At 40.2% G+C, this 60,948-nt stretch overlaps 6 protein-coding genes and 2 long non-coding RNA genes across 12 annotated transcripts; 4 read left to right on the plus strand and 4 right to left on the minus strand.

Annotated features, from left to right (window-relative positions):
• Window positions 1-1,419: 1,419 nt before the first annotated feature.
• LOC116604644 lies at window positions 1,420-3,422 on the minus strand. Its single transcript, XR_004291163.2, has 2 exons — window positions 3,238-3,422; window positions 1,420-2,030 (listed from the first exon to the last, which is right to left on the minus strand). It is a non-coding gene; the product is annotated as an uncharacterized LOC116604644 (long non-coding RNA).
• A 1,116-nt stretch (window positions 3,423-4,538) lies between these two features.
• LOC116604671 (kielin/chordin-like protein) lies at window positions 4,539-16,728 on the minus strand. Of its 3 annotated transcripts, none has more exons than XM_032367389.2 (11): window positions 16,524-16,727; window positions 12,511-12,620; window positions 11,017-11,109; window positions 9,931-9,978; window positions 8,748-8,978; window positions 8,089-8,304; window positions 7,378-7,614; window positions 6,784-7,044; window positions 5,770-6,012; window positions 5,525-5,563; window positions 4,539-5,307 (listed from the first exon to the last, which is right to left on the minus strand). In XM_032367389.2, exons 3-10 carry the CDS (start codon window positions 11,075-11,077, stop codon window positions 5,529-5,531), a joined length of 1,332 nt encoding a protein of 443 aa, XP_032223280.1. In that variant the 5' UTR covers window positions 11,078-11,109; window positions 12,511-12,620; window positions 16,524-16,727; the 3' UTR covers window positions 4,539-5,307; window positions 5,525-5,528. The 3 variants fall into 3 exon arrangements, with proteins under 3 accessions (XP_032223280.1, XP_032223281.1, XP_032223282.1); XM_032367390.2 differs by lacking the exon at window positions 16,524-16,727 and adding an exon at window positions 12,690-13,448; XM_032367391.2 differs by lacking the exon at window positions 12,511-12,620 and having other exon boundaries at window positions 16,524-16,728.
• Window positions 16,729-17,392: 664 nt separating this feature from the next.
• On the plus strand, window positions 17,393-21,897 carry LOC116604673. The gene is made up of 4 exons (XR_007313901.1): window positions 17,393-18,524; window positions 19,613-19,808; window positions 19,982-20,062; window positions 21,803-21,897. It is a non-coding gene; the product is annotated as an uncharacterized LOC116604673 (long non-coding RNA).
• LOC5521968 (TELO2-interacting protein 2) lies at window positions 20,480-29,138 on the minus strand. The gene is made up of 14 exons (XM_048733198.1): window positions 29,003-29,138; window positions 28,602-28,844; window positions 27,768-27,885; window positions 27,483-27,697; window positions 27,169-27,237; window positions 26,615-26,668; window positions 26,056-26,103; window positions 25,581-25,703; window positions 24,706-24,780; window positions 23,727-23,792; window positions 23,240-23,352; window positions 22,427-22,509; window positions 21,784-21,875; window positions 20,480-20,661 (listed from the first exon to the last, which is right to left on the minus strand). The coding sequence occupies exons 1-14, from the start codon at window positions 29,099-29,101 to the stop codon at window positions 20,557-20,559; spliced, it is 1,503 nt and encodes a 500-aa protein (XP_048589155.1). The 5' UTR covers window positions 29,102-29,138; the 3' UTR covers window positions 20,480-20,556.
• A 1,015-nt stretch (window positions 29,139-30,153) lies between these two features.
• On the minus strand, window positions 30,154-32,097 carry LOC5521967 (beta-galactosidase). The gene has a single exon (XM_001641680.3). The coding sequence runs from the start codon at window positions 32,095-32,097 to the stop codon at window positions 30,154-30,156; it is 1,944 nt and encodes a 647-aa protein (XP_001641730.2).
• A 352-nt stretch (window positions 32,098-32,449) lies between these two features.
• LOC5522083 (calnexin) lies at window positions 32,450-50,936 on the plus strand. Of its 3 annotated transcripts, XM_048733195.1 has the most exons (19): window positions 32,450-32,745; window positions 32,815-32,939; window positions 34,025-34,083; window positions 35,287-35,351; window positions 35,960-36,036; window positions 36,207-36,288; window positions 37,387-37,455; window positions 38,590-38,946; window positions 39,257-39,368; window positions 40,181-40,293; window positions 40,868-40,942; window positions 41,470-41,573; window positions 41,905-41,950; window positions 42,698-42,820; window positions 43,194-43,265; window positions 45,447-45,491; window positions 47,670-47,705; window positions 48,288-48,334; window positions 50,001-50,936. In XM_048733195.1, the coding sequence occupies exons 1-19, from the start codon at window positions 32,593-32,595 to the stop codon at window positions 50,038-50,040; spliced, it is 1,800 nt and encodes a 599-aa protein (XP_048589152.1). In that variant the 5' UTR covers window positions 32,450-32,592; the 3' UTR covers window positions 50,041-50,936. The 3 variants fall into 3 exon arrangements, with proteins under 3 accessions (XP_048589152.1, XP_048589153.1, XP_048589154.1); XM_048733196.1 differs by lacking the exons at window positions 32,450-32,745; window positions 32,815-32,939; window positions 34,025-34,083 and adding an exon at window positions 34,957-34,980; XM_048733197.1 differs by lacking the exons at window positions 32,450-32,745; window positions 32,815-32,939; window positions 34,025-34,083 and adding an exon at window positions 34,988-35,019.
• A 1,486-nt stretch (window positions 50,937-52,422) lies between these two features.
• LOC5522082 (neuropeptide FF receptor 2) lies at window positions 52,423-55,477 on the plus strand. Its single transcript, XM_032367394.2, has one exon. The coding sequence runs from the start codon at window positions 52,858-52,860 to the stop codon at window positions 53,971-53,973; it is 1,116 nt and encodes a 371-aa protein (XP_032223285.2). The 5' UTR covers window positions 52,423-52,857; the 3' UTR covers window positions 53,974-55,477.
• A 2,900-nt stretch (window positions 55,478-58,377) lies between these two features.
• Window positions 58,378-59,280, plus strand: LOC5522080 (somatostatin receptor type 4). Its single transcript, XM_001641795.3, has one exon. It carries the CDS (start codon window positions 58,378-58,380, stop codon window positions 59,278-59,280), a length of 903 nt encoding a protein of 300 aa, XP_001641845.3.
• Window positions 59,281-60,948: the final 1,668 nt, after the last annotated feature.

Here is a 60,948-nt window from a genome sequence, read left to right on the forward strand (position 1 = left end):
TAAAACGATCCCAGGACCCAAATCGATCCCCAGGAGTCCCCGAAATGAACCCCAAGGAATTGCAGTAATGGACAAACAAAAGGAATGTGGAAGGATTGGCTTTCAGTTTTAAAAACATATTAAACATTTTAACGTTATTTATGTTACTTTCAGGAAACTTACATTATACAGTGGTTGAGTCAGAAATTGGGGTCAAATGACAATTCCCGTGATAATAATTTGAAGAACCAGGCGTGAATAAATCATTTATAGATAACAAGACTTAAAAGAAAGTCTCCACATTGATCCACAGATAAAACATAAGGTTATTCTTAAGGTAACTTTTGTGCATGTTTGTTTGTATTCGGTGAATGAAAGACCTATCATGCAGGGTTGTACGGCCGACTACATAAAGGAAATTCAAAACTCACATAAATATTGCTCTATTGCTTTCAACCAAAGCTACATCTTGCAACGGTAATAAAAGGGTTGTCCGAGTGCATTACTCAGTGTGCTTTTGTCATTCCGCCATCTTCTCGGCCAAACCGGCTACCTAAAATGTGTCGGTAAATATTTGCTCATGTGAACATGGAATTCGTGGTGAAATACACGTTTTGTTGTCAAATGAATATGGATTTTTAGGGGTGATGTTTACCGTAAACAAGATTTATATTGTCATGTGTCGGAACTGCAAATAGGGGGGTGGGGGTGGGGGGGGTGGGGGTGAATAGATTCGCGGATCGGCGGATTCGGCCCCGAAATGTTCACGGATTATGGATTTAGATGATTATTTTAGCGGATTGGCGGATTTTGGAAATACGGCGGATCACGGATCTGTTGACAATTTGGGCACGGATTTCGGATTTTGACTGCTTTGACGGTCGAATTTCGGATTTTAAATGAATTTCAATCAATGCTATTGTTTATCTGTCAAACCATGCGGATCTAAAAATATCTGCGGATCCACGGATTTGCCCCGGAAATGTTGCTAATCGGCGGATTTACATACCCCTCACCCCTCCCCCCCAAATAGTGTGATGGAAAGGTCATCAGTTTGGTTGTTAAAACTGTTCTAATGTTGTATTCCTTTCAGTAGCAATTAAAAGTTGTGTATTTGTTTTGGACTCTGTTCATGGGTTTACCGCCGGGCAAAACCCTTAATTAGGCTTTAAGAGTTGCAAGTGATTTCTTCTGCTTTCCCTTTGTCCATTACCGCAATTCCTTGAGGTCGATTTCGGGGACTCCTCAGTATGGTTTCGGGTCCCGGGATCACTTGGGGTACTTTTGGGGATCATTTCGGGTCCTGGGATCGTTTCGGGTCCTTGGGTCCTGTACAGTTCTCTCATATAGTTTATCCTGAAAATGGTTTTCACCTAGAAAGATGTTACTTGTCACACATCAGTTTGAATCAAGTTTCAGAGATCAAATCACAAACACAGATGAACTCAATTATTTATTCCATTTTATCTTCGTTACAAGACTTGTGATTATTCTAATCAATAGCTGCCTTCCACTAAAAAATAGCTTAATATCAAATTGATATTGAACACCGTATAAAGTACTGCACAAACTAAAATCTATAAAACTACTCTACAAAGTTAGAAAGAACATTTGTCAATCATCTCGACGATATGACGTGTCTCAGGAGTTGCATGCCTAGTGTTTTAGTCCCCCTCTTCTACAATCCCTTATTGCAAGTTACTGGTACAAAGTATCGTAGCTTATTTCAAAAGCTGGCTCCTTTTCTTTTTTGTAATCTCTGGAATATTCTTGTAAATCGTTGCAGCTTTTGTCTGAATTGCGTTTGTAGTAAGGTTTGGTCTCGTCACGTTCGTCAGATCCCGTCTCGCACCGCTGCCTGTCGTTGGAGCACGCTTCACTGCAATGCACGTCTCCATTGCAGTTGCTGAAGCAGTTGTTATACTCTGTTTCACAGTTCATCATACACTCCTCATACGCCGTGTTGTCGAAGGCAGCTTGCGGAAGAAAGCGCCCACTGACAAAAACGGTCAGCAGACATGCCAGGACGAGTATGAGCAGAGTCTTCATATCTGCCAAAAAAGGGTGTATTCATCAAGATATTGATGTCAGCTTTTGTTAATAGTTTATATATAGTAGACGAGTTTATAGATGGCGTCCCTGGAAACGAAAAATGCAAATTTTCCAAATAAGGTAAGTTTGTCCATACAAGGACATTTGAAAAGCAACTGACACCAAGCCACACTGGTATGGGACATTTTGGCGATCCTCAAATCTATTGTGAATCAAGTCAATGCCATTTCAAAATCAACTTTTAAATTTACAAATTCATAGATTACTGTAATTTACATAAATATACAATCTGAATCTATAATCTGTATTAGAAATGATGCAAAATAAGTTGGTGATCATCAAAGTATACAAATAATAATAACATAAATTGTCTAGCATTTTTTATACATTGTTTAGAACTGTGATCGTTCTGACGCGCATGACATTTAAGTGTCAACCTCCATTAAAAATAATGAGACCATAGCAAGAAATAATCTGAACTCTTCTTATTAGCTGCCGAAGTGTAACTGTGACCATTAAAACTCTAGGGTTAGGGTTAGGGTTAGGGTTAGGGTTAGGGTTAGGGTTAGGGTTAAGCTTTTTGTTTTATAACAAGAATACGTTAAATGCCTACAGTGAAACATTTTCAAGATTCAAAACGAACAAAAAATAAAAAGCGAAAATAGCGAATAGAACTTTACACACATACTGTTTGACGCAGAAATAGTTATCAAAGATATACTGAATAGTAGAAACCTACAACAGGTATTTAAAAGATTTGATTTATCTTATTATTTTCTCTCGGTAATATCGTGTGAAAAAATACATACGGAAACTGTGACAAAAATGTAGAAAAGTCCCTTTAAAGAATTACAAAACGAAAATATCTTTTATATCTCTTATCGAACATAGCGAGTGACAAAAACATGAGCTGTTATTTATTTTTTAACGACAAAATGTGGAAGAACGCAATAAGCTTTAGAAGCAAAAAGCTGAAATGTGCTTTTGCTATTTCAATCTTTCTTTCTCAATAATATTTATCTCTCATCGAAAATGTGTAGTAACGAAAAATCATGGAATATGATTACAAAATATATTTTTGCTTGGTTAAACGTGATAGAAATCATTTTTAGCATTAAAAAACTTTTTAGCAAAAACTGTTTAGATACTTCAATCATTAATTCTTTAAAACTTACTCAAGTTGTCTGTCCTGTGTTTTCCACTTACCAAGTCCGATTCTTAGCTCGAGTTCGTCTGTTTCGCAAGCGAGTAGTCGTAGAAAGAGGTCGAAGTAAGGGCTGCGACTCTGCGATTACCCAGGGAAATGGCAAGAGAACACGCAACAATGCTAGGGTTTCTAGGAGACAAATGTGTGGCTACAAGAATGGAATAATAAGCGATGATTGGTCACTCGTCTCATGCCCCCGCTCAGCCGCACGTGAATACCTTATTATAATTTATAATAATGTAATTATGCGGCTACAAGCCTCAAATAATTAGCAATGATTATTCACCCGACCGATGCCCCCGACTTGTGACCCGACCGTGAAAGTAGACGAAATGCAGTAATATGTGAGATTCTTTTCTGAATTAAAAAAAAGAAATTCAAAATCTTTTGCATTTAGTTAGATCATTATCTGATAATCTTATCTTCATAAATTACGATTTAGTTAAATTTATATTGATGATTCAGTTTAATATATATGCTGCTAAAATATCATTATTATTTAAATTTCTTCCTTCTTCAAACACATCTGTTGTCAGGCTGTTCTTCACTTAACAATACTGCAAATTAGATACCAAACCTCCTAATAAATAAATATGTAGAGAGTTTTTTAAACATCTCCAGTCTTTATAACTGCGATTTCAAAGTTTTACTTTCGCCGACCATTTTTAACAGCTAAATCGCTTTCTGGCTTTCGGCTTCAAAATCATTGATGCCTTTTTATTGGCAAGCACTGAAATGTTTTCCAGTCGCGCCACTTCTCAGTAAAACGCTAACCAATGAAATAGCCCCCAATGTAATTCCTTGAATTAGAATGACAGAAGCTAGAAAGGGGTTTTAGCAGAGGCTCAGATGGTAGCCGGCGTAGCTAGAGTTTCTGTGATTTTTTACAGCAAAGAAATAAGAAGAGAACAAGTTTTTTTTTATGATTTGACCACGCGTAAAATTGGGCGAGCGCAATTAGAGTAGAAGTGGGGAGGGGGAGGAGAAAACGCTTGCTATCACTCATTGTTGTCTTTTGGGCTCACAGCGATTATTTTCTGATCGCAGAATTCGAGGCTTTCTCCTAGTACGCAATAATATTTTATGCAAAGAGCTTGAAAAGAGTTCTTGTTGATACCGAAAGGCTCGTCTTATTGCTTTTTTGTTTTCTTTTGTAATATGCAGATACAAATATGTAAATCCTAAGCCACGTAGCGTTTTTGCTAGATAGCGCTAATATAAATGTTTGGAAAAGTCTTCTGGTTGGTTTTTATCGCGGGGAGGTATGGATACTACTTTAATCTAATCAACGAAAGCCGTGTTTCTTAGCCAATATACTTTTATTATTGCTCCAATAAGAGTCCCAGACCTCTATAAATGTCACTTTCTAGAGCTCGGTATTGCGATTCTTTGGAATAGCTATAAGAATACACTCGAATAACTTAAAGATAAATATAGGGAAAGTGACAATACGACAAGCTAGCAACAAAATGCCAAATAATCGCTACATATCACTTGAGATTATCAGCGAGACAAGCTGGCAACAATATGCCAAATACTCGCTGCTTTTCACTTGAGATGATATATCTGCAATAACATTTCCATCAACGATATTATGAATGTGTAATTCGACTATATGATGATGTGGTCATGTGATCCAAAGGCATCATAAGCGTTAGCCAATCAGCAATGTTTTCACCAACCATCTACAACACGTGGTGATGTGACGCTAAAGATGTCAAAGATGAATAACATGATCACGTGGTCCAATGTTCCATCTCGATCAAGTGTTCCATTGATGAAGAATTTTATTGTTGACACGAAATGTCTTTTCTATTATAGCACTAAGGTGATCACTTATGATCCGATGTTCTTTCAATAACTTGCGATCATGTGTTCTATTGATCAAATGTTCTATTGAACTTATGACACTTGTCCCGCCGGGGAACGAGAGGTGTGGAATACGTCCTTTGAGGTCCTTATACAAGTAAGAACTATTTATATACAGACGAAACTGCGTCACTGCAGCCGTGTCGGTTTCTCCCGTTCCAGGAATGTTCCACGCTATGTATGCTGGGATACGCAAATATCTGCAATCAGCCAAAGTATATTATTAAAAGTCGCCTTCTAAACCATAGTACCCTTTAAGCCTGGTGCTAAAACACCAGTTTTTCGTTTTCACTTATTTTCAGTAATGGCACGAAGAGCGTATTGAAGGTATATAATAATAAAATAATCGTGCCACTAGCTTTTATCGTTTTGAAATCAATATTTTCATAAGAGTAACAAAGTCAATGGTGTTCTCACCTCATTACTGAGCATGCTCCTTGATTTCAATCTTGTCGACTACAAGACAAAAATGCGTTTGATAAGCACACTTGGCGCGTACACGCATGGTTCTGCAGATTATTACGATACTATCACTTTTTTATCAAAAATGATATCCCATATAATATAAAGTGTGAAAGAAAAAAGGGAGATCTGCGCTGACATATGGCTGAGTTCAAGAACTTTGTAGTTTGCAAAATACAGATTGCTGAAACAAAACTCACCGCTCACAGAGCTGCAAGTCACTCTTGCACACATGCAGCGGGGTGCATTGGCAACAGGTACTTGAGTTATCACGTGATCGTGAGGACACTGTGAGATTGCTGTATCACGTGACGGACACAGCGGTCTGCACCTCATTACGCCTTGCGCGCGGCATCTACAAGCCTGTGTGCAGTTTCTATCGACAAGGGTCTCGCCTTGGCCGAACGATCTGCCATCGAGTGAACATGTCACTTGAGGCTTAACTGAAAAAAAAAACGAATCCAGGTAAAGGTTTATCAAAACCCCTAAATTATAAATAAAAACAAAAAGGCCTCTGATATCCGTTTTGGTGTCAAGGTGTAATATGGTGTAGCTGATGACACATCATGGTGTCAAGGTGTAATATGGTGAGGCTGTTGACACACCATGGTGTCAAGGTGTTATATGATGTGGCTGCTGACACACCATGATGTCAAGGTGTAATATGATGTGGATGGTGACACACCATGGTGTCAAGGGGTAATATGGTGTGGATGGTGACACACCATGGTTTCAAGGTGTAACATGGTGAGGCTGTTGACACACCATGGTGTCAAGGTGTTATATGATGTGGCGGGTGACACATCATGGTATCAAGGTGTAATATGGTGTAGCTGATGACACACCATGGTGTCAAGGTGTAACATGGTGAGGCTGTTGACACACCATGGTGTCAAGGTGTAATATGGTGTGGAGGGTGACACACCATGGTTTCAAGGTGTAATATGGTGTAGCTGATGACACACCATGGTGTCAAGGGGTAATATGGTGTAGCTGGTGAGGTGTGGACGTGGTGTAGAGAGATGTAAAGAGGTTTGCTATAATATGGTAAGGTGTGATGTGCTATGATTGATTTGTCGTGACGTTTGATGTGGTGAGGGTTTATCTGGTGTAATGGGATATGGTGTGATGTGGTATGTGAGGTGAGGCAAAAGGTGTGGTGTGTTAAAGGTTTTCAGGGTAAAGCAAACTATGTTGCTTTGTATGGTACTGACCTTTTCGTTTTCTACAAACAGTCCTAAGACAAGAACAGTGACTCCCCCTGACGGTCTTTCTTATTTCAATTTTTTCTTCGCCTTTAGAGCACCATACAGGGAGGGTTGGGCAGAGTGGTAAGCATAGAAGGTGACCCGCCTTGGTACAGCGACACCTTTCCCTGCAGTCGGAAGAGATGTAAGGGCCGGATATGTTCTTGTGCTGACATGCTGTACGAGGATCAACAATGGGTTGACTGCGAGTGTTGACATTTGGCGACACTACAACAAAAACGTGTTGTAATGTGTTACATTACTGGTGGATGGGAAGAGGAAAAAATGAAGGAAGGATTGAAGTTAATAAAGAAATCATGAAAGAACAGGTGTAGTAATAATTAATGAATGTAATAACAAAGTAATTAAGATGAAGCAATGGAGTCATAAAGTAATGAAGCGACGAACTAGCGAGGTAAGGAAGGAAGATAGGAAGGATGGAAGAAAGAATAAACGGAAGGGGGAAGCATGGAAAGAAATAAATGATAAAAATACAGAAGAAACAAAGGCAGGATAAATCAAAGTGCTCAATGCCACTAAAATGAAGATACGCTTTCTCACCTGAAACGCAGGCTTTTTTGGTGCATGCGCAGCGACCTCTTGATAGCGGAACCGGAAGCTGTCTCTCCACTAGTCTCTCGTTATGCGAGCAGTGCGGAGTATTTTGTGGTGGGCATGTTGGCGTACAATGCGCCTTGCCACTTTTGCGACATCGACACGTTGACAGGCAGCTGCCAGTTACGAATGGACGGCCACTGTAATGGGTTTTTCCTTCGACGGTGCAGCTACGTTTTTGCTCTAAAATAGGAAAAAAAACTAAATTGTGATCCAAAAGGATACTTAACAACGTTTTTTTTCCGAAATTGCCAGGAAAAGAAGCAAACAAACAAAGAAAACCAAGCAGACGCGTTATCTTTTTGCTGGCGTTCTAGCGAGAAAAACTATTCCTTGTATGGCGCTTTTTTCCTAGTAAACAATATTCAGGAAGTTCTAGGCCATTACCTTTTTTCACGCCTCTAATATTGTTTTGTCAATTTTTACATCGCTTTTAAACAAAGGGCTCGCGGTAATCCCTCTCTACTGTAATCCGCAATGCTTCGTGGGCTAAACTCAAGTCTCTAAAAGCCAAGGTTTCCCAACAATACTAGTGACCCATGGGAAACTAATAAATTTATTCGAAAAATAGACAAGCTACTGATTATGAAGCAAGGCTACGTGCTAATAACTATGCTTTAATCTCTTGATATCAAGGATAACCGCTTGTCAACCTACTTTTGCATCGCTGGCGCGGACAAGAGCAGCCTGAGGCAGTAGGCCCTTTTCCCGCCATGGTCTTAACTCTGTACCCCTTGGGACATCTTAGCTCGGGACAGACAGGTGAGCAGCGAATGTGTCCCTCTTCGGTACAAACACAACGCTCCGTGCAGTTCGGCTTCTCGAACGACTCCCCGATTCTAAATCGTTCCCCATTTTGACCGTAGCAGAATTCTAGAAAATATAGGACAAAATATTATTCAATCTGTTGAGTGATTTCTCCTAGATATAAACATCAATTGCTTCGTGTCAGACATTTTGAATATCAACAACATTGATATCAATCAATGGCAGTCGTTTTTCTAAATGGTCTAAAACCCTGGGGCGAAAGCCCGGGAAAACTGTGAAGTTAAAAAAACTCTAGGGCCTGGACTAGTTTCTAAATGGCGGCCTGCAAAATCGTAGTAAACACGAATTCCAGCACCTTAACGTGAAAACGATTGAAGCGGACTTCCAAATATGGTATGTCATGTCCTAATAAGGAATTTACCGAGCTAGCTAGAAAAACGACAGTTTTCGAAACAAGATTAATATAAGTATCAATCTTAAAAATTGATATAACAAACCCCTTCAAGACCCTCTTATAACACGCAGTAGCTTCAAATCAGATTATTCACCTGGCACACAATCCGTGCAGAAGCAGCTGGTTGGCCCAGAGTCCGAGTACTGGCGTCTTCTCTTCATCGTCTTTCCCACCGGACACACCCCTCCCTGTAGAGGGGTACATAGACCCATGCAACTCACCCCTCCACCCCCCGCACAGTAGCACTGGAGCTGACAGTCCTTGCTGATAAAGCTGGAGTTGGCGAGGTAGTAGCGGCCGTCATAGAAGCACGATGATTTGTCAGCTGAGTCACAATTAGAAATCGGTCATCTTAGTGGCTTCATATACATTCAGCCTGGCTAGCTTTTCTGAACAACCCCAAAGCAAAATGAGAGCCGCCTAGCAGACTGCCACTTACTCGAGGTGATTTGGACCCCCTTTAGAGGTCAGTTAGCGAGGTTCTAATACATCACAACTATCCATAAGACCCGCCAGAGATCGAGTTAGCGGGGTTCTATGTATTACCACTATCCATAGACCTGTCAGAGTTCGAGTTAGCGGGGTTCTACTGTATCACCACTATCCATAAGACCTGTCAGAGTTCGAGTTAGCGGAGTTCTACTGTATCACCACTATCCATAAGACCCGTCAGAGTTCGAGTTAGCGGGGTTCTACTGTATTACCACTATCCATAAGACCCGTCAGAGTTCGAGTTAGCGGGATTCTACTGTATCACCACTATCCATAAGACCTGTCAGAGTTCGAGTTAGCGGGGTTCTACTGTATCACCACTATCCATTAGACCCGTCAGGGTTCGAGTTAGCGGGGTTTTATGTATTACCACTATTCATAGACCTGTCAGAGTTCGAGTTAGCGGGGTTCTATGTATTACCACTATCCATAGACCCGTCAGAGTTCGAGTTAGCGGGGTTCTACTGTATCACCACTATCCATAAGACCTGTCAGAGTTCGAGTTAGCGGGGTTCTTCTGTATCACCACTATCCATGAGACCCGTCAGAGTTCGAGTTTGCGGGGTTCTACTGTATTACCACTATCCATAAGACCCGTCAGAGTTCGAGTTAGCGGGGTTCTACTGTATCACCACTATCCATAAGACCCGTCAGGGTCCGAGTTAGCGGGGTTCTATGTATTACCACTATCCATAGACCTGTCAGAGTTCGAGTTAGCGGGGTTCGAAAGTTCGGACAAGTGGTGAAGAATGAACTTATGGTGGGGTCTTATGGTCAATACTTACAAGGAACTTCTTTGTTATAGAATCTGTTGACTATGCTGACAGGACTAGCTGAGGAAAGAAATATTTCACTTATTACTGCATTTCTCAAGCAATTCTATTTTGATGCGCATGTACACGTGGTTGAAAAAATAAAACCGGAATTGAAAGACTTAAAAAAAAAGCAGTGATTAGAGGTGCTCGGACACCGCCAGCCTATCAGAAAGCGTCCTTGTCATCCGTTTTATGCTCTGTTTTGTTACGTTCTGAACACTAGCTAACTATTGCGAGGCTATATACAAAGATCAAGAGTCCATAAACTTGACATGGACTGTATCTTATGTGCGATGATTATTGCATGCATTTATATTGATACATATATAAAATGTATAAGTGAGACGGCTTAGACTCTCGACCTTGGATATCCAGACGGATTAGTCGGCAAGTGAAAGATATATAAACCAGGAACCAAATGGGAACGATCGATAGCCGGGTACACTCTTTTTTTTTTATAAGAACCTTTTTATAAGACCGTTCAGACTGAGATTTCAGCAAATTTTAAGAACATGCTTAGAACACGCCAAGGCTCAGATAGCGGAAAATATTGCTTCTGAAGTCCTGATGCGTTTTGTGAAAATGCAGAATCAAATTGTGCTCATAGTAACACCGTTAAGAACATATTCAGCCTTAAAATGCTCCAAAAATAAGAACGGCCCAGCCTCAACTGAAAATTAGACGTTCTTATATATATAAAAAAAAGAGTGTAGTGCACTTATGCGTCTGTACGCATGCACATGCGCCAACTTTACAAGGAAATACCTTTGGTTTGAGCATATCCTATTACTTTCAATTATTCTTTCTCTTATTCTATAAGTAGAACGTTGTACGACACAACCTGACTCGGTTTTGATTTTCACTGGCTTTTTACAAGACATAGCGATTACATTTTGTTAAGTGCGCCCATACAATACAAATGAAAAGCTTTAAACAACATCTTCCATTAACTTAGCGACGCATCAAGGAGGTATTTGAGCACAGGGTTTCATGTCATTATGTAATACGCGAAGACTGTGGTATTCAAAGGACCCGGGATTAGAATCTTGCTTTTACCTCTTATTTCCTGTGAGATCAGTATCACTAACGCCAGCACCAAGTAAATCGTTGGACACATGACTCTCTTACTCACGTTTACTTCTCCTGGAACTAGACAACATACAAGGGAATTATCCTCTATTGGGGTGCCTGTGTGGCCTTAAATGGCCCGGTAGCTAAACGTCTGTCATAAAAAAATTTCCTCGAAGGAGAAGAGCGCGGCAAATACACATAGATATAGACCTTTTGGACTGGCGGGTAATTTAGAAGAAAAAAAAACTTATTTAGGTATTTTGTGTTTTGTTAGACATAGCTAAGATAACATGCATTTTTTTAAGTTGAGTTGTGATAAGTTTATTTTTCTAGAAGAAGGTATTTTGTTATTCTGTTGATGTTATACAAAGGTGAACATAGGTTAGTGTACACTAAGTTTTTTTTTGTTGTTAAAAATACCGTGACCCCTTTTCTCTAGGGAATTAATTAGATAGGGAAAAAGGAGATAAGTAAGATGCCAACTTTTTGTGTGAAAATCTGCGGTGGCGAGAGAGGGTAAGCGAATGTTCTTTTTTTTCTACGTCTTCGCTTACTTATATTATGTAATATTCGAGTGTCGTCGCTGAGAAAGGACTTTAGAAGTGAATAAGAATGATAGCCACTCAACGCAAGCTTATTGCACAAATACAAAAAAAAAACCCGATATTTATAAAACTGTTATAAAAATGATTTTCAATTACGCAAATAAATGCACGGAATATAGCGCGAGAAAGGCGAGATAGTAAAGCAATACATTGAGAATTACTGCGCACGAAAACATTCTCTAGAGGTACTGGAGGTTTCAATGTTTTGCGAACTCTTGCTAATGATTTCAACAGCTAGATCGCCTTCTGGCTTGGTCGTCATTCAAAATAAATGAAGCAGATTCATTCGTCCTTTTCATAAGAGTTAGGATTTCGAGTTATCCTTGTTATATCGGGGTTCCACTGCAAATTATTGCATTTGCATGACTATGCAAGTGTCTCGCTGGGCCGTAGTAGCTAAAACCTTGACCTCCCGATCTCTGTTATTCAACAGAGAGAAAAGCGGTATATGAATAAGTAGAGGTCTGAACGGTTGACAACTTCCAGATTACTACAGAAGAGAATACCCTGTGACTGTATAGAAATCGACGCTCCTAATTTAAGGGCTTCCTTTTTTTAATTTCGTGATACTGATGTGCGGTTATAAATCACACCCAAAGCACTATTGAGAAATATCTATAATCTTCAAAGTAGCTGAAAACAGAATCCTGTTTAGATTGCGTGTTTGGCATTTAGAAAAAAAAGTCCTTGATAAAAAGACGCAGGTTTCACGCACGATTTTTGAACTGAGAGTTGGAAAGTTTTTTTCATAAAACGATAGCCGTCTACATTGATACATAGATGTATATTTGAATAAAAAGCCTTACGTACATATGGCTTCGTTGGCATTTACAAAAAAATTCTAAAATTCAGGAAAGTATATTTAAACTCTTACGTGAGTGGTGGTTATACGCTGAGTGCTCTCTTTCGCTGGTCTCTTCGAAGATGTCTTCTGGTCTGGAAGGTTCCTTGTTTGAGGGGTGAACTTATAGCATTTTCTTATCTCTAGAAAAATAAACTGATATGATGCTCACTTCAAAGGAACAGCTAGAGGAATCACGACTTTAGATTTACCGAGAGCTAACACGTGAGTGAATTTGCGCATTCCTTTCACAACTTGCATTTCCTGATCTCTCTCATCACACCGAAGGAAGCATAATATAACTGCCGAAAAAGAAAAAAAAAGGCAAAAAGAGCACTTCCTTTCATGGGTTTCTTGTCAGACTCTTGACTTTCATGCAACTGATAATGGGAAGTTCACTCAATCTAAAACAGACACTCAAACCAAATTTGTTAAACCAGCAGTGTTTGGTCGCGGCCGCTTTTCGTTCCTTCCCCTTGGTAAAACCATTTAAAGTCCAATCGCAAAACTAATGACTTTCCTGCGGCGTTGACCGCAATTGCGTTAGGAATTAATTTAAGAGCTTATAATACTATCCGTTAGACATCAGAGAGCCAGTGAAATAGCGGATGCAGATAGTTCGCTGATTTCCGACGAGTCTATCTTTATTCCCCTTGGACTAGATGTCCACACCATCCGATAATCTCTTCATTTGGTAGCCCCTGATGTTTGTTTATGTGACGACACGCAATGCTTTGTATGGTTTATAGGATGAAGTCAAATTGCGTCCCTAAAATATCATGTAGAAAAAGTAGATACGATGAAGGGTTTACGAATGAGTTTTATCAAGATTTGTTTTATAATGCTGTGTGGAACGTACACTCTAGTGATGGGATGACGGCGTTTGTTATCAACATGAGATAGTGTGTATCATGTACTTCAGCTTATAAAACGCAGGTAAAAGTTATTTTTCTAATTTGTCTACTATTCCTTGGCACTCGTAACTTTAATAATACATCACTGGAGGCCAATACTTATTTTAGTATAACGAAATAAACCATCTCTTAGGACAATTCGGCAACAAGAGACAAGTGTGGAAACGTTGCGAATTTTTTTTCTTGATTATGAATCAAGCAAGATGGGCAAAACTTTGATGATTGAAAAAACAAGGGTTTGCTTATCTTTATTCACAACTTGACTTTATAATGCGCACTGTAATAAAGGGTATTCAATAAAGACAAACGAAAGCATGTCTTCTTGCTGAGCATCTAGGGCATTTCTATGCCCCTGGCTATAATTCCAATGTCCCGACTCTATAAAAAAATCTACGTTTTTGATCGCAATAAAAGCAGCAATACGGAAGCTTGGGTATTGACAACAATTTCCTATGACAGGAAAGAGTAAAATGTTAACTAGCAAGCTAGTACGGTACGTTCTGTAATGTCTAATATAAATATATTGGCCTGAAATTTAGAAATGATAACTCACCGCTTGCACATTTTCACGTGCAAAGTTTACTTACGTTTACCGATCACGATTACAATCACGGTCACGTATCGAGGTCTCACGCACGTAAGAGTGAAGGAAGGGGGTCCGGGCTGGTGAAGGGTGGAGAGGCTGTCCAGAGAGGTGGGAGAAAGGGGTAGCGGGGCGGGGCCACAGCTCGGGAGGTGGGGGAGGGGTAGTAGGCGGAGAAGAAGGGGAGACATTTAAGGCAATGAAGAGATAGGCCTGTGGGATTCAAAAAGGGGGAAGCTTAGAGCTGTTAGGTTTAAGGGATGGGTTGTGAGTAAAGTTATGAGAGGAGAAGAGACTAGGACTAACTAGCATAGGTATCTGTGGGAGTGGTGAAATAGGCGGGGTAGAACTAGTAGGTTTTTGAGGGATCGGTAATGTGTGGAGTTGTATAAAGGGCAGGGTGTAGGGGGGAGGGGTCGGGAAGTGGTTAAAGAGCAGGGTAGAGCCAGTTAATCTGAGTGAGGTGTAGTGTGTAAAGGTGAATGCGGAGGGAAGACAGGTTGAAAGGGAGGTGAAGAGTGGGAGGTAGGTAGAGGGTTTGAAAGAGGGGTAGTGTGTAAAGATACATGACAGGGCAGAGAGTAAAAGGGAAGGGATTTGGTGGAGATGTGAAGTCGCAGGGCAGAAGGCTGTGGGTCTGAAGGAGGGGGGAGTGTGTGGAGATGGAAGAGGAAGGTAGACAGGATGAAAGGGGAGGGGTCTGGGGACGATAAAGGGCGGAAGAGGAGCAAGGGAGGAGCGAAAATAGGGGAGGGGAGAAAAGAGGGGGAGGGACGGCAGACAGACAATAAACTTCGAGTGTTATGTTGTGTCAAGATGAAACGTTAGATCAACGGTGCGGCTAAACAGCTAAAGGAGGTTTCTGCTTTAAGCTTTTTTTTTTTTCAATTAGTAAGAATATGTTATACTCTACACCTATCCCAGTTTTTCTAAAAAAATGTTTTGCTTAAGACGCTAAAGATCCTGGCCAATTCTATCCTGCTCGATTGGGCCATAATTCTGCATCAATAAAGTACCTTGACCTTAAAGATCTCAGCTGATTGTTTGTTCACCGCATTTTTCTCACGATACATAGCAAAGAATATTACCTGAGCGCATACCTACTTAATGCGCTACCTGTAGCTCAGGCAGCACGCTTCCGAGTTCCAAGCGAACCGGAAATAGCGAAGTCCACAAACGGAAAGAGAGACTTAGACAGTTATGTCGAGGTTTGGCACATTATATTTTCGATAACTTAAACTCGCTCAACTCGGGCACCCTGACAAACTGTCATTTAGATGCTCTGCGTATTTGAGTTGTCTACTCGGATAACTCAAACTCCGAGGCAATTTCCTTACTGTTTGTTTTTGTTGAGCTTGAGGGCTCGGGGGTTCGGGGGGGGGGGGGGGGGGGGGGTGATGGCGGTGTGTCAAGCGCGGGAAACTGGTAAGGCCGCTGACCCCATGTCTTATATAGCTGATTTATACTTTGCGTGTTTGATAAGCCTTATAGTGTGGTGTTACTAACACTGCTTACAAATGACTGACAAATTCTGTTATCATCTATGGCTTCCTAAATGTGCTCGTGTGGCTAATAACGTCAAGCCGAGATAACCTTTATACAGCTAGAAACATAAATGTGCATAATTACTTGTGTTCAAAGCTTTTGAGCTCGTATTAGTACACGAAAGTACTTTTGGTATATTTCTGTTTTGACGTCCGGCGGGGTTTATGCTTTTGATGCTCGCCTAGCTTTTAGACCCATTAACTAAGCCATTGGGCAATAAAGAAACCATATAAATTACCCGTCTCCATTGGCTTACTGAAGCGGGTTACATCAAATGTAAATAATAACAAAGAAAATAGGCGGGTTTACATATTTAAACACTACTGGTGTCAAGCAAATGACAAATTTTGCAAAACGTACCTCACTTTCCACCCGAGGGCACTTTTCGAAAACTCGGTCATTTCACGCACAGGTGCACTCTATATATCACGTGACCCTCAGAGCTTTATAACTAGAGGAGGGGGGAGGGGGCTGTTTGAAGGGCGTAACCTCGGTTTCTGAAAGTTTGGTTGTGCCAAAAGTTTAACGGAGTGAGAAAAGGTCGAGCACAAGCAAATAAGAGGGGAGGTTAGGCAAAAGACACTGTTTATGCTAAATTTCGGGGAGTTTCTTTTATAGGAGTTTTAGAAACTTTGTAGCTTCTTAAAAAAGCGGCTATGAAATTGTTTCGTTACAATAATTGTGCCTTATTTCTGTTTTTATATCTCCGCAAAAATTCTAAGCTGACCTTACGGGATTGAACCCAGGGCCTCTGGTTTGGGGAACGACGGTCTATTTCCTTTCTTTCTGAATGAGTTCGCACAGATTGTAAGAGTAAATCCCAGCTTTTATTATTACGGGAAAGTCTAGATTGAATATTACTCGCCAAGGTAAATAGTTTCAGTACAATGTTTTCGTTATGTGGCGCAATGCGAAAAATGCGAACCAGAAAAAAAAATACACTTTCAAAGTCCAAGTACTAAACAATTTGATGAACGGTGGCGGATATAATAAAGCGGTCTTACCTGTTCTCTCCAGTCAGTAGAATATCACTCTCTTCGATTCCGTTGTTACACTAGCTGTGTACTCTAACTAGCGTTGACTACATACCATTCAATAATTACCCGCTCGTGTTTGCGGGTTCGATTTCATTAGGAGAATTAATGGTGATTTGGTGTTGATAGATTAAGTATTAGGTTCACAGTTGACATATCATCTAAGAGCGTTTCTTAGATGGTTTAAAATCCGTGCGCCCAAGGTGAATCCTTCGACACCTATTCATAGCATGTCTGCCGTAAAAGCTTTAATAGATTTTACTCCCTTACGATTCCTTGCACAGGAAATGATTCAAAGTCCCTTCTCACACGGGCCAAATAACCCATTCCTTTGGCACGCGTTCCTTTAATTAAGATATATCCTCGTTAAAACTGTTGGCTTATTTACTAAAATGCTTGAAATCCCTAAGTGTGAATTCCTTGAAGTGGTTTCGAGGTGGTTCGAAGCGCGCGAGGTATTCCTAGAATTGCTGCAGAGTAACCATTTGTTCAAAGGTTTTTCCCAGTGCAAGCAGAGAAGGCATTAGGATTTTGTGTGTCGGTACGGAAAATCATAATTTAAAAAGCAATAATATTGATCGGTAATGATTGCGGCGATGAATACTGAACGCGGTCACTAACTCACAGTACTTGGATATAATAGGTGCGCTTAGAAACTCTCTCTATCCCTTTCTCTTAGTGCAAGAACCGAGTCATTAGAAGCAAATCAAAAGCAGCGCACGCCTCCGCTTGTAGCCCCGGGCGAGTTAAAAACAAGGTCAGATAAACAAGTGTACGACTGCTAATCCACTACAAATTTAGATTGCATAGTTGTCATTACCTAAGCTTAGCGGGAAAGAGCGAAAAATAAAGCTGTATTTTCGTGTTTGGGTAAAGTACGTGGAGATATGGATGCAACTCATAGCGATACGCAGCTGGAGTGAGCTTTGTTAATTACTTTAGCAATGAACGCTTTACACTTGTTAAACGGTTAAACGTGCGAAAAAGCGCTTATCAAAAGGTGATTGGATAAGCAGCTATGATTGTATGATGTACCAAGTGAGTGTACGCGCACGCAAAGGAACAATCAAACTCACTCGTATTACACAAGACTAGCCATGGATAACTGGTCTTCCTGAACGGAACTCAGTGGTGTTACTTGTGTCATTGAGGCATTCGTCGTCACACAGCAGGTGCAAGTGTCTTTCGCTTATAAATTAGCCGATAGAAATGGATGTCTTTGTGAGTTGATTGTGCGGTAGCATAAAAAGGTAGCTCGATTGCATATTGAAAATATGGCACAAGAATAACATGCATGTGAAAAGTAATTCGCCATGCACTGTTTTGCTAAAGCACTGCGCGAGTTGATGAGTCCACTACCTTTCCCCTATGTACCCATGGGCGTGGCTAGACATCCCATGACAATCAAGAACATTGATAAATACAAAGATGGGTCGGTATTCTTTAACACAGCCACATATTGCGTTGGTTATCAGTTTTTCGTGCTTTCAGGTAACGGGGACCTTGCACTTGGAGCCCAATCAGAATTGCATTTCTGGGGATAAAGTCACAGTTTCCTGACAAACAAATTCCCTCATATGGCAGCCAGTAAATCATTGTCTAAATACGGCCGTCAACACCTCGTCTAAAGTATTAACTAAAAACTTAATGACATAACTAGAATAGCAGGCTTCATAGCTTGCGTGTCTATACGAGATCTGCTTTTACGTTGCTGTTAAGCTTGTTTAGCATGTGAGTTTCGGCGGGAAGTTTGACACCCTCGAAATGTGGGTAAAAGGCATTTTTGCTCCGTAAAATCTTCGCTCAGTCGAACTTCCAGCTGAAAACCATAGACGGCTGCATAACAGGATAGCGGGGTAAATGTCTGGTGTATCGGCCACAAGTATGGCATCGCTGCTCTTGTGACCTCTGAGTTCAGGCGCCCTTAAGGAGAAGAGGTCATTGCTGACTTGTCCGGCTCGACGGGGGCGGGTAAGTGCCAAGATGAGTTTGATTGAAGGATGCAATCGATCTCCTTCGCGTCACTATCATTCAAAGATCTTTAATGAGCTTGTATCTTGCTTGACTCTGTTTCAGCAGTGGGTCAAAGTCGTGATGAATTTGATTGAAGGGTGCCAATCAACCTCCCTCGCGTCACTATTATTCAAAGATCTTTATAAAATGGCCTTGTGTCTTGTTGCTTGACTCTGTTTCAGCAGTCGGTCAAAGTCGTGATGAGTTTGATTGACGGGTGCCAATCAAACTCCCTCGCCTCACTTCTATTCAAAGAGCTTTTAAAAATTAAGGGCCTCTGTCTTGCTTGACCGGCTGACTCTGCTTTAGTGGCGGGTGAAAGTCGCGGGTGTGTCATACATCAACTCCGCCTCACGACTTCGCTTTACTACTCACGGTTTCAATGTGCGAGTTGAGTGATGACTTGTCTGGCTCGGCGGGGGCAGGCGAGTGGCTTGATAATTTGATTGATAGGTGATATGCTATCTGCTGCGGCTCACGTAACGCTCACGTACGTAACATGTCAAAAAAAAAACTCGAGCATGCAATCACTGACTTGGCCTTGCGGTTGCGGAAAGCTGTTTTATGAGTTTGATGGATGGATGTCAACCATACTGTTACCATGGTTGCATGTATGACGGTTGGGACACCTACATAGCTAATAACAATAGTCGTAAAAATTATGCTAATATTGAAAATCTATTTCTGACAAAATTTACAGAGTCGATTGTGCTAGCAACATTTCTGGCAAAATTGGCACAAAAAAGCAATGCTCAAAATATAATTTGTATTTTGTAAACCGAAATGTTAAAACCCAGGTCATACATGCCTTTTAATTTATCATTTAGGTGTAAAAGTAAGCTCGGTTTTGAATTTTATTACTGTTATTTTTATTTTCATTAATTTTTAGGGGTAGGGGGGGGGTTGAGGACGAGGGAAGGGGTGGGAAAGAGCCGGAACAGGAAGTCTAGAAAATGCACGCACCCCCCCTGCCTATGCGCATGCACCGGACTTGTGAATCAGTTAAACTTCTCATTAGCATATTGCTCATTCGCTTCTCTTCGTAGGCGGACCCATCTCAGCTCCTAGCACACTACACCACCACACAAGATAAACATTATCTTCTTCACGTCTCATTTCTACGGCCTTGGTCCAAAAGCCGTGGATTCCAAAGGTGTTTATGGCACGGAGATTACACTTGTAAGGACGGGGAAATTATCTCTAATTGGTGGAATTCATTTGGTTTCGGCGTCTTGAATGGTGGTAAAGTATAGTTGCCGTGTTAATTATATATTCAACACGTGTTACTTGCCGTGTTTTCAAGTTTTTATTGCTCGTTGTGTTAGAACCTCCCCAAATTTGTCATTGCAATTTTCATTTTCGGTGACTCATTTGGGACCTTGCCACAAATTTTCTTCTAATTTTATTGCATGCAGGGCGACGGACAGGATTGCTGGGCTTCCGTGTAGTGCCTGGCTATTCTGCCAGGTATGTTATGATATTCTACGGTGGACAAGGTAATTCATTTTATCCCGGGCCGCAACCCCGTTACGGAGTGAGGTTTGAGTTTTGGGGAGAAACTCAAGGGCTATCTAGATTTTTAATATTATGAATTATGGATAACGAAAATTATAGAAGTCTATTCTTTGGACGGTTTAGTAGTCGCTAGTAGCCCATTATTTAACCATTACTATATATTTTTGCCCCGTCCCCTTCTCCCAGCTTATCACTGGCGGGCTTGGTAGCGTCGTTTGGCGGAGCCAGATCTCCCTATCAGCACAATGAGGCTGCAGGGCTGAGGCTGGTGAGAATATAATTGATATTTGGCAGAGTCGACTACCAGATTTTGGTGTATCACAATAAAAATACAATTTGAAACACACACTCTGTTCTTCACAGTAAGCTCCCCATCGTTACACGGAACAGAAATACTGTACTTTTAGAATATTAATTTATTTACTATTTACAATTTATTTACACTGTAAATATAGATGAATTCGTTACGTTTCCGTTATGTTATCTTATTCTGCTCGTTAACATGTGCTTGAAGTACTCTCTGTAATGACTGTTGAAGCTGCGGGTCTTCGAAATTTGCTTGAATCGTCTCGAGAGCCTCCTGAAAACACACACCATTAAAACCCGCTGATTGAAACATCTTTTCAATAATGAAATAGCCTGCAATGCAGGCGTTTAACCGGTGTTTTTATAGCGAAAAAACAGCCTTGGAGCGATTCGTAGCCGCCATCTTGAAGTTTGTGCAAAAATGAAAAATCCAAGATGGCGGCTCAAATCGCTCGATGCTAGTTTTTAGCTATAAAAACACCGGGTAAAGGCCTGATTACAGGCTTCGAATAATATTATGCGACTGCGGTTCTAAAGATGATTTCGCAATACGTTTAATGAATCTAGAATCACCAAGCATTGGGCAAGATATAAAATAATGGGCCATTTTCCAGATAAAGGTTTTTGAGGGTAGGGCAAGTTGGTGTTTTGTTAACAGCCGATTTATTCGAGAGTCTGCTGTGAACAAACCCCAACCTTCCGAAGCCTCGCTTTCTCGGACCTTCTCAATCTGGGAAACGACCTTTTTAGGGGTGGGAAATCGTATCTTAATCCGTCGCACAATTCCGTGATTGTTTTTCCTTTGTTATGATTCAACGCGCAACACGATATAAGCCTGCATGCAAATCCCAGATTGGCGGCATCGATCGTTCGAGGCGGTTTTTTTTAATGTTTTTTTTTCTTTTTCCGATAAAAACACGTTCAGTATGGTAGTCTTTGGTTAAAGTTTGTACTTTGTTGGGCTTAGATATTAGGTAGGGCTTTTATATTTCTCTCTAGGAGAGGAAAAACTACAAGTCTTCTGGTGAAAGGGGCCGTTTACCCCTCCCGCTACGGTCTTGCGAATTACCTGTAAACTAGTAGATCGATCTGTTTTTATCAGTTTTCTCTACTGGGCTACCTGTAGTACCCAAGTCATAAAGGTTTATGTATTTTTGTCGATGAAATCTTGGCTAAATTTTATAAAACCCCGTCCAATTCTTACTTACTGAGAGAGGTCTGCTCCGGTGCTTTTTTTAATAACTTCTAATTACCAGTTTGGCTGGGCCCTTCAGCAATTGAGGGTATTGATGTTGGGACATAAGATAGCAAGGGGGTAGATGCATCTTATATGTACCTTACAATGAAAGGGAGCTCTTAACATATAGTAACATGTCATAGTTGTAATATTTCATACCGTAATGTGATTTCCACAGCAAATCTGAAGGACAGCTAGACACTCTATGGCAGCATCCAGAATACCATTCTGGGCAGATAAAGCACTGCCTTCTGGAAAATAAAGTGATTTTGGTAAGCTTGATTTTGGTAAGTAAGCTTGTTCCAAAAACCGAACATTGATGGGTTTTTTTGTCTGGTGGGTATAGTTAATAACTGAAAATTAACTGTCACACATCAAATATTTTAAAATAGTTTTAGAGAATGGCACAATAGCTCAGTGGAATAGACTTGTTTCTCAAGCAAGAGGACCAGAAAAACTAATCTGCGTAGACAGCCCAACTTTACCCTGGACTAGTAAAAACCTGACTCTTCATAGGGGACTCTGAAGACCTTGTCTCATTGGATAGGAACATAAAACCGGAGGTCCTATCTTTCACTGCACTTCATTAACCTTGGGCCCTTTGATGTTAAAGAACCGTTGGGGACACTATTACCATCTTCAGTGACAGTCTAACATTCATGATTGTAAACTGTGGAGAGCAGTCCATTGGCACTGATGAGTATAGTCGGTTGGAAGCACATTTGATTTAGTCTGCTGAAGTAAGTGTGTGCTTTACAAATACTAAACATTATATTTTTCATTCTATTTAATAATAACATACTTTGAACTGTATCCATTGATAGAGTAGTATCTATCATTAGCTTGAGCAGTGCTTTAAGAATGGCATCAGAATGTGCTGGGATCCTAGAATACAAAAACTCTTGTCATTACTTTGTCATTTACCATTGTAGTAGGTAATAGAATGAAGGTGTGGTGTGACATACTGGGGTGAGGTGTGGCATTGTTTGGTGTGACAAGTGTGGTGTGACATCGTAAGGTTTGACATGGTATGCTGTAAAATGGTAGGGTGTGACAAGTGTGGTGTGACATGGTAAGGTGTGACATGGTAAGGTGTGACATGGTATGGTGTGACATGGTGTGGTGTGACATTGTGGGGTGTGACATGGTAAGGTGTGACTTGGTATGGTGTAAAATGGTGGGGTGTGACATGGTGTGGTGTGACATGGTGTGGTGTGACATGGTAAGGTGTGACAAGGTGTGGTGTACTGTAGGATAGTGTAGTACGACTGGGTAAGGTGTGATATGGTATGGTGTAAAATGGTATGGTGTAAAATGGTGTTGTGTACTGTAGGATGGTGTACTGTACTATGACATGGTGTGGTGTGACATGGTAAGGTGTGACAAGGTATGGTGTACTGTAGGATAGCTGTATGACTGTGTAAGGTGTGATATGGTATGGTGTAAAATGGTGTGGTGTGACATTGTGGGGTGATACATGGTGTGGTGTGACAAGGTGTGGTGTACTTTAGGATGGTGTACTGTACTATGACATGGTGAGGTGTGACATGGTGTGGTCAAGGTGTTGTATAACTAAGTGGCCTATCTTTTGAAGGTCATTATACATATCACTCACCTCATATAAGCATGGATCATAGCAGATTTTAAGGCCAGAAGAATCCCAATACGTGTCTGGTCACCTTCAGGGTCATATATCTCTAGATAAGCAAACACCACACGTAGAAACCTCTGCAAATTAACACCCATTTAACACAATTAAAATAACATTTAAAATTATTGCAAATAATATGGCCACCAATGACTGGTTAGACTGATTTTCTATACCCTTTCCACTTATTTTAACATGGGTGTAGCCAATTTGGTCATCAAGTTTTGTGACCACATTTTAGGATAAAAGTAATAACATTATAGTAAACACAAAAAGGCTACCAGTAATCATTTGAAGGAGCTGTGACCCTGTTTTTTTTAATGCAGGGCATGCCCCTGGAAATTGCACACTGGGTTAGGGTAAGTTATAAAAAAAAGGTTATGTTACAAAGCTCCTCATTTAATAAAACTACAAACATTAGATTATTTTAGAGTTGTAGATGTTTTGTACAAACCTTGAAATGCTTCAAGAGGGAAATGCCAAGATAGTCCACATAACCTTTCAGTGTGTCTGCATACACCTGGATCATAAAAAGTAAAACGTGTTCCTCTCTTCAAGTTAACATGCAAATAAGGTGGGTTTACCCAACCTTAGCTCATCCTCGCTCCAACCATGAGTCATATAGTCCATGGATGGGCCCAATGAGCAGCATTTATTACTTGCAGTTTTTGGCAAGCACATTGGGGTTGGTTGTATCTGCCCCAGGCTACCCTAGAGCCTGCAGCTCTGATTACACTGCACAAGACCAGGTTTTCTCAATAAACACAGAAGGTGTCACAAAACAAAGCATTTTTTAACTAATTTTGTAAATTTATTAGAATTAAGCCTGGCAAACTCTATTTCTGCTGCAATATGCGTAGGAACAAAATTACGTGGATTGTTTTTGTTTAAAAAGCCATGGTGGAGGGGGGGCTTTTGAACCTTAAACTTTGTGATAACAAGACATGGCCATGTGGGCAGTATTTTGGTAGAGGGAGCTTAAAGCTGCATTGTCACCAGTTTACTTCCGGTCGATAATGTAACAATCTCTGATGACTTTTAATGGAAAATGCAAAAAATATTTCAAAATATTGAAAGCAGTGTGTCTATTGCAAGTTTCTTCGAGGATGTGATTGATAATTTAGAGCAGATGGCATGTTTAGCATCTCGGATTCTAATAGATTCTTTTGTCTTTTAACGGTTGAGGTTTCCGACGAACCTCCGGAAGTGAACTGGTGACAATGCGGCTTACTGAAAATGTGTCATTATAAGGTCTGAGGTAGAGGGTAGTGCTCTCATCTGTGCATGTTGGAAGCCAGAAAGCATGTAATGTGTTTTGCGAATCTTGCAGTGATTCATTTTCTTATTATTTGCATAATCCTTTATTATAACAACTCAACTTCCCACAGTTCATTTTTTTTGTGTGTCAATGCATCTTTCTGCAGTACACTTACCCTTCGCATAGCTATTTTTGATTCAAACTCCATGGATGTGAGAATGGCTTGGAAAACACCATGGCACTTCCATCCCTGAAATAAGGGTATCATAATTATATATTTGTCGTTGTTAGTTTTGTGTCCAACACCAAGAGTAAAATCAGCCCTAAGCTTGTAAATAAAATCTTTTGGCAATTCAGCATTAGATTAGCAAGCCGTCATTTTTCTATTAATTACTAGGGTACAAAGGTCTTGGTTTTCTTGGAATTATAGCTTTGACAGCCTCTGGCAGCCACCATTTTGTCATCCTGGCAAAATACCAGGTGCGAAAAAAATTATTTTCCATCAGCGGATTTGGGGAAGCCAATGCGATATTTACGATTTAATCTATTAAATAAAGTATCAGACTTTATTTTTTATGGTTATTTCAAGATTTTAGTTCATTATGTGCTTATGTAATATTATGTGCATTATGTAATATTATGTGCATTATGTAATATTATGTGCATTATGTAATATTATGTGCATTATGTAATATTATGTGCATTATGTAATATTATGTGCATTATGTAATATTATGTGCATTATGTAATATTATGTGCATTATGTAATATTATGTGCATTATGTAATATTAAATCAAAACAGTAACAAAGGTGTGGCTGACAAGGGCACTTTAATTCAAGAAGTACTTAAAAGATAAACTCATAGCAAAGTGATGCAAAGTTAGTTTGGACTGTTAAAAAAAATGTTTTTTGTTACTGATGTGCTATAATCCCAGTGGTCTTGGTTCAAGGGACCAAAATAGATGTGATTCTATTGGGGAAAATATTCCTTTTCATGTGTCCAATGTAGGGGATGCGGATTTATAACAAAATACAAAGAAAAAGTGTACCTCTGTTCTATTAGTCTTTGGTTTCCATGGCTTGGGCTCCATAACCTTGAGAAGGCTCACAACACAGGGGTGGAGAGCCATTGCCAGCCGGGGCACATTAGTATAGATAAGTTTTTGCAATGACTGCAAATGAGAAATAAAACTAAATGCTTGTTTGAAGGCCAACTTGTGTGTTCTGTGATGTAATGTTGTTTTTAATCTATTAACAAAAATTCTAATTCTAAGAAAAAATACACAAAATGGCGCATAGACTCAACTGTTTGTGATGATGTTACCATACTTATAAATAGATATGTTTATTGAAAACCGTTAGCAGTTATTTACAATAAACAGAATAAGAGGCATCAGTCAGAAACACATACTACTAACAAGTTAGGCATTACATTATACTTAGAAGAAACTGTACAACTACTGTTAAAATCCCTGGCCGGATTATGTTTTTTCTTAATTTCAGAAGGAGGGAAAGCCTTCTTACCTCAAAAATTACATCTGCCCTTCCATACCAGTGGAGTTCTGCAACATTCTGTTGGATTTAATAACAGAGCTTATATGAATCCTTTATATAAGTGACTGTAGCAAATTGCATTTGGTGCCTACAGTATCCCGTACCTATTAGGGTACCTATGGTATTAGAAGAGCTAAAATTCTCTATTATAAGAGCTAAAATTCTCTTCCTCTGTTTACTGTCTAAATTCCTTTCCTCTGTTTACTGTCTACATCCAGGGCAAAAATGCGGATTTCAGACAATCCCCCATTTTGGGGGTGTGAACGTTCTGGGGGGTACTGTACGGGACATTGTGGGGGGTGCAGTACGGGACTGACATCTTTTACAACTACAGCAGTGAATGCAGGGGGTCAGGTAAAGCTGGCACTCCTCCTTCTCACAGATGTTTCAGAAGAAATATATACAAGCTGCATTCCGCCAATTTACCTCCTGTCATATGTTTTATATAAATATAAACCCCTCAGCTCGGTGCCACCCACCCACATTCAAAAAATCCTTTTTCAACACCTCACCACAATACTGTACTTACAGTGTTTATTATCACATGGTGCAAAGCAGTAACTCCAACAATTGTATATTCCACCTAAAATAAAACAAAGACGATGGACTATGAATTTATGGATCTGAGGAACATATGAGAGAAAGGGCTCAAGGATTCACTAGATCATACTCATGAAGCCTTTTAGGCTCCATAAACTCTATGATTCTGCATCAAGAGGACCAAGAGAGGACCATGAAGATTCATGCAGTATTTTTCCAGCTAGCCTCCACCTCCCTACCCTTCTGCACAGAGCTTTCCTAAAAAAGAGCAACACAGAAAGCTCTGTGCAGGAGGGTACCAACCTTTCTTATAACTATACTTACCCATTGCAAACAATATGTGCAACTCATAGTGTAACCCCTTGGACAGGCATACAGCTGGGTGCAAGGGGCAAATGTATCCTCGCTATAAGCCACCAAAAGCAGCATCTCCCTACTGAAGAGCCACCAGGTTTTACATCTTCTTGCATTCTATCTGTGACTATTCAGCCCTCCCCCTTTACAACAACATTACCACGCCCATGGTTAACTCCGAAACCCAACCTCATGATCATCCAGAAGAAGAAGCATCGGTGGAAGAAGCCTTGGAATGTGATCTCCGATGACTGGATACTAAAACATGAAGAGAAAGGCATTCCTTTATCAGTACTGTTCACAAAGAAGAAGTATGGTAAATTTGAGACTGTATCTTTATTGATAACTAATGTGTTGTATTTGCTTTATGCTGAACTTGGTGTTCTTTGAAGTTGGGGAAGGGGAGGAGGTTTTGGATTTTGTTAAAGCCTCAGTACATTCCTCACTCTAGAAAATGGCAAGGTATCAAGGTCAAGGGTCATGGCAGTGACATTATTACTCACCTTTACTTGTAGTACACACCAGACAAATGCATATCTTAATGCACGACAGTCCTCCCAGGTACTCTTACTCATGTGAGGTAACATTACGTTAAGAACACGGCCAAACAGCCCCTCCCTAAGCACAGGGTTACCATCAATAGTGGAAGAGGCAGTCCCAGATAGGAGCTCTGATTCAGAAGAGCAATGAAAGCCCTTGCAAAATGCAGTCAACAGAACTGTGAAATGAAAACAGTGCATGAATGTATAGCCATTCCCCAAGAAACAAAAATAAAGAATTCAAAATACCTTTAGATGAAGATCTTGTCTTTTGACTTGTCCACTTATTGGCTTCCATATGACAAGCGCAAATGCTGATTAGTTCTGGGGCCACTTTCTTCATAATATGTCGAACTAATGCCAAATTCTAAAAAGTTTTAAGGTAAATTAGGTAAGATAAGAGTGATTAAACTGTGACTTTGAGATAATACTGACAAGGTTTGGTGTTAATAGTGTTTGGTTTGTCTAGTCAACCAAAACACCTGGGGGCTGCCCCAACACATTAAACACTTGAACATTTGAAGGTAACCCCTCCCCCTCTTAAACACAGGGGTTTACTAAAGTGGCTCCTTACTTTTTACTTCTTCCTTTCTCTGTATTATTTTTGTCATTTTTTTTTCAGCATTCATTCAGCCTGCAGTCCCTATCCCCCATGCACCAGATTAGCTAGATTAGCTAGGCAAGAGAAAATTCCCAATTTAGGTTAAATATTAAAGATGTAAAGTGGTGTTCCCTTATTCTACAAATCCCATCAGCTGTCAGCTGCTCTGCCTTTCTGAAGGTTTAGACTTCTCTATTATGTGCATCTAAAAAGGGACAGAGTGGGGGGGGGGGGGGGGGGGGGGGAGAGGTAACCATGCATCCTATATTCCTGCTAATTTTTTATTTTTATACATTTTTGTCCTGTCCAAAGACCAACCTGCTCCTGTCTCCCCTTGTTTAGAAATCATGGGTCGGTTACTGCAACCCCTATTTGAAGATAAATACTCCTCGATGACAACTCAATTTATTGACAAAGATGTTGAAGTCGTTCTGACAATGATAAGTCAGCGGTAATCTCTACACTATTAAAATACTGCATACCTTTGTTTCTTGAGTTCTTGATATGCAGGTTATGATAATACCACAAAGCTCCAAGAGATTACCAGCTTTAACCACATATGTCTTATAAGTACCGCTATCATCTTCTCCTTCCTCGGGACGACCTGGCGGCAAGAGCTTTGAACTAATATGGCGTAACAACGACGTGATGTACTCCTCGGACTCATACCCTTCCACCGGGCCATACTCTACACATTGTTGCTTGAGAATACCATTCAGGTTATGCTGTGTAATTGGAGTAGATCAGGAATCAATAACAGTATATATAAACAAATTTAAAAATAATGATAAACCAGAATTTAATCACATATCATCTTGTCTCCTTGGCAGCTTTAAGCTGGCAATCCAGCAGTGACATAAGCATGCCTCCATCTGAATGTTACCTTATCAAGCTGATCCTGCAGAAAAAGAATATTTTCTGTGGATACAACAGATCGTAAATGATCCAAAAACACAGTCGCATCCAATGCGGAGGCCGCCATCTTGGATAAGCAAACCACAGGCTTCCCGATGAAAACCTGTGGGCTTATGGCGGGAAAAAGACGGTAGCAAAATGACAACAATAAAATAACATAAATAACGAACTTAACAGCTACGTTGTGCGGTGGTATATTTTAAGAGAATCCACGTCATATTATTTTCTGCAAAAAAAAAAAAATCCTAGCGACCATTTGAGAATTTCAAATGGGATTCCTGTGGTACATGCAAATGCGTTACAGATGGGTCTGTCTGTTTTTGACTGGCTTCGGTTAGTTATAAATCCTTTGGACAGAAGGCTTTTGGTGTTAAGAATAGTAGAACTAAACAACAATCATTATGCTTCAGACCTTATTGCCTCATTGATGCAGTAATTGCTCTCTGGGCAAGGAGATATTTGTATCATGCACATCTTTACTTACAATAATCTTATTCAAATAAAACAGATCAAAGCACTTTTATTTCTTTTATTCCAAGCACAGCATGCACAGCATGACAAGCACCTAAATATGTGAGGAATGTTTTTTGTCTGCTGACAAATCATAAGATTTTTGAGATTTGTTCTAGCAGACTATAATTTGACAGTTTTAATTAACATCTTTTGTGTGTAATACTGTAAGTAGGAAAAAATACTCCATACATATTTTCAAATCTTTACTAGTTGCATGGTAAGTTATCTTTCATTCTACAAGAAAAGCAATTGTTCTGGACCTCTTATGCAATGCACTTTAGAATGGATAAGTAGGAAACTAAGCATGTTCCTGCTTGCAATAATTATAATAATACATTATCTGTTCTAGGTAATAATACAACTTCATAGCTGTCAACCTAACTTGGACAGAAATCTTGTGAAACCGGGTGAAATACAGTAAATATGTGAAAAAAACCCAACAGGGCCAATGTGGGTGAATACAGAGAATGTATGAACTTCTCACGAAAATTAGGCTTGTAATGATGAGGTCCAAAATCTTGTGACACCCGCCTAATGCGGGTGAGTTGACAGCTATGCAACTACCAAAATAAGAGTAAAACAAAAAAAGAGATCAGGCATCAGTGATTAACCTAGAGCCTTGTTTGTGGTTTTAGCAGTGCCATATATGGGACTTGTCGTCCCGTTGAGCACTGGAATGGTGGTGCATTTCACAAGACATGTCTCAGGATAGTCACACGGTGCATTGTCAAGCTCTAAGATAACCAAGTTGCTTGGATGCTGGTTCATGGACATGACACTTGCGGGGACGTACAATGTCTGCTGGGGCCCATCAGCCGGCCAGTACCTCCCCATGTTATGCCCATTGACAAACACCACACCCTTGCCCCAGTTGTCTAAATGAAGGTAAAAATCAAAGCCAATGTCCCCAAATGGGACACCTGGGATCACACCTTTGAAAAACCTTGGAGATATGGCATTGTCCGTCTTGTAAAAATCAGTGTAACCATCTTTGAATAAGCTTTCATTGCTCACGACGTTATCCAAGTTAAGTCGATATATGTCCCAGTTTAGAATTTGGACATTGTCAATGGTGACATTGCCAAGAATTCCTTTGGGGTCCACCATGTTTTCTCCATAACCGACATGTCCCATATTCTCTACTAAGATATCAAGATCAAGAAACTCTCCAATAATTATAGTGGCATTTGATTCCCCTCTTGTGCGATTAAGAGTTCGTTGCCGCAGTCTACCCACATATATTATTGCTCTATCATGCACAAGCCCCTCTACATTCAGCATTCGTTCAGATTGTGAGAACATGGGTGGAATCTGAGCATGATACCAAGCAAAGCCACTGTATTGCCCAATCTGCTCCATAGTAAGTGGGTATTTTGTCTTCACTGGACCTTCAGGGGAGAGCTTTGTTAGCACATCTATAACCTCAGGGCCTTTTGTGATCTCTATCGTTCCATATGGGTACTTTGGGGTTGCAGGTGGGATGGGAATATCAGGGAGAGTTAAATATTTACCAATAACTTCTCTGATAGCATGGTACTTTTCTGTAAGATCCCCAGCCTCTGTCAGTGGGGCATCATAGTCATAACTAGTTGGTACAGGTTGATACTGTCCATGAAAATCAGCCCCACTCCAAAAGCCAAAGTTAGTCCCGCCTTCAAACATATATAAATTAACAGATGCATTTAGTGCTAGGATTTTATCCAGGGCATCTGCAACAACTTTGGATGTTCTTGTTTGATGAGGTGTACCCCAATAATCAAGCCAGCCAGTATAGAACTCAGAGTTAACAAGTGGACCCTTTTGTTGTAATTTCTGTTGATTTGCAAATGGTATACTAGGATCTGTGTTTGCACCAAAATCAACTGTAGTGTATAGAGATGGCAATGTTCCACATTCTATGGCAGTTAAATTGCTCCCATCATCTGTAGTGAAAAGTATGATATCATCTGTAAGGTGATACCTAAAAAGCTGCTGTAAATGCAGCAGGTATTGATGGTCACAGTGTATATAGTCACCATACTCATTTTCGACTTGCACCATAATAACTGGCCCCCCATTCTCATAAAGGAATGGTTTAACTAGTGGCAGCAGGACACTCATCCAAGCATCAACTGCTTCCATGTAAGCTTTTCCCTGTGATGACCTGATAACAATGGATGGGTCTTTAAGCAACCACCCTGGCAAACCTCCAAAATCCCATTCAGCACAAATGTATGGTCCAGGTCTAAGAATTACCAGCAAATCTAAACTTTGAGCAATTTCCAGGAAGCTTGTAAGATTAGCATTCCCTGCAAAGTTATACTGCTTCGGGATCGGTTCGTGCAAGTTCCAAGGGACGTAGGTCTGGACTGTGTTCATTCCACTAGCTTTGAGTTTGAGAAGTCGGTCTTTCCAGTAATATTGTGGCACACGGAAATAATGCATTCCTCCAGAGATGTAACGAAAAGGCTTCCCATCCTTCATAAAGCAGTTGTTGTCATAATCTATGCTGAAGGACAGTGAAATAGCAAGAGTAGGCAAACAACAAATGAAAAACAAAAAGAACGCCATGTTGACTTAGATCACATGACATCGGCTGTCACGAGAAACCACAGGGGGCCCACCACATAAATCAAAATGTGTAATTTTGAATCTTTTGAAGGACAAAACTTAGGTTGCAAATATATCTTATACTAACAAAGGAGTGACTTTGATCCCCCTTGAAGTTAATTATGGGTTAGTTTTATGCTTTTCCTTCCAAAAAAAATTAATATATATTCGATGTGATTTTATGACACTGTTTGATTGGTTTAGTTCTACATGCTGCGTCTCCGTAACTATCGATTTCACTTATTGGTCAGCTTATCGCTCGCCCCATTCTCTTCTACGGCCATGTGTTCGGTCTTTGACCATTGAATTTCTTCCACGCGTTTCATTTGAATTTCTACAACTTCTCAATCTTTCTCTTGTACTTCCCCTCGCTTCTAATGCCTCTGAACTTATAGAGGAACATCTGTCACTACTGTAGGATTTTTCACTTTACATACTGACTTTTTTAGACGAAGAATGAAGCCGTACCGCTTGGTAGTGCTATTTGCCTTGGCTTCGCTTTGCTTGTCTGCGTGGCTTCATTTGGGCTTGTGTGACACCGACGCACCCGAAGCCGAAGTTGTCGACGACGAACCAGAAGTGGACGTAGAAACCGAAACAGAAGAAAAAGTAGGTATTAACTATAGCCACACTTCTCTAAAAAAAATCTGATGTACAATTCTGTTGCCTTCATCACAGGGCAAAGCAGAGACTAAAAAATCCTCCGAACCCGAGGAATACACACCGCCTGTCGTAGCTTTGGAAGACGAGAGTTCTGTATTCCTTGCCGAACCATTCGCCGATCGCAATGTCTATGAGCGAAGGTATTTCCTTCTTTCTCTGTACGTCTAATATAGAAAAGAACTCATGTCTCAAACACGTCCTTTACATGTAAAGCCTTGTAATGTCACCTGCCCTAGCGTGTAGACTTCTTATTAGTTCCTAAGTATAAATTGTTGAGATTTAATCTCAAGACTTTTTCTCTACTTCTGCTCTGTCATTTTCCTGTAGTCTCTCCGTAAAATCTACTATATTGGTGTTTCGTCGTAATTTTTTTCTGACTCCGATCTTGAAATGTTTTTCCTCTGCATCTATCAATATTTCTTCTGCACTCAAATATTTGAGACCATGCACCTGTTTAACTGGTTGGGGTTCTTCTTTTGAATGGTTTACCATGACATTGCAGTAATTTGATAATTGGGCCCAGTCTTGCCTTTATAATTTATTCTATATCTGAGAGACCCAAGCTGTTCTTGTGATGCACTTTGGATATACAGTAGTAGGGCCTGTTTTTTACATGGTACACCAATGTACTGTACCATGGCTCAATTAAGTGTGTCTATGGCACAAAAAAGTCTATAAACATTGAATCACAACTGTGGATGTCCAGCACATGAGGCTGACTACCCTTTCGTATAGATACGGACTGCCCCCTTGGAGTTCTGTAAAGGTTCTCCGTACAGACATATTTTTAACATGGTACTAATATTGTGGCCGTGTTTTATTTGTTTCAGTAGGTTATTCTTCTGAAAATTAACTTATGTACATATTTTTTACACACTCTACGAATTAAATCTCCATCAAATGGAAAACTCAAACTCAAAATAAAAAGTGGGGGTGCCGGACCACATTCTGGTGTTGTTGATAGCCAAAAGCAGTATGTCTATTTTATGAAGATTGCATAAATAACAATAAAAAAATTGCATAAATAGCAATTTGATTATCAAAATCCTTTGACAATGCCTCTGGGTGTGGTTTTATCTCCAGGACAATGCTAACATGCTAATGGATGTCAGAATAAAAGATGCTGCATCATAGTGCTTTATATGACATAAGTTCCCTTCATACTAGTATTTTTGGGTTATTTTTGTTGGTATTAATAAGCAATTGGTATTGTTGTTTTGTACAGATGGATCAAGTCGCAGGCTAAAAAGGATGGTGTTGACATAGCTATTGCCAAGTATGATGGTAAGGATGGTGTTGACATAGCTATTTGCTAGTATGATGGTAAGGATGGTGTTGACATAGCTATTGCCAAGTACGATGGTAAGGATGGTGTTGACATAGCTATTTGCTAGTATGATGGTAAGGATGGTGTTGACATAGCTATTTGCTAGTATGATGGTAAGGATGGTGTTGACATAGCTATTGCCGAGTACGATGGTAAGGATGGTGTTGACATAGCTATTGCCAAGTATAATGGTAAGGATGGTGTTGACATAGCTATTTGCTAGTATGATGGTAAGGATGGTGTTGACATAGCTATTTGCTAGTATGATGGTAAGGATGGTGTTGACATAGCTATTGCCAAGTACGATGGTAAGGATGGTGTTGACATAGCTATTTGCTAGTATGATGGTAAGGATGGTGTTGACATAGCTATTTGCTAGTATAATGGTAAGGATGGTGTTGACATAGCTATTGCCAAGTATGATGGTAAGGATGGTGTTGACATAGCTATTGCCAAGTACGATGGTAAGGATAGTGTTGACATAGCTATTGCCAAGTATGATGGTAAGGATGGTTTTGACATAGCTATTGCCAAGTATGATGGTAAGGATGGTGTTGACATAGCTATTGCCAAGTATGATGGTAAGGATGGTGTTGACATAGCTATTTGCTAGTATGATGGTAAGGATGGTGTTGACATAGCTATTTGCTAGTATGATGGTAAGGATGGTGTTGACATAGCTATTGCCAAGTATGATGGTAAGGATGGTGTTGACATAGCTATTGCCAAGTATGATGGTAAGGATGGTGTTGACATAGCTATTGCCAAGTATAATGGTAAGGAAGGTGTTGACATAGCTATTGCCAAGTATGATGGTAAGGATGGTGTTGACATAGCTATTGCCAAGTATGATGGTAAAGATGGTGTTGACATAGCTATTGCCAAGTATGATGGTAAGGATGGTATTGACATAGCTATTGCCAAGTATGATGGTAAGGGGTTTTTGTTTTTATGTCTTAATAAAGAAGACCAATATCACCATTTATTTGTACTTTTACACAATACCTATTCACTTGCGTTTTCCATCTGCGTATTAAAGTTAGTATCAGAGATAATTTATCAATATCATTGATCGAGGATATAATCTTCTAAAGCCTTTATATATGGTAGTAAGAAGTTTGAAGGCTTCTCTGTATTAATGCTGACATGTCTGTCTACAGGTGAATGGGCATTTGAAGAACCCAGTGCTAAACTATTCAAGGGGGATCTTGGACTTGTTCTCAAGGTGTGCCAAATACTATTTAATTAAGTTGAAAATTGTTTTTATCATGAGTTTGGTGGTTACTATGCAGATATTTGTCTGTAATGTTAGGGCCTCCCCTGATTATCAATAGCCTTGGAGTGCTGTTAATTCTGTTATGTAATGCATTAAGGTAAAGAGGCACTTCTAAGAATCATTGCTTTCATTACCTTTTTTATGAACTTTTATCAAGTGCATACCCTTGATTGGCTGAGGGACGGAGGGGGGGGGGGGGGGGGTGCAATCATAGATTCCTTAATAACAAATGGCCCATTTTTTGGCCTCCAAGGAAGTTGAGTGTGCATCATGCGAAACCTCCCCTGTGTACGTGCCTGGTTACCAGTGTTAATTTTTTGGTACTCTCTCACTGAAAAGCGCAAATTATAAGAGTTCAAGTGGAGCAGGTATTCACCTTGCTTGCTTGCTTTGGGTACACTAAACACAACTTTGCTTTTATGGGGGCATGGCAAGATTAAGTTTAACATGAACTATGATCCTTTTCCTGATGGGGAAACAATGGACTCTTATGGTTACCATTCTGTTACCACCTTCACTACTTTTTTAATCACTCATGTTAAATATTTATTCCATAGTCACGTGCACGACACCATGCCATAGCTGCACACCTTGACAAGAAGTTTGACTTTACTGACAAGCCTTTTATTGTCCAGTAAGTAAAATTTTAGAGTTGTGTTCTGGCCACTTACCCAGAAGATTTATTTTCAAAGCGGCTAACTTTAAATTTAATTTGAAGCCCTTAAAAACTGAGTAGTTCATATGACAATAAGAAACTTCCTGGTAGCTTCTTTACTCCATACCACATGTCTCTGTTAAATTCAGGTATGAAGTCAAGTTCCAGCAACCTATGGAATGTGGAGGAGCCTATTTGAAACTGCTTTCGGATGGACAAGGTTTTAAGCCTGTGAGTTTCTCCTGTTACCATACATGTCATTGACAAAGTTTGACAGCTATACAAGAAATGGTGAACCAATGATAACAAAGAAGTCTTTAAGTTGAATAAAATTGAATTAAGGTCATTGCCCTGAAATAAAGCTTGTAGTAGAATTTCTTTCATACTTTGTCTGTTTACTGTTTAGGATATAGAAGTGAAATTATGAAATGAAAAGAAGGGGTCCCCATGCTTGTTCAGAAACTGTAATGACGCAAACATTTTCCATTTAAGCGCTAGAGAGCTACATTCTGAATTTTGTGAAACAGAAAAATTGCGATATGACCGCTCACTTCTGACACAATCTGGTTCATTTGCAAGTTTAAACTTAATTTTTTCATTGTCTATTCCTAAAGGAAAAATCAAAATTTGATTTTTTCTACCTGGCTTGACGATACTCTTGGAAAAAAACACCAAATTGTGCGCCTAGTCGGTGATAATTCGAGGCTGTTTGATGCCCTAAAAAAACTTGTTGAAAATTCTTTAAACTTTTCACCAAAAAGAAAAATGATAATCCTAAAAAAAAAAATAAAATAAAAAGAGGGGGTGCCCATGCTTCTATTTTCACAATATTCCAAAAAGTGACTTTTTCTTGGCATTTTTCGCTGAAATAGGAGAATTTTGCTTGAGCGTGCACGCTCGATGGTGTCATTTTCAAATGAAAAGAGTGTGTACCGACGCGCAGAATAGCATGCACCATGCAAAACAGGTATATGAAAAAGGGAATAACCTTAACTGGTGAAGGAAGGGAAATAAATCTTTACGTAGTTGAAATTGCCAATCTGTGAAAACAGAGTAGTTTCTTGATGGTTCAAGCATTGACCTTCACCCTTTACATATTTCAATGAATGTCTAATGTTTGAAACATCAGTGAAAGTACTTGTTTTTTACAGAGCCTCATTTTGATCATTTTCCGTGATTCCATCATACCTTCATAAACTACAGTAACTGTTTTAGTTATTCTTGTTGTTATTCTACAGCTTGTCTGTTTCGTTTCTGGTCATACCATTTTGATGAAGGCATGGTTGCGTGCACCATGTTTCTTATAACAGGGTTTGCCATCTTTTCCAGGAATCCTTTGGTGATAAGACCCCATACACCATCATGTTTGGTCCTGACAAGTGTGGTGAAGACAGAAAGGTTTGTACATTTGGTTGATCCCACATTCATTTTAACTTTGTTCTAAACCCCTGTGGGAGATATTTCCCTGCTAGCAGAGGCCTCTTTTCTCTGTATTTCGCTGGGCTGGAGTTCGCGAGGAAAAGATACCTCTGCCATGGGTTGCAAGTTCGTTTGATCAAACCGCCGTCCACGATCGTGGACGAGATCCAGAGCGCATGCTCCGTTCATTAATTACTGGCAACTATTTGAGCCCACAATGACTAGCGCATGCATGAAACGTATATCCGCTGCCGGATAATAAGCCCGCATTCGAAACGGCGTCCTCCGTAGAAATATCACGCGACGAATTATAAAAAGAACCCATTCAATGCCTTATCTTCATTCAGAATTTTCTCTCTTTTGACAAACGAGTCAATCTTCCGTTTACAGGTTTTGCATATTCTTCTGGGAATAGCTGATCTAATTTTACCAAAAAGTTTTGTAACATTTTCTTCGAATCCAACTGTGCGATATTTACATCGAAGAAACTCGCCTGCCCAGATGTCTTGAAATTAATCCCACAAACAAGACAAAACTCGTCTTTGCTGCGTTTGTTGTTCAACCTTTTTAGTGACGTTTTAGGTGATTGAAATCGAACAGTTGTTTTTTTTTTCGAAGAGGAGAACTAACCGGAGTTTGATTCATGATTCCCGACTAAACCCATGCAAAGCATATTGACAGCTTTCGCGCGATGGTACGGGTTTTGGCACGTCGGTCGCATATTAACGCTCACGCATGCGCAACAGAAACAGTCTCGACCCATGGCAGAGGTATCTTTTCCTCGCGAACTCCAGCCCAGCGAAATACAGAGAAAAGAGGCCTCTGCTAGCAGGGAAGGGAGATATGCACAGAGCATGTAGAATCTGATTTCTTTACATTCTCATCCATCCAAGTTAAAGAATTACTATTTTTTTTAAAATTCCTAGTTTGAATCTCAACATTTAAAAAGCCATCATTCAAACTGCCCATTGTTTGTGCTATTGGTAGGCAGAGGTTTTAGTTTAAATAGAATCAGTGATGATAATGATATTTTCACTAAATAAGCATAGACTCATATTTCCTTTACATTGAAAACATGCACATCATTGTTCACTTCACTCCTCTATCTTTTAGTTGCACTTCATCTTCCGCCACAAAAACCCAAAGAACGGAACAATTGAAGAGAAGCATGCAAAGAAACCCACTGGCAACTATAACAGTGTCTTTGACGGCAAGAAAACTCACCTGTTCACCCTAGTAGTCCGCCCTGACAACACCTTCGAGGTGTTTATTGATCAGGAGAGTGTAAACAAGGGCAGTCTCCTCGAGGACATGACCCCGCCCGTCAACCCTCCTGCTGAGATTGAGGACCCTGATGACAAGCGGCCTGAAGATTGGGATGAGCGTGAGAAAATCCCTGATCCAGATGCCGAGAAGCCTGATGACTGGGATGAGGATGCGCCTGTCAAGATACCTGATGCAAATGCTAAGGTGAGCCAGTACCCTACTTCTCAATAAAGGTATATTTTGCAACACCAAAAAAAGCAAAAATAGTGTGTCAACCGGTGTGACACAAAAGCCAAAGTGAATCAACCACAGGTGCCTTAAAACGGTCAGTAATTTGGTGTAGATATATTTCTAATTGCTACAGCTAACCATGACAAGGGAAACCCCTCCTGACTGACAATTATAGTAGTGATGATACATTGCACATTGATGTCTAAACTGAGATCAGATCAGGCCCTAAAACTCTGGTCATTCATCTGATAGTGTATTTATGTGTGTGATTTGGTGAAATCAGAAACCTGAAGGCTGGCTGGATGATGAGCCTGAGTATGTTCCTGACCCTAACGGCATCAAACCTGAAGACTGGGATGATGAAGAAGATGGAGAATGGGAAGCCCCTCAGATTGGTAAGTATCTTAAAGAATGTCAATCAAACACTCCTTGCATTATATACAGAAATTGAATTACATAGTTTACTTGCAAGTCAATTTTAAATTAACCATCCACAATAGAAGTCAAATACTTAATAAATAGCTGTCAACCCAACTTGGACAGAAATCTTGTGAAATCGTGTGAAATACAGTAAATATGTGAAAAAACCCAGGAGAGCCAAGGACAGTTAATACAGAGAATGTATGAACATTCTCGCAAAAATTAGGCTTGAGATGAGGTCCAAAATCTTGTGACACCCACCTAATTCGGGTGAGTTGACAAATAGTTAGTAGGGATATTTGATTGAAAGTATCTAGCAGTTACATACTTGCTTGAATTTATTTCTTTGAGTAACTCTGTATTGCATAATATGTGTGATTGGCCAATGAAATATTGGACATTTAGGCCCGTACCCAGGATTTTTCAAATCAGAAAAAGTGGACCTAATTTTTCAAGGTGGTGGGGGTGGAGGGGGAGGGAGGGAGTTTTCTGGTAAAAATGTAACCAACTTCGAAAGAATAAAAAGTGATTTTTTTATGCCTTTGCAGTATCTCCATGGGATGTTTATTGTCGGATTTGGCTAATACCAGAGTGATCTAGCTTATGATTTTGAGTTTTGTCTACAAATAGCATGTACGTTCGCACCCCCTGCACCCCTCCTGGGTACGGGGCTGACATTGAAAGAATTCAATGTGAAATGGTCAAGATATCTAAAAAAGATCATTTACCGAAATGTCTAATTCTGTTGTAAAATTGTTTTTGTTCCTAATTGGTATATCCTCTTCAGCTAATCCTAAATGTGAAAAGGTCGGTTGTGGAGAGTGGAAACCACCCATGGCCGACAACCCTGAGTACAAGGGCAAGTGGAGCGCACCACTGATTGACAATCCGAACTACAAGGTTTGCTCTATAGTCATTATTTAGGCTTCTTATCCGTGTGCCGTAGTCAGTATGAGCTTATCGCTTTATCTTTTTTTTTTTTAATATTCACAACTCATAATGAGGAAGCTTGTCATTGATAGCTTATTAGTTTCCCTAGGCCCTTGCCACCTGGTCCTTTTGTTGTTGTTTATATTTGTATCAATGAAAAAGAAAAAAAAATTCTTATAAATATACAAATGCCTCCTATTGCCCTTACATTTATGATAATCTAACTTTTTTTTATGGCCACAGTCATGTAGTAATTATGTTTAAATCTTTATAGCAAAGTAAAGTAAAGTAAATAGTTAAGAGTAGACAGGAAGGAAGATTTTACTTCCCTGTCTTTCTCTAGTTTTGTATCATTAAACCAAAAAGTTTATTGTATTGTATTTAAACCATGTGCAGCAGGTGATGAAATCATATAACTTGTCTATGACGACCCGTTTGGGTATGACGGTCATTACCACGGTTTCTGAAGTGCTGCCGTGTGTCCCAGATGCAATGAACTGTAACTAGTACTAGCGCTGACATACTGTATGTCTCCCCATTACAGGGAATCTGGAAGCCACGCCTTATCCCTAACCCCCACTTCTTTGAAGATAAGGAGCCATTCAAGATGACTTCAATTGTAAGCTTTCACCTTATTATGACTTCAATTGTAAGCTTTCACCTTATTATTAGCACAGTATTTCCAATAAGTTGGACTGTAAGAATCAATTTTCGTCGTGTTGTTCAATTATGACTTCAATTGTAAGCTTTCACCTTATTATAAACACAGTATTTCCAATAAGTTGGACTGTAAGAATCCATTTTTGAAGTCGTGTTATTTCTGACGACACACAGATACTGTAGCAAAACCAGGACTCTGAAAGCTATGTATGATTAAAGGTACTGAGATAAGAATGGAACAGTTTTCCAACCCTTGATAAGAACCTAGTGCTCTAGATTACCTACAAGCACCTTACATGAAGCTGTGGAGATTAACATTGAGAAACCTAGGGTAGACATGCTTTATTGTGTCTAGGGGCCTTTCACATGAATGTCACTCAAGGATGTATTATGTAGGAAACAATTAAATTAAAGAATCTATTTGTAGCAAGTGTCCCGCCCATCTGCAATCCTACAGACTTCATTCTGATATCTTGTCTGTCGCAGGTGGGCGTTGGCCTGGAGCTGTGGTCCATGACTTCTGACATCCTGTTTGATAACGTCATTGTCACAAACGATAAAGCTGTTGCTGACAAGTGGGCACAGGACAGGTAAGTGCCGTCTTCATGGATTTTGTGGATGTGTAGCATGCCCCATCTGGTCATTTCCTTATAATTTTTGAAAATATTGTGTGGGCAACATGCCCCCAGTGCCCCACCCCCTGCTACGGTCCTGTGTAGCATATAGGTGTGTGACATACATACCAAGCTATGGAATTCTTCGTCTTTCTGTTTTCCTACAACTTGCTGAAAACAAAATTGGGAAACCAAGTGAAAGATTTAAGAGGGGAGGATATGGATCTATACTCTCAAGAGATGTTTAGAAATACTTCCTGCAGAAAATGCAAAAAAATTTAGCTCTGAATTGATTTTCCATTTTCAGCTGGCTCAAGAAGAATGTTAAAGAAACTTACGGAGCTAGCAGTGAAGTAAGTAAAGATTGTCAGTTATTTTTGTCATATTCTGTTCTCATGGTAGAGAGTCTTACAGTATTTGATGGTCATCAGTTATACTACATTCACCAATGCACACTTTTTTACTCACAAAATGACCTCAAAAAACATGGTGAAAAAATATTTTCTTGTTGTCTGCCATGTTGATATTTACTTGACCCAGTCTGTCTGCACCCGCTCCAAAATGGCAGTAATTGCCGTGAACGAACACAAGCTTGCATTTTTTTCCATGTGAAAATACAATTGTTCAGCTATGAGAATAACAGCTTTACAGTTGTGCTAAGATGCGCTGCTTATGCCTAAGAGGTTTAAATGTAGAAAAGCATTTACCGTACTTATGTATGAATAAAATGAATTGTGAATCTGAACATTTATCTTATCTTGATTTTTCTGTTTCTTTTTTTTTGTTGTTTCTCATTTCCTTGCTATTTCGATTGGGATGCATATTATACACGGGTTTTAAAAAAAAAATTGAACAAAAAATTGGGGTGCACATTATTAGTCAGTAAATACGGTATTGTATAAGTATGGCTTCTTCAACTCGAGCCCATTTAACAAGAAAGAGTTATCAATAGTCTGATGACACAGTAGTTACTGCAATCTTGCATGCGTATGGTCTCCTTAGATTAAACCTCTTTAAAGGCTGTAGTTAATGAGTAGCCTGATGGTAGTTATTGCAATCTTGCATGAGTATGGTCTCCTTAAATCCAACCTATTTTACAGGGCGGAGTTATAAGTGGTCTGATGGAGGCAACCAATGAGAGGCCATGGCTGTGGGTGCTGTTCGTCATTGTCATCATCCTCCCATTTGTTCTCATTGCCGCATGCTGCTTCCCAGGCGGAAAGGTTTGTGACAAATCTAAGGGGCTGACCATTTGAGGTTAGGAGGGGGGGGGGGATGTCATGCATGCCGTATTAGGTCATTAATAATTTTTCTTGCAGGGTTTGGTCCTTAGAAAAAAGGCCCTTTACGTAGCAAAGAAATCTTGCACTTCAGTAGCCATGATAAAAATAATTCCTTTTCATCAACCCCTAATATGCCTAATTCACAATATTTACAAAGTATGTCTCCTTTGATTCCATTTCAAAGCTCGGTGTTGGCATATTGAAGAATTGAAGCACAGATATACAATTCAAGCTTAGTTTGCACATTGGAAACATACAATTCTATCTATACAAACTTGTAAAATCCTGACTAAATCACTCTTTTCCCCTTCAGAGTGATAATAAGAAGAAGACTGACGAACCTACCGAGGACGTTGCCGAAGATGAGGGTGAAGATGATGCCAAGGTGACAATGCATTCAAATGATACTTGAAATATAAATTACAGGATTGTAAACTTTCGATGTGATCAAATACAAAGGGATTCATAGTACATTTTGAGTTGTTAAAAACCTTATACATCAGGGCCGTAGCAGGGGGTGGGGCACTGGGGGCATGTGCCCCCAATATTTTCAAAAAATTATAAGGAAAAGACCAGATGGGGCGTGGCTGTGCCCCCCCCCCCCCATTGTTTTCTTAATGTTTCTGTATTGTGCCCCCCAATCCTTTGAGGTCTGCTACGGCTATGTATATAAATGTTATGGCTAACAGCACTGTACAGTACACCCTGCAGGCATTTTTTGCGCGAATTTTGCGCGTTTTTTGCGTGTAGTTTGGGTGTAATTAGATTCATACACTCAAACTACACGCACCTAGAGTGGACTACACGCACCTGTTTGCCTCATTAACTTCTATGAAATCCCTTGAGAGTATTTGTGGCTACAACTCAATGTCATGCATTTGTATGCGGAAAGAAAACTTGGGCGTTTGGCGTTCTATGTGATAGAATTCCGCTATTCAAGAGCCTGATACAACTTTAGCTCCTTTACTTTATATCGGCAATAAAAACTGATCTCTACAAACTTCATGCTTAATTTGGCTTAATACAAGTAGTTTTACCAAGCGAAAGTAGGATTTTTTTTTATACGAATAAGAAGGAATAAATGCGAAGGTTGTGTGTTGAACTGGTGCTTACCTGCTCAAACAACGAAAAAAGTTACCGAAGCCGTTTCAAACTAGTATATTTAGCCGCGCTCCGTGCAACTAAAATCGCTACGAAATCTTTAGTCTATATTTTTTGGATGGTGTTAGTTTGTTCTTCACAATGTGTTGAAGGGATTAAAGCGCAAAATGTTGTGTGTTGAACTCCTTCCAGTTTGTCAAACAACGGAAGAGTACTGAAAGCCCTTTCAAATATCACTGACACTGTTCTTAGCCCATCGCACAGAAATAACGAAGAAAGCCTTAGTCTAAACAATTCATGGATCAATTTGGCGTCAGTAACCAGTAACGTAGGAGAGAGGTTCTTGATGCACGAAAGGAATGAATGTAAAATTTGTGCGCGGTGCGGCTTTAATTCTTGTCGAACAGCGAAATGGAACCGAAGGCGTGTCAAACAATCACGGACGCCCTACTGAATCGTCCTACTAAAATATCCTTTGCATTTTTACATCTAGGAAAAGATTGGTTTCACTCAATTTTTTTCTGAGCTTCTGAGCCAAACAAAGTATGTAAGTCTAATTCACAAGAAATGCGAATTATAAGATCACGGCAATCAGACAATGTGTTAGTTTTACCAACAACAAACAAACGCGCGAAGTCACACTGTTTCGTCAGACACTACATATATGTTGTGTTTAGTAAGTGTCGTAAATTTTGCTTGTTGAAAACGCTGTTGTAAAACATTGACGACGACATCGGCATGTTAAAGTCAACTATACTATGATTGTTTTCTCTTGCTATTGAACTCGCGCATCAAACAGACCCCTCAAAAAAGAATCCTCTATATCTAAGCTTTAATTTGCTGTAAAGGACGTAACAATCGGTAAAGTAGTCGATTGGTTTGAGCCGTACGAAGCCGAGGGAGCGAGGTGACAATTGATCTTCGCTTGCCTTTGCAAAACAAAGACAGAGCAATGTCGGCGCCAACTAAACTATGACTGTTTTCCCTTGTCTTCTCATCTATAGCTAAGCTAGAATTTTCTATAAAGAACGTCACAATCGGTAAAGCACTCGATTAGTTTTCTCATACGCAAGCCGAGAGAACGAACAACGTACCTTATTATTTTAATGCATACATGCCGTACGCTTCAACTAAAACGTCCTCGTTTCATGTGGCTTTCATATGAAAGTATTTTCGGCATTACCCATAGTTCTTCCTGCATTAAAAAGCGAACAAACAATAGCCAACATTCCTGCATAACAAAGGAAAACTACACGCACCGATCGTGTAGTACACTCAGCGTTTTACACGCAAAATCCGCGCATGCACTACACTCAAAATACGCGCAAAAATAGCGCGCGACGCTGTTAAGTTTCTTCCAGGCTGTACTGTATTTTCGCAATCATGAAATGTGCCCTTGAGTTCAGGTTTATATTGATAAATTTGGAAAGACAGCAAATATCAATTATATGTATTTCTCTTTTAGGGGGAGACCAAGGAGGAAGATAATGAAGAACCGAGAGATGAAGTGGTATGTAAAAGATGTAGTTTTATATTCCAAATCCATGAGCCTTGGAAATCTAGGTGCATTGTCTCGTAAAGCAATAACACCAAGTTGTTGTTATGGTTTAGAGTGACAGAGCTTGGAATCTGTTTCAAAGGCTATACCCTCTTGCAGTTTGTGTTACAGGTGTTTCATTGTTCTTGGGGTACACACTGTACAGTATTTGTGTTACATGTGTTTCATTGTTATTGGGGTACACACTCTACAGTATTTGTGTTACAAGTGTTTCATTGTTCTTGGGGTACTCACTCTACAGTATTTGTGTTACAGGTGTTTCATTATTCTAGGGGTACACACTCTACAGTATTTGTTACAAGTGTTTCATTGTTCTTGGGGTACACGCTCTACAGTATTTGTGTAACAGGTGTTCCATTGTTCTAGGGGTACTCACTCTACAGTATTTGTGTTACAAGTGTTTCATTGTTCTAGGGGTACTCACTCTACAGTATTTGTGTTACAAGTGTTTCATTGTTTTTGGTGTACACACTGTACAGTATTTGTGTTACAGGTGTTTCATTGCCCTTGGGGTAAACACTCTACAGTATTTGTGTTACAAGTGTTTCATTATTCTAGGGGTACACACTCTACAGTATTTGTGTTACAAGTGTTTCATTGTTCTTGGTGTAAACACTCTACAGTATTCGTGTTACAAGTGTTTCATTGTTCTCGGGGTACACTACAGTATTTGTGTTACAGGTGTTTCATTATTCTAGGGGTACAAACTCTACAGTATTTGTGTTACAAGTGTTTCATTGTTCTCGGGGTACACTACAGTATTTGTGTTACAGGTGTTTCATTGTTCTTGGGGTACACACTCTACAGTATTTGTGTTACAAGTGTTTCATTGTTCTTGGGGTACACACTCTACAGTATTTGTGTAACAGGTGTTTCATTGTTCTTAGGGTACACACTCTACAGTATTTGTGTTACAGGTGTTTCATTGTTCTAGGGGTACACACTCTACAGTATTTGTGTTACAGGTGTTTCATTGTTCTAGGGGTACACACTCTACAGTATTTGTGTTACAGGTGTTTCATTGTTCTAGGGGTACACGCTCTACAGTATTTGTTACAAGTGTTTCATTGTTCTTGGGGTACACACTCTACAGTATTTGTTACAAGTGTTTCATTGTTATTGGGGTACACACTCTACAGTATTTGTGTTACAAGTGTTTCATTGTTCTTGGGGTACACACTCTACAGTATTTGTGTTACAAGTGTTTCATTGTTCTTGGGGTAAACACTCTACAGTATTTGTGTTACAGGTGTTTCATTGTTCTTGTGGTACACACTCTACAGTATTTGTGTTACAAGTGTTTCATTGTTCTTAGGGTACACACTCTACAGTATTTGTGTTACAAGTGTTTCATTATTCTAGGGGTACACACTCTACAGTATTTGTTACAAGTGTTTCATTGTTCTAGGGGAACACACTCTACAGTATTTATGTTATAAGTGTTTTATTGTTCTTGGGGTACACACTCTATAGTATTTGTGTTACAAATGTTTCATTGTTCTAGGGGAACACACTATAGTATTTGTGTTACAAGTGTTTCATTGTTCTTGGGGTAAACACTCTACAGTATTTGTGTTACAGGTGTTTCATTGTTCTTGGGGTACACACTCTACAGTATTTGTGTTACAAGTGTTTCATTATTCTAGGGGTACACGCTCTACAGTATTCGTGTTACAAGTGTTTCATTGTTCTAGGGGCACACACTCTACAGTATTCGTGTTACATGTGTTTCATTGTTCTCGGGGTATACTACAGTATTTGTGTTACAGGTGTTTCATTGTTCTTGGGGTACACACTCTACAGTATTCGTGTTACATGTGTTTCATTGTTCTCGGGGTATACTACAGTATTCGTGTTACAAGTGTTTCATTGTTCTTGGGGTACACACTCTACAGTATTTGTGTTACAAGTGTTTCATTGTTCTAGGGGTACACACTCTACAGTATTTGTTACAAGTGTTTCATTATTCTTGGGGTACACACTCTATAGTATTTGTGTTGCAAATGTTTCATTGTTCTAGGGGAACACAGACTCTATAGTATTTATGTTCTAAATCAAGTGTTTCATTGTTCTAGGGTAACACACACTCTATAGTATTTATGTTCTAAATCAAGTGTTTCATTGTTCTAGGACGAGGAAAATGATAAGGAAACTCCTGAAGAAAAGGTAGGCATATGTTTTCAAGAATTGTAATTCTTTTTTTCAGACATTCAGGTTGCTCTTGATTTATTGGCTAACAAGTTAGATTAAAGGAAGCAAAATCAAGCTCTAAACAAATGAGGGTTTTTAGTTCCTCGGCTTGAACTTTAGATTTTACCATAGTGCCATAGCCTACTTTCTCGAATAACACTGCATTTTTGCTCAGAAAACACCAGTATCACCTTCAACAGACAACTGTCTAGATGTACACTATCAAAGTTTTAAGTTTCTAAGTTAAGACTTCTCTCTCGAGATTTTGATTTTGAAAATTATAAATAACTTGTAAGAAAATAATGAGTTAAGCCTCATGCAAATAGTACCAGCACTGTTGCTCAAAACAGCCCAATAATGCTTGTCTTGTTTGGGTACCCATTTTTTCCACACCATGTTGGGAGGTCAACGGAGTAATCGAGTGCATACCTGGCCGATGTTGGCACTGTTTGCACGGGCTTTATGCACAAAGAATTAAAGTCTCTGACATAAGGATGAGTACTGTAGGGGTTTAGCATTACTTTGTGGATGTAAACATTTCTCTTCTATGCTTTATAGGAAGACGAAGATGCGAAAAAGGAACCTGAAAAAGAAGAGACCCCGGGGTAAGTCACCAGTATCTATCAACAGCATTCCCAAGGAATGCTCCATCCTGAACCCTAGCCGGAGTGCATTTAAATAACAGTTATCCGTTTATTATTTATTAACCAATACTTTAGCATTTTATCATTGTCGATCCTGCAATTGAAAAAAAAAATAGTATATGCTTAAATCTACACAAGCGAACGACACGGCCAAAAAACAACCCAAATTTCACTATACGTGCATGTAGGAGGCGTTCATTGGGTGCCAAAGTTTCTTAATTGTCTTTTAAAACAGGCTTACGAGACATTCCCTTTTTTGGCGGTTATCGGCATAGGCCTTTGTAGGTTTGGGCCCGGCAAACACCAGTAATCTCTCTCTGAAATATACGTATTTGCTTTAGGTAGAGTTACTCCTGTTTACGCCGTTCTCGCATGAATGCAAAAGCCAATTCAAAAGGATGCAACTGTTATGTTTTCTCCGCATGTGTTTTCCGATTCTGATTGTGTTGCTCTTTCGTTCTAGTCCAGACCATCAAACCCAAACAGGGTTCGATTTTGATATTTTCGCTAACACGAGCTCAAATATTAATAACCAAACGGAGAAAAAATACAGTAAGAGCTTCGGAAAAAAATTTTTTTTTTTTTAATTTGTAGCCTACCCAATAAATAGCATTTGAGGTTACCTGGGGATTGTCTCTCCATCTAGCTACAGAAATAAAACTGTTAAAAAATACAAAAAAATACATCAGAGGTAAAAGTTCGCATTGTTGTTTTCCTTTTATACCACTTTGTTTTAACTTTTTAGAAAAAAGAATAATCGAGAGCTATTCTTTTTTTAAATGGCCCTGAAAAGAGATACGTCTTGTTCAAGTGTACCTCATATTCGAGTGAATAGGGTCAGAGGATTAACAAAGATAAGTGAGCTGAATCAAGCCCGTTTTTCAAAAAGCCATTTTTTGCCAGGCAATAATTGCAACAGCACTATTTATAGATGACTTGTTCCATCAGTTAGAAGTCTTTTAGCCCAATTAGCTGCACGATTCAAAACAACCTTCTGCCTGTGTAGAAGCAGATGGAGGGGACCTTAAGGGTTATCAATTGTTGATCTTGTTTTCTCCACCACATTTTATTAATTTGATCGTGTTATCTCCGCGCAGTGTCGTGTTGCTAAGTGCTGTGCACTTGTGCGCGCTAATGGTAATGACTGCGCACCCACTAGTACCTCCACTTAGAACTTAAGCATGTCTGGCTGCGCAGAGCTATTTTTATCAACATGGCCATTTCCTCGGAAAACAACTTTCACTTGACCGTCTGGTTAGAGGAGGAGACCCCCACCCTTCCCCTGCGCCCAGATTATTGGTGTAAATGGCGAGATTTTAATCCTATTTGAATGATTTACCAAGGTTGTTTTCGATGTTCCTTTGTGTGACATGGCTCTGGATTAGAGCCTCAACGACCTGTGCGATTTTGACGAGATAGTGTTCTGTTGCGTATCTGGGAAAGGTCTTTCGTAGGTTTTTTTTTTATAATCTTTGTGTATGTTTTTTTTATAATCTTTGCATGGCATTGCCCTTAAAGCTATCTACAAGGGCAATTTGGGAAATGGGATCTACATTGGTAAACCCCCCTTCAGGTCGTGACTAACAGTTAGTTTTATGACACGTGACGTCTTTGTCCCTTTTCTTAGGCGGACAACGCGTCGTCGTGCTGCAAGGAAAGATAACTAGTCCCAGGCTCGGTCTCCGAGGCGTCATGTGTCTTGCCCTCCTCCCCCGCACCAGCAACTGTAGCACCGCTGACCACTATGACGTCACTAGAGGCCGCCAGACAGACTTGTCTTGTGAAACGTTCTGTTTGAGGTCGAAGGTGTTGGAGTTTAGTAATCTTGCAGTTTTACTTGGTTTCTTATCGCCTTCATCTAAAACGATTGCTGGGTATTCGGGACAAAGAGCTCCAGAGACATGTTATCAGGGTTATTTTGTAGAACGTTTTGTTTGTCGTTTGCCGTGTCTTTGTTTGGCTATTACCACAGGGGGGGTGAACCCTATACTTTAGATTTGATTTCCCCCCCCCGTACCTAGGAGACGTGGTCGTTAGGTATGCCTTTCAATTTTTTTATAAACTATAAACAGAAAATTAACTGGACTCGCGGAGACGTGATTTGAAACATAAGGTAGTGGATATTATTTTAGTAATTGATCGGGTATTCCTATTAATTGTTAATGGAATGTTTTCTGAACGTGTACACCTTGAGTGTGTTTATCATGTCACAAACCATCAAACGAAATAAATGGACCATTCCTTTTATAAAATCAATGACGGTACCGAACTCGATGCAATGCTTCTCTGTTAGTCTGAAAGCGCTTTGTGTCACATAATTTATAGCATTGTTTTCTAAGATACGCTCTTGTTCTGTGAACTTTTGTTCAACAAATACGTATTTCCTTTTTTAATATTTTTTTTTGTCGAGTATTGTTGAGGTCCAAAGGTTATCATCTAGGCTAGTGTGTTTTCGTAGTAGCACTATTTCGTCACGTAGTACAGGTATTTAGTCCAACTGTACACATTTTATTCCGGCGTTGATCCGTAATGTGTTTCAAATAAATTTTTCATTGATATTGAACTGATTTGTTGCTGTTGCTGCCTTCTTGGTCTTTACCTACAAAAAGGCCCCAGCATCTGTCTGTATCTGTCTATCTGTCTATGTTGTCCTCGATGACGAAGTTACCAACAGACTAGCCAGAGCAAGCGCCGCATTTGGAAGGCTTCGTAAGAACGTTTGGAAAAGGAGAGGGATAAGAACAGATACAAAGATCAAAGTGTATCGTGCCGTTGTGCTGCCTACGCTACTTTACGGGTCTGAAACCTGGACTATCTACAAGCGCCATGCGTTGAAGCTTAACCATTTCCACACTACCTGTCTGAGGAAAATTCTCAATGTTCGCTGGCAAGAAAAGATCCCGGATACTGAGGTCCTTGCACGTGCAGGTCTGCCCAGCATTCACACCATCCTGAAACAGTCTCAGCTTCGCTGGGCGGGGCACGTAGCTCGTATGCCTGATGAACGGCTTCCTAAGAAACTTCTGTTTGGTGAGCTTCAGCACGGAAAACGCTGCAAAGGTGGCCAGAAGAAGAGATTTAAAGACACCCTAAAACTCTCGCTGAAAGCATTCAACATCGATCACACCTCGTGGGAGCTTCTGGCACAAAACCGTCAAGGTTGGCGCCGTGTCATTCGCAACGGTGCTGCGGCATGCGAGGCAAATTGGACAGCTGCCGCAGAGGAGCGTAGAGCCGCCAGAAAGTCTCAAGATCCCAAAGCTGCAACATTACCATGCCCTCAGTGCTCCAGGCTTTTCCGTGCACAGATTGGCCTTACTAGCCATCTGCGCACCCACAAGCGTCCTTAGTCCCGCTCAGGATGACGGTGAAAATGAAAAATTGAACACGATGGTCCTCGTCGTAGCGACGGACAAACAACACCCCGTTGTTATTCCTTCTTACTGTGCATATAACGCATAAAGATATTCTATTTTGGTAAACAATGGAAATTACAGAAAGTATGACGTTAAAGATAGCCTATATTTTTACATTGCGACATTTCAACGCAGACTTTATTACGTCGTATAAGATTTTATTTATTTTTCTCGAACATTTCTATTTGCGTTCCCACTCGTGCATAACAACGAAATCCTGTTTTGCAATAACGGTAATCTTATTACATTCATTTCCAAAGTACTAGTCTTCATTACAACAAATCCTGAGTGCCTTTTAGTAAAGGGAGCTGGAGGGAACGTAATATTAATCAGTCCTATTTTCTTCGCCGTTGAAGATATTGACTTATTTTCTCACCCGAAAATTTCATGGCATTCGTCTGATATAGTTGCACATAACGAATACACACATTACATCTGCACCCTTTTTGTCATATTTGCGTTTTAGATTTAATAATTAAAAGTAGAGGTTGAATAATGTATAAAATTCTATACCACCGAGTAATTTCCGTTGAGGGATGTGGACATAATACAACATGCTCTTGAAACAAGCTTGTGTGGCAGCCGAGAATATGTCTCCATTAACTGCGTCACCTATCACCGCTCCTATTTACGTCGCGTTAAACGATTTCTCGTCATTTGAGGTCGTGCGTCTATGCGGTGGCACATATCAGAGCCCTTTGGCTTACTCTATCGCATAAATGATCGCGGCCTTTGGCTTTTTATTATGCGTTAACACGAGGGATGTTTACAAACTGTAGCGGATTTTCGTTGAAACGATTTTTAGCGAGAGTTTAAAAGGTCTTAAAAGGGGCGCGTTTTTCCGTGCCCTCCGGGACTCGGCTTAAAGTTTGATCTGGCTTAGGCCTGCTTCACCGACAAGGCTATTTCGAGGCTTATCGAGACCTACGAAGCAGGCAGTTGCTTGAAAACTAATCCCCAGAGATAATCAATTCAAGATTTGATCTAGACTTCACTTATATCCCCTGGCAAAGAAGATCAGTTACAAACTGCAGGACCGCGCTGCACAGACGTCTGGAGGAGACAGCTATGGATTTCAACTCCTCAAACGCGAGCATTAACGGCCATGATTGTCCTCAGAGGAGAGAAACTCAAGGAGAGATTGCCGCGAAGTTTGTCGCGTACAGCGTTGTACTTGTGGTCGCGCTGATGGGAAATGTACTGGTTATTTGGGTTGTTCATCGCAGTCCAGGGATGCGGCAAAAGACCATTAACATGTTTATAGTGAACCTGTCGATTGCTGATCTCCTGATGGCTCTCTTCACCATCCCTAGGCTACTAAGCGAGATCGTCAGCGAGCAGGGCATGTGGCTAGTCACTGGCTTACTAGGTGAAGCGCTCTGTAAACTCACCGTCTTCATACAAGAGGTCGCGACCGCTGTGTCTATCCAGTGTGTTGTGATTCTTGCTTATGATCGCTTCAGAGCTGTGGTCTACCCGCTACATAGCGCTACAATGTCCACTGCCTCACGCGTGATCACTATTCCTGTCACCTGGTTAATCGCGTGCATCCTTCACTCGCCCGATTTCTACACTTACCACCTAGAAGTGTACCAGAACCGAACTTACTGTATCTACCAGTGGAGTGAAGACCAACAGCTTCACTTCCAGATCACAAGGAATTACTACCTGGCGTTATTCTGCATCCTGGCACTGCTCCCAGCTGCGCTATTGGTCGTGTTGTACTCTGCCATTTGCTACACCTTAGTGAGGCACGGACAACTGGCTAAGATACGTACGTCTATCGCTAATATGGCTCCTACCGCGTACCAGAAGCGTAAAGAGCAAGAGCACAATGTGATGAGAATGGCTGGCGCAATTGTGATAGGTTTCGCATTGTGCTATGGCCCGTTCAATACTTTTGTCTTCTTCAGGATTTTCGTGTGGGATTTTTGGAGCCCTTGTGGGATTGAGGCAATAAACTTTATAGCCCCGTTTTTGCTTTTTTCCAACAGCGCATTGAATCCAATTCTGTATTTCGCGTTCAGCGAGAACTTTCGTCACGGCATTTGTCGTGTTTTTTCAAGGAAGCCGACCGGGGCGACCTCTTCGAGTAGGTATTGTATCGAAGGTATGAAAAAAGCGCAAACTGTTGAAGATAGATTTGTGGAGCTTGAATTGGACAGCACGTTCCATCAAACGTAATCATCATAGCGGGAAAATTTCCGTGGGTAAAACCTTAACGTTTACAAGCCCTAGAAAAAAAGCAAACTGTACTTGAACGATTCCTGGAGCTTGAATTAGACAGCACTTTGCACCAAACGCAATAATCACTGTCAAGAAAACTTCAGGCGCGGAAAATGCCTGCGAGATAAACCATTGAAATAATCTTCAAGTTCGCATGCCCTATTTAAAAAAAAGCAGAGTCTTCTTGAAGATAACTTTGTGGAGTTGGATCTTAGCAGCACTCCGTGGCTTGTTTTGATTCCATTAAAAAGGGTAAAACACTTGAGAAAAGAGCAGAAATGTAAGAAATGTGTTCATTTGTTGAAAGTGGTTTGATTATTTTAGATGGCAAAGACATTTTCATCAAACATGATGGCCGTCAAGAGAGTGCCAGCAGTTTTGAGTGGCGACGAATGGAGATAAAACAAGGGTAGAACCTTCAAGTTCGCATTCTGAGAAGCTTCTTTTCAGCAATTTGATTTATCCAAAAGAACAACGCTCACCCAAAACAGCAAATCGACCGGATAAACCATGAGATTTGATCTAGGGTCCGTCTATTTATCAGCTTAAGCCGGAGAAAGAAGAATTACAAAACGTAAATTTATTCATTTTACACCTGTGGGGTTGATTTGTAGATCATATCTTAGGAGACCAAACAGAACAACGCAGATTACCCGTCCGTCTGTGACAGAGTTTGCGTGAACTCCTATGCTCGCGCATAACGTCCTATGGGCGGCAGTAGATGGATTAACTTGAACGAGGGCCCCAATCCACTCACAAACACCTTGACTGGAAAGAATAAAGTTTCAACTTCTAAACGTTGCCATGGCAGATGGTTATAGAAATGAAAAGGAAAGAAAAAATATTTCTTTCCTGGTCAGTCTCAATCATGCTACGGGCATGTGTTTACCTCAAATCTAGATACGATAGGATAAAATACGGATTTACTCTAAGTGAATAGCTCGTTATTTTCTAAGCAATATTAAACGCTCTCATTGTATCTTCAATGAAAGCATTGTACATGTACAAAAATTTAAAAAAAGCACTTCGGGTTTACAAAGAAATGTCCCCAAACTCAATTTTGAAAAGAGGTGATGTTTCAATCTTTAAATAATATCAAGCTTCTGAGTAATGGACCGAATAAAGTAGACGCGGGGAATCACAGGAAATAACAATACTAGTGGTGACGGGAGTAGATCAACGATGGATTAAGATGGAAAATACCCTATTAATAAATGCAGTTAGCCAAATGGTCTACTTGCCTTATTATTGTACTAATATGAAGTTAGCCAAATGGTCTACTTGCCTTATTATTGTACTAATATGATTAAGGCTAACACTTCATTGTTTTTAATTAAATTTTGTACAAGTGAGCATGACGTCTTCCATAGATCGAGAAGTCATTAATAATGTATTTTTTCTGTTACTTGTAATAAATAATATCATAAACAGGAAAAAGAAAGGACTCCCCTGATTTCTGAAATTTTACTTCTTTTGTGTGTGTGTGATGGGGGGGGGGGGGGGGATGTTAATTACACTCGAGTTTTGATACAATGTTTTTTCATCATATCCATATCGCCCTTCTGGAATAATGTTTCGCTTTTTTGCCTCGAGTAACAGCGGCTTGTCGTGCCGCGACGGGTCATCACAAAAGGATCCACCTCATGATAACCTCCTGCTCACACGAGAATAATTAAGCTATCATTGCTAGACCGCAACAAAAAAGGCGAACGCAATTAACAAAAGCGGATAACACTTTGTGGTTGGCAATAATGGGAGGCAATATCTGAATTATTTTTTTGTAGGGAATAATTACCCGATTGAACTCGCTTTATTTTCAAATGAAGCCTTTATACACCGGCGCCGACAGCAAAATCATTCGGGCTGTGTATTTTTTTTTCTAAATGGCCGATAGAGCCTGAGGCGAGCACAGGTGGCAGCGTGTTATTAGCTTCTCAATGAATGGCGTGTTCCGGGTTTGTATCCTGACTCTCACTGGAGATTTTTCCCATTTCTTGACTCGAATTTGTGTCACAAATGAGTTGAAGCTCTTTCTCCTGTGTTTCCAGTCTTCTTGTATAAGATACACTAAACTGAATCGAAGGGACGCAAAAAACCCTTTCTCATCAGAACACCCACTCCCTTTTCAACACGATCCCCCTTCCCCCTTTTAAACACAACTTCCCTTCTCAACAGAATACTCTACCCCCTTCTCAACAGAACACTCTACCCCCTTCTCAACAGAACACCTCCACCCCCCTTCTCAACAGAACACTCTACCCCCTCCTCAACAGAACACTCTACCCCCTTCTCAACAGAACACCCCCCCCCCTTCTCAACAGAATACTCTACCCCCTTCTCAACAGAATACTCTACCCCCTTCTCAACAGAACACTCTACCCCCTTCTCAACAGAACACTCTACCCCCTTCTCAACAGAACACTCTACCCCCTTCTCAACAGAACACCCTCTCCCCTTCTTATCAGAACACCCTCTCCCCTTCTCGTCAGAAAACCCTCTCCCCTTCTCGTCAGAACACCCTTTCCCCTTCTCGTCAGAACACCCTCTCCCCTTCTCGTCAGAACACCCTCTCCCCTTCTCGTCAGAACACCCTCTCCCCTTCTCGTCAGAAAACCCTCTCCCCTTATACCAACAGAACACTGTCCCCTTATCAACCTAACTAATAAAATTATAAACAGGGAAAGGAAAGGATTTCCCTAATTTCTGAAATTTAACTTATTTCGGGCTTTTTTTGCCTCGAGTAACAGCGGCTTGCCGTGCCGCGACAGGTCATCACAAAAGGATCCACCTTATGATAACCCCTCGCTCACACTAGAGTAATAATGCTATCATTGCTAGAACGCAACAAAATAGGCGAAAGCAGTTAACAAAGCGGATAACACTTTGTGTTTGGCAATAATGGGAGGCAATGCCTGAATTATTTATTGGAGGGAATAATCACTCGATTGAACTCGCTTTATTTTCAAAGGAAGTCCGTATACACCGGCGCCGACAGCAAAATCATTCGAGCTGTGCATTTTTTTTTCTAAATAGCCGATAGAGCCTGAGGCGAGCACAGGTGGCAGCGTGTTATTAGCTTCTCAATGGTGTGTTCCGGGTTTGTATCCTGACTCTCACTGGGGATTTTTCCCATTTCTTGACTCGAATTTGTGTCATGAGTTGAAGCTCTTTCTCTTGATTCCAGTCTTCTCGGGTAAGTTGCACTACACTAAACTGAATAAAGGGACGCAAAAGAAACTGTTCCCTGTCTCATCAGAACACTCTTCCTCTTTTTTGTCAGAATACCTCACTTCCTTCTGAACAGAACACCCTCTCTCCTTTCTCAACAGAACACCCTTCCCCTCTTTTTAACACAACCCCCCCTTCCCCTTTCCTATCAGAACACCCCCCTTCTAAACAGAACACCCTCTCCCATTCTCAACAGAACACCCTCTCCCCTTCTCAACAGTTCCCCCCGGAATTCACCTGTCCTGTTACAGTTGGTTATATTAAAATGCTAATGTTTGTATTTTCGCGTCCGCCTAAAACTTAGTCATTGTCGTTTGGAAAATAGCGTCGTCCAAATACAATCCAATACATTGAATACGCGCTTTTCCCCAACAATAAGTTTCGGATGGCACGAAACTGCAAAGACAATTGTAAGAAATCGGTTTTTATTCAAATGATTTGTTTCTCTTCTTAATTCACGTAGTGGCAGTCCTAGTCTTAATGTGGCGCGTACTCAAACACAGCAGGACACATTCCTTCCGATGTCATTAGGATCTGCACACAAGGCAAATGACTTCAGTAATAAAACGATGGAGTAAATGGCGTTATACGCCAACATTGCGGAAAGAGGGGTCAAATCTTGTCAGGACTCAGTTTCACATTTATATCGAGGCTGGAAAATCGCGCCAACTTGCAAGTTACCGATTTGCGTGTTAAGCCTATGTTCAATGACGAGTTTTAAGGTAACCGGTAAAAAATCTTCTTAACGACTCAAGTAGAAAAGTATGCATGAAAACATTTAATAACGAATCCGTAATGTGAACGCCATTTTCAACCATGACGTAAATAAAGTAAATATGATATGGTCAATATGTACCTAAATCCTTTTCACTTTTTTAACTAATTTTCAGCTTATTCGCAGATTGTTTCTAAGATACCTGAAAATTGCACAATAATTTCGCTGTGGTCTCTACACTTTAAAGGTTTTATTTGTCTCACAGGCCTTTTAACCGTACTTACAGTGCTTCGAGGATAAAGTCAGTCGCATTTTAAATTCAACATGGCAGTGGCAGATTTCTGAGATGACTACCAATTTGTAGAAAAAAGCCTTAAAGTTGTTAGAGCGCAAGCCAAACATTTGTTGGAGCTCGAACGATGCAGCGGGCCAACAGCTATATCTCCCTAGTGGCGACGCCGTTTATTCTTGTGGGAAACATTCTGGTGTTTATCTCTGTCTTCGGCAAAAAGAGGCAGATGCGCACGTTTACGAGCATTCTCCTGGCAAACCTCGCAGCTGCCGATTTCTGCTTCGGACTTGTGGAGTCCCTCAAGGCTCTGACCTTTCAAATAACAACCCGCAACTTCAAGTCCGGATTCTTCTGCAGGGTTACTGGGTATATCACGTTCATCACGCTTGTCGTGTCTATCGGGACGTTAACCGTGATCGCACACGCGAGACACTCTGCTGTTATTTCCCCTTTGCGCTTTAGGCGACACCGTAGTCGGTGCAACATTGTTTTCATAGTCGTCTCGACTTGGCTGACAGCGTTGGTCTTCACGTGTCCTATAGTACTTCTATCCCGCACAACAACAGGCATTGGAAAGCGAAACTGCGCGGTCTCTCCTGTAAGTCTGCAATACGGTATATACCATGTGTGTATTGGGTTATTGGGGATCCTAGTGCCCTGCTCCGTTACAGGATATTGCTATATCAAAGTAATTCATAAGCTCTGGTATCCACAAAGTATAATCCGTGCATCAGGACACACTGTTTATCGGTCTCGTAAGAGGTTAATCAAGCTGCTAATTCTGATGACAACACTGTTTTTCACTTGCTGGATGGCTCTGTGCGTCCAACAAGTGCTCTTTATTGTTGATATGTATAGTGATTCTCTAGAGATCACGTGCTTTTTCCTGCTTCACGTGAACGCTTGCTGTAACCCTGTGGTGTACTCGCTACATAATCCAAAGCTCAGGAAATGCATGAACCGACTTGTGCATCATAAACGTGTTCGCACGAGCCCTCCGCGTGCTGTACACGTGCTCGCAATGACGTAGACGTGATTGTACGATTCCTTAAAGAACGTCGACCACCCACTCCTTTGTTATTGTCTATCCTCGAAAATACAGCGGTTAATTCGCAAGGAAGCTTCAAAATCACAATCTACGAATTACTCGCTTGAATTAGCCAATGAAAATGGATGTTTTATGTGACTCGCTATTGAGCGGGAGCATAAAATGGCGGCGTGATTGGCCTTATTTAACAGCGGGCTAAATCATCCATATCGAATGATTTAGTACAAGGCGACCTTCTTTGGCATCTGTTTAATGATCTTTAAAAAAGAAATGAATATTTTGCATTGGTGTAACCTTCGCGATGCACACAAGTTAACACGAGCAGTCACCAAGATAGTCACGTGTCCGCGGCTGGTTATGAGCAGAAGTTGGCAAGGTCACACTGTTTCTCGGCAAGTCTACGTTCTCAAGTACCTTTTGCATGTCCTACACCGACGTGACACCAGAACGTGGTTGATAAACCCGATTTATTAAGAACACAGGCCGATAACCATAATCATGCATAATGTCAAATGTAAAATGCAGGCACGCGTAGAGTCCCACACCCGTGCATATTAGAGATCTCACTAAAAGTCATATAAAAAAATTAACAAAAAAGAGGAAGTAAGCCTCTGTTATTTCAGCTTCAATTTTTGAAAAAAAAATTTATGACAGGAAAATACCGTGACCAAGTCGACATCTTAAGGGTGTACTGACATTAGTGTTGCTCAGTAACGACGTTGCTACGCTGGTGGCGTTGAGCGCGCTCGTAAACATAACACGGAATTCGTCATTCGCAAGCTTTCCTGAAGCAAAAGAAACAAAAAAAATATGCGTTTCAAGTTCCCCAAAATTGACTTTAAGTTGATCTCAGCCTTTTCGGGTTATGATATTTCCCATATTTTGTGAAAACGAAGATTTCCATCATGTCATGATAGAAATTGAAAAAGTATTTTAAAATCCTGATGCAGCGCGCGCTACTTTGAAATACGATTTTCAGTGCGTGCGCGAGCGTTTGCAACCGGCGGTGTTTGCAGCTCGCAAAAGTAGTGAAAATTGAAAACTTTGGCTTCGAAAAGGTTGGCTTGACTAAATCTTCGCTGTATCGTTCCTTTGAAGTGTAAATACCACGAAACACTATTGGGATTTGTCTTTAAACTTTATTTCAATTTCATCATGTGAGATATCAGTGTGTCTGAGCAGGCCGAATGTGCACGCGCGGGCTTTGTATCACTTCCGGTTCTGCGTTTTCTAAAAAAGCTTTATTTTGTCCCCAAATTATTTCAAAACGCAATATTTTTTCTGCATTCCTTTTTATTAAAATCTCCTTCATATAGCCAAGCATGGATTTAACGTTAATCTAACAGAAACCAAAATTATATCAAATAATCTGGATTTCAGGACCTTTAAAAAATGATAAAAAAAACCAATTACTCAATAATTTGTAAAACGCATGCTTGGCTGAATGCACTCACCCCTCAAGATTCATAAAGCGTATTCTATATTTGTTTTCGAGCAATTTTACTTGAAATATGTGCTTTTATCTATATCTATGACGTCACGGGGTAACGTCATCATAATAGTCAGCACGCTTTTGTTGGTCAACTAGGCAAATATCAGACCCTTGTGACTTTCTACAACGCTTTTATGCTATATTCAATTTTCCTTAGC

The sequence above is a fragment of the Nematostella vectensis genome, chromosome 10 (genome assembly GCF_932526225.1).
Source record: "Nematostella vectensis chromosome 10, jaNemVect1.1, whole genome shotgun sequence".
In the NCBI taxonomy this organism is placed as follows: Eukaryota; Metazoa; Cnidaria; class Anthozoa; order Actiniaria; family Edwardsiidae; genus Nematostella; species Nematostella vectensis.

What these genes read in the sequence shown, in the direction of transcription:
- LOC5521968 (XM_048733198.1), bottom strand. Translation starts at nt 29,101, where the DNA reads ATGGCGGCCTCCGCATTGGATGCGACTGTGTTTTTGGATCATTTACGA. An exon ending in CAAGAACTCAAGAAACAAAG is followed by an intron (nt 27,886 to 28,601) that starts GTATGCAGTATT and finishes AAAACTTTTTAG; the next exon opens with AATTTGGCATTAGTTCGACA. An exon ending in ACCATGTGATAATAAACACT is followed by an intron (nt 26,104 to 26,614) that starts GTAAGTACAGTA and finishes TAAATCCAACAG; the next exon opens with AATGTTGCAGAACTCCACTG.
- LOC5521967 (XM_001641680.3), bottom strand. Translation starts at nt 32,097, where the DNA reads ATGGCGTTCTTTTTGTTTTTCATTTGTTGTTTGCCTACTCTTGCTATT.
- LOC116604671 (XM_032367391.2), bottom strand. Translation starts at nt 11,077, where the DNA reads ATGTGTCCAACGATTTACTTGGTGCTGGCGTTAGTGATACTGATCTCA. An exon ending in CTATAACAAAGAAGTTCCTT is followed by an intron (nt 8,979 to 9,930) that starts GTAAGTATTGAC and finishes ATTGTGACTCAG; the next exon opens with CTGACAAATCATCGTGCTTC. An exon ending in CAAAAAAGCCTGCGTTTCAG is followed by an intron (nt 7,045 to 7,377) that starts GTGAGAAAGCGT and finishes TTTTTGTTGTAG; the next exon opens with TGTCGCCAAATGTCAACACT.
- LOC5522082 (XM_032367394.2), top strand. Translation starts at nt 52,858, where the DNA reads ATGGATTTCAACTCCTCAAACGCGAGCATTAACGGCCATGATTGTCCT.
- LOC5522080 (XM_001641795.3), top strand. Translation starts at nt 58,378, where the DNA reads ATGCAGCGGGCCAACAGCTATATCTCCCTAGTGGCGACGCCGTTTATT.
- LOC5522083 (XM_048733195.1), top strand. Translation starts at nt 32,593, where the DNA reads ATGAAGCCGTACCGCTTGGTAGTGCTATTTGCCTTGGCTTCGCTTTGC. An exon ending in GACAAGTGGGCACAGGACAG is followed by an intron (nt 41,574 to 41,904) that starts GTAAGTGCCGTC and finishes TTCCATTTTCAG; the next exon opens with CTGGCTCAAGAAGAATGTTA. An exon ending in AGGGTGAAGATGATGCCAAG is followed by an intron (nt 43,266 to 45,446) that starts GTGACAATGCAT and finishes TTTCTCTTTTAG; the next exon opens with GGGGAGACCAAGGAGGAAGA.